Source organism: Panthera uncia (genome assembly GCF_023721935.1).
Source record: "Panthera uncia isolate 11264 chromosome A1 unlocalized genomic scaffold, Puncia_PCG_1.0 HiC_scaffold_16, whole genome shotgun sequence".
In the NCBI taxonomy this organism is placed as follows: domain Eukaryota; kingdom Metazoa; phylum Chordata; class Mammalia; order Carnivora; family Felidae; genus Panthera; species Panthera uncia.
Window position 1 is genome coordinate 63,809,181 of NW_026057576.1, and position 72,089 is coordinate 63,881,269.

The 72,089-nt window shown below is 38.2% G+C and overlaps 2 protein-coding genes across 5 annotated transcripts in view; one reads left to right on the forward strand and one right to left on the reverse strand.

Moving 5' to 3' along the window:
* The window catches only part of TGDS (TDP-glucose 4,6-dehydratase), a 22,998-nt gene extending 13,214 nt beyond the window's left edge, over positions 1-9,784 (reverse strand). The window contains exons 1-6 of one of the 3 annotated variants that reach the window (XM_049647139.1): positions 9,555-9,781; positions 7,298-7,364; positions 6,001-6,069; positions 4,044-4,134; positions 1,533-1,675; positions 188-286 (exon numbers count right to left, since the gene is read on the reverse strand). In XM_049647139.1, coding sequence (XP_049503096.1) covers positions 188-286; positions 1,533-1,675; positions 4,044-4,134; positions 6,001-6,069; positions 7,298-7,364; positions 9,555-9,640 — 555 coding nt within the window. In that variant the 5' untranslated portion in view covers positions 9,641-9,781. Of the gene's footprint in view, positions 1-187; positions 287-1,532; positions 1,676-4,043; positions 4,135-6,000; positions 6,070-7,297; positions 7,365-9,554 lie in introns of all 3 variants that reach the window. The other 2 variants (XM_049647141.1, XM_049647140.1) reach the window with 2 other exon arrangements.
* Positions 9,785-13,157: 3,373 nt separating this feature from the next.
* On the forward strand, positions 13,158-53,366 carry GPR180 (G protein-coupled receptor 180). 2 transcript variants are annotated; one of them, XR_007461153.1, is made up of 10 exons: positions 13,158-13,395; positions 16,031-16,189; positions 24,129-24,329; positions 30,759-30,939; positions 31,081-31,130; positions 33,821-33,978; positions 36,485-36,676; positions 38,547-38,624; positions 39,847-40,166; positions 52,326-53,366. XR_007461153.1 is itself a non-coding variant. In XM_049647138.1 (9 exons), the coding sequence occupies exons 1-9, from the start codon at positions 13,251-13,253 to the stop codon at positions 40,003-40,005; spliced, it is 1,323 nt and encodes a 440-aa protein (XP_049503095.1). In that variant the 5' UTR covers positions 13,158-13,250; the 3' UTR covers positions 40,006-42,412. The 2 variants fall into 2 exon arrangements, 1 of the variants encoding a protein (XP_049503095.1); XM_049647138.1 differs by lacking the exon at positions 52,326-53,366 and having other exon boundaries at positions 39,847-42,412.
* Positions 53,367-72,089: the final 18,723 nt, after the last annotated feature.

Here is a 72,089-nt window from a genome sequence, read left to right on the forward strand (position 1 = left end):
ACTGAACAAGAAGTAGGTCCTACTTTGTCCACACAATATAGGAAATAAGTATTTTAAACTCCTTAGTATATAAACTGCTCAATCTAAGTCTTTAACTCTAAAAATGGAATGTTGCTAATCTAACTTGGAGTTTTAACACCTAAGTCCAAAGAAAAATTATTCAAGAGTTTCTGAAATCAGTTCTTACTTTATATCGTTCCCAGTAAGACTGTACAAAACACTCAGCAGCTGCTTTAGATGATGCATACGGATTTGTAGGTTGTTGGGGTGAAGATTCGTCAAATTCCTAATTTTAAAAAGATGCATTTAATAAATATGTATTATGCATAGTTTCTAAGTAGAAAAATCAGAAAACATCACAAACCTTAAATATTAATTACTACATTTTAAAAAACATTTACTGGACTCCAACTACTTGCCTGGCATTTTTCCTAAGCGTTTTTATATGGTAGCATTCACAGTAACCCTATAAGGCAGGCAGAGAGAACAAGTGCAAAGGCCCTGAGACAGAGTGCGTCCAAAGGTACCACAAGGAGGTTAGTGTGAGGGAAGAGAAATGGGAGTTGAGGCCAGAGAGCTAGAGGGAGGCCAGAACCTGTGGAACCCTGAAGGTCACTGAAACAACGTGAACAGGTTTTGAGCAGAGTAATCCCATCATCTGACTTATATTCTAAAAATTGTTCTGGCTCCTGTGTCAGACCTGATGTAGGATAACAGGGCACAAGAAGAAAAAAGGGTTCCTTCATAAAGATTGCAAAGAGAATTGAAAATGCTTCTCACGGGTGGGACTGGATATTGAGGAGAAGTGGTCAGGGTCTGCTTTTTTATTACAAGTTTTTTTCAAACTGCTTGACTTTTTTTTCACTTATGTGTTTTCATAAAAACGTAACACAGAATGAGGTCACTGCAAACACTGACTGTGAAAAATATAGATGAGAATGGAGCCATCTTTTGCATAGGAAGCATAATATGTACAAGTGATTTAAAAAGGAGAACAGATTCCAGCTGCTACAATAATTTCACATGCACCCCTTGACATTCCGATGCGCTATCCTGAATGGAAGAGAAGGAGAGTGGGCGGTATGCTCTGCTTGGCCCGTGGGAATGACATTCATCATGTCTGGACTGGGACAGAAAGGCGGGACGTGCTGTTCTCTGGCAAAAATACTGTCAGTCAAATTACATATAAATATGTACCGAGACTAGATGGTTGTTGCCATTTGGGCTGGTATTATTTGATTTGAAGAGAGGACACAAAGAAATGATAGTTTGGAGACTCCTATAAGTGTGCATAATGAGAGGATGAAAAAGCCCAGGGTAGGTTTTACTTCTTTTAATTTTTAATTTTCATTTAATTTTATTTTTAAGTAATTGTTTCACCCAACACAGGGCTCAAACTCACCACCTCAAAATCAGGAGTCGCACACTCCACAGACTTGGCCAGCCAGGCGCCCCCAGAGTAAGTTTTAATAAGACACATTTGTTTCATGGTTCATGGTAAATGGGTGAAACATATACTTTTCTAAGCTTACCTTATCAAGACTGCCTCCATACACTTCATCTGTGCTAACGTAAATAAATTTCTCCACTCTGGCTTCATGAGCAGCACTTACCAAAACATGAGTGCCATAGACATTAACATATGTAAACTCAAAGGCACGTACAAATGAAAGATCTAAAAAAAAGAGAGAGAAAAAGCTAGAACAATGCCACCCAGGGGACAAAACAAACACCAAACGGTAGACTCAGGTTTAAGGAAAGTTCTACTCACTTCTCTTCATTCACTACAACTGTAATAGTTTAAAAAAATAACAAAAACACATTGCTACTTACTATTGCTTTAAGCCGAAATTATAAAGTACATGTGAATTCTTAGAACCTAGAAAACTATCAGTGCTAAATTTGCAGGAAACAGTTTTATTCTATTACTTTTTATGTTTGTTCATTCTGTCTTTCTCAAGAGGGTGCGCATGCGCACTCGCATGAGAGAATGTGTGGGGGAGGAACAAAGAGAGAGGGAGAGAGAATCCCAAGCAGGTCAGCACTGTCAGCACAGAGTCTGATGTGGGGCTCGATCTCACAAACCATGAGATCATGACCTGAGCTGAAAGCAAGCAGAAAGCTTAACCGACTGAACCACCCAGGTGCCCCAGGAAACACTTCTATTCTAAAAAAAAAAAAAAAGACATCTAAATTTAAAATTGTTCTTAAATTTGAAACTTGAAACATCTAGTTTCTACTAATAGAGGGCTAGGCTTTTCAGATCAACCTGCTATTGCTGAAAGAACAATAAATGCTAGATAAATTATTTTTGAAAATAAATTTACTTTGAAGAATAGATTCTCTATAACCTGGGAATGAGGGGAACTTTACTAAATATGGCTCACAATCCAGACGTAAAAGGAAAAAAAAAACCTGCTAACTGTGACTACATAAAAGCTCTTACACAGAAAAAAACAACCAGAAATCTATAAAGTAAAAATACAAATAAATGACAAACTGGGGAAAACACTTAAACTTTTCAGAAACAAAGGGCTAGTATATTCAATTTATAAAGAAGTTATAAGAAAATAAAAAGGAATAACCCTATTGTAAATGGATAGGAGACATGAACAAATAGTTTAGATAAGAAATACAGATGTCGTTAAGCTTAAGATGCTCACCCTCAATTATAATAATGAAAATCCAAAATGAAAACTGATAAATACCACTTCTTACCTACCAGATTGGCAAAAATTTGACAATAACTTCTGTTGGTGAAGCTATAGGGGAAAGATACTTCATGCATTAGGAATAAGAATGCAAAATGTTTTCAACCCCTAAGGAAGGAAACTTCCCAATATCTAGGCAAACTGCATATGATTTTACCCCCTCAATCCTGGTTATTAGGCTCAACTGTGTTCCCCCCAAATTCAGGTTGGAGCCCTAACCCTAAGTACCTCATGGTGTGACTATATTTGGAGACAGGGCCTTTAAAGAGGTAATTAAACACAACACCATTCAGGTAAGCCCTAGTCCAACATGACTGGTGTCCTTAAAAGAAGAAATTCTGACACACAAAAAAACACTAAGGAAAACCAGGTGAGGACACAGTGAGAATGTGGCCATCCGCAAGCCAAGGACAGAAGCCTGAGAAGAAACCAACCCTGCTGGCACCTTAACCTTGGACTTCAGCCTCCAGAACTGTGAGGAATAGAATTCTGATGTTCAAGCCCCCCAGCCTGTGGTATTGTGTCATGGGGGCCCTAGCAAACTAATCCACTCTCAATTCTTACTTCTAGGAATCTCTACCCAACATCAATTGACAAACATACAAAAGGACACTACACAAGGACACAGGCACAAAGCCATCCATTGCAGTGCCATTTAAATAGCAATGTGTAGGAAATAAACCCAACTGGGGTACATATATGCGATGGAGTGTATGAAAATAAAAAGGAATGAGGAATATCTCTATATCCCGTTTAGAATAATCTCCTAGATATACTGTAGAGAAAACCAAGGGAAATGATAATTTTAAAATCAGGTAATAAGGTAGAGTACTACTACTAATGAGAATTTAGCAACATTCTATCTTTTGTTTAGGTGATGGCTACATGGGTATTCACGTTATCATTATTCATTTTACTTTACTTCTAAATTCTTCTGAATGTATGGTATGTTTCAAATTATGAGATGTTAGACAATTAGAAGAGATCTCAGATGCACATAACAGTATAGATAATGATAATATGTTCAACCGTGTATCTACCACCCAGCTTTTAAGAAACAACATAAAAAATGCAGTTGAAGGCCCATCTCCCCAGAAGTAATCACTATATTGAATTTGGTTAAACTCAAAGTTTTAAGATAACATTCAAGGTTATACTTCAACCTACATTATTAAAATTGTCCTATTCTCCTGGGGGAGCATGGTATGTGCTCTTTCAAAGACATATATATTAAGTACCTACTTATTCAACCTCAATGGTGGACTTTGATTTGGGCTAGTCACTGGGGAAAAAAATCTTCCCATCATAATTGTAACATAAAACAATGCTTACCTACGTGTGTTTGCGCAGCAAAATGTAGCACTATATCTATTTTCTCTGTTTCAAAAAGCAGTTTCACAAAGTGAGAATTACATATGTCACCCTATATAAAAAGCAAACATGAAAAAACTAAGTTTCATTGAGCACTGTCATTCGTAATAACCATTTTACTACATGAACCAAAACAATGATAAGAAAATAGAGAATAGAGAGAATAGAGAATATCTTGAAAATTCAACCAAAGGCTCAAGTAAGTATAGTAATGATGTATTTCTCCAGCACCCTAGGATATAAGATATTCAGTTCAAGATGCTTTCTTGTAAATAAGTTTCTAAAACAATATTTTATTGAGCACCAACTACTACTAAAAACTGTGTTGGCTTTTTCCCGTAACATTCCTGCCAACCTAAGGTCACTATGTTAACAGGAAACTTTTTAAACATTTTTTTTTTAAGTTTGAGGTAACCATTATTGAAATATGTTTAAAGTATGACAACCAGATGACGTTTTGAAAAATGTATTTTACCACAACTAAGTGAACTGTGAATATTTTTTTAAGTTTATTTATTTATTTTGAGAGAGACAGAGACAGAGTGAGTGGGGGAGGGGCAGAGAAAGAGGGAGACAGAGAATCTCAAGCAGTCTCCAGGCTCTGAGCTGTCAGTGAAGAGCCCGACCCAGGGTTCAAACTCACAAAAATGAGATCATGACCTGAGCTGAAACCAAGAGTCGGACGCTTCACCAACTGAGCCACCCACGTGCCTCATTATGAGTACTTTTGATGTTGTGTGTATATTTAATTCTTCTAAAAATAAGTATTCTCAACAATTCTTTAATGACTGAAATACTTTCATATAGAAGAACAGAATTATAAAATGTTTGCTCAGTATATTCTTTACGATTTGTGGTTAAAAAGAGACTTTGTAGGGGCGCCTGGGTGGCTCAGTTGGTTGAGCATCCAACTTTTGATTTCGGCTCAGGTCATAGTCCTAGGGTCACAGGATTGAGCCCTGCCCTGGGCTCCACACTGAGCATGGATTCTGCTTAGGATTCTCTCTACCCCCCTTCCCCTCTTCCCTGCTCACACGTGTTCTTTCTCTCTCTCTCTCAAATAAATAAAAATGAAGAAAAATTTTTTTTAATTTTTAAACTTTTTTTTAAATTTACTTTTGAGAGAGAGAGACAGAGTGTAAGTGGGGGAGGGGCAGAGAGAAAGGGAGACACAGAATCTGAAGCAGGCTCCGGGCTCCAAGTTGTCAGCAGAGCCTGACACGGGACTTGAATTCACAAACCTTGAGATCATGACCTGAACCGAAGTCAGATGATTAACCAACTGAGCCACCCAGGTGTCCCCCCAAAATTTTTTAAATAAAAATTTTTTAAAAGAATTTATACAATATCTCTTTAAAAAAAAAAAAAAACAACAACCCCACACACACAAATCATGAATTAAATAGTTTCATCTGACATTAAAATTTCCCTTTGCAAGTCAATGACCTGACTCTCTGGTTTATACTTTAGACTCGTCTAAGGGTGGCCAGTAAGAATCAGCCTTCCAGACCCAGTTAATCCACCTTCTTAAGAGAAGACTATCCCAGGGGCTACATGGTGGGCTTTTTGACTATTGCCTGGCCTGAGTAATATTCCCCTTTACGCCAATCTCTTTAAATCCCAGCAAGGCCTTATCAAGAAGGCTGGTAAGGACCTAAAAAATAACAAACCATTTAAGTTCAATCAGCTAGCTACCCATAGATCTGCCGACGTGCCCAATGTCACATGCTGCTTTATATGTGGTATCGATTTAAAAGTAGTCTCTGTAGCACGTTGTACTTCTAGAAATTAAAAGGTCTTTAAGAAGCATACTTTCCATGCCTACATTACACAAGTTTGCAAAGTAGAAAGACAGAATGTCTGAATGGCTAAAGAGGCACAGTATAATAATTATATAATTATAAGAAAACTCTCATACCTGTATAAATTTGTAGTTTTGTTTGCTAGAAATGGTTTCAAGATTCTTCAAGCTTGCACAGTAATCCAGCTTAAAATAAGTAAGTGAGGAATGGGAGAGAAACAACAGAAAAAGTGATAATAGCTTTTCCTATAAGATATCAATTTATTTTAAAGACTATAGATGTTCTACTTGTAATACAAGAACATGTCTTCTTAAAGCGTTTGCTCTTTGTGTTTTTAGAAGTCTCTGATATGTTAAAAAAAGTATTTTAAAAAGTGTAATTCTGTTACCTTTTTAAAATTCAAAAAAATTATTGTAGAAACCCCTCCTTTAAAAAATTTTCCTGCCCACACGTGCCTCCAACCATCAGAAAAGCTTACCATTTCTTACTGCAAAGAAATTAGTAATTGAAAACAATGACACCTGTGTTATGCATATTATGACTGATCACACTGTTTTCTGAGTTAACTGTTAGTAAATCAGTGTACAGATGGGGAAAAAATTACTGTCCATGATAGTAAGGTAGGCAAAAATTGATAAGCCCCACATATTATTCTTTGTCTATGGATTTTTAGTATTATGTTTTATGACATTAAGGTAACTATCTGCATCTTGTGTTTAAAATAAAAATTCCAGTGATTACGAATCATGGCTTTTGGACTCTCCAAGGAGACTTCAATTATTACTGAAAAATTCTCAAAACTGAATTAACTTTAAGAAATAAATATGTAATTTTCCAGGAGGTGGCAGCTACAAAATCAAATAAAACAATGATAAAATCAAATAAACAGAGTATCCCAACTCCAAAAAAAGTTAATAATCACAAGATTACACTACATATTAAATTTAGGGTTGAAGGGGTGCCTGGGTGGCTCGGTTGGTTAAGCATCTGACTTCAGCTCAGGTCATGATCTCACAGTCCGTGAGTTCGAGCCCCATGTCGGGCTTTGTGCTGACAGCTCAGAGCCTGGAGCCTGCTTCAGATTCTGTGTCTCCCTCTCTCTCTGACCCTCCCCCGTTCATGCCCTGTTTCTCTCTGTCTCAAAAACAAATAAATGTTAAAAAAAAATTAAAAATAAATAAATAAATAAATAAATTTAGGGTTTAAGATTTTCTTTTGGTAAAAATACTGCACTTAAAACCTTTAGTTTATAGTTTAAATGGACTAAGATTAAATACAGCATGATCACATGACTATGTAGGCCCCCTAAGTTGCTAAAATGACTAAATAAAAAACTAAAATATCAGCATAAGATTTTAATATTTAAAAAAGTACATCAATGTCAGTGCATGAAACTCATTTTATAAAACTCACCTTGTCTAGATTTATGATCATATAGTTCGGATAATCTTGTACTAAAGAGACAATCACATGTGATGCGCTGTAAGAAAAAAGTATATTTTGTTAGAAAACTTAACCTTTTCCCTAAACTAAACATTTCCTAAACATTACCCTAAGCTGTCAAGTATTAGGAAACTATTCAAAGATACCTTTTCAGTTTCTGCAAAATAACAGAAATAACATAGCTATACTGAATACATACTCCCCTCCACTTTTCACTAACTTTCTCAACAGTATCATCAGTAATCAGCATCAATATATGGATATGCCTTTGCACTGTGGGGAAAAGAGAATTTACTGGTCCTGGGTATAAGAAAATATTAGTTTAACCAAATGATTTTGTCCATTTGTGCTTTGCGTGTGGGAGTAAAGCAGGGTGATAAATACAATGGGTGGTGGTCAGTACAGACAGACTGAAACTATCACGTACCTTTTAAGGGACTTTAGGTATAACTATGCAAAAATTAAGTTAGTATGAGCATAGGAATTGTCTATGTTCACAGCACCCCTACTACAATTTCTATCTCTTGGTATAAGAATTTAGTGGTGTAAACCAGCATCCTCAGAATAACATGGGTTTCCAAGGCTAATAATGGCTGAGGCCATCCTGAATTGGATAGCCATAGTGGCTCCTGGCTTCAGAGGACCTTGAAGTGGAACCGGAGGCATCTCAGTGAGATAATTCACCAGGTTTTTTCATACACACTAAAATACTGGGCCCCCAGGAACAAGGGCAGCCCTTGACCAAATTATGAACTCAGACTTTTGTACCTGACGGCCCTTTCACAGCATTTTCTAGGACTTGCCCTTCCAGGACCAGCACTCTCACACAAGTTCCACCCTTTTATGCTCCTCTTCTCATTAAGTAACCCCTGCCTGTCTGGTACCCTCCTCCAAATCACAGTCAGATTAGAAGAGCTTATTTAAGGTGCTAATGGGGGAGGTTATTCCCATGTTTCTCTTCTTCCACTAGACACTGGGAGTTTCCTGTTGGTACCTGTGCATTCATCCGTTCAACAACTTTTGAAGACCTTTGTAAAATAAGCCAAGAATTCTTATAAACACTGGTTGAAAACAATAATCTCTGCCCTCATCGGTTTACATTCTAGAGTGGGGATGCAGACAATAAGCAAGTAAACACTAATACGCAATATAATTTCAGGTAGTGATTAGTGCGTTAGTTGAGAAAGGGGCTATTTTAGATAAGATGGCCAGGTAACACCTCTCCCAGGAGGTGATGTCTAAGTAGCCATCCGAATTGAGTGATGCAAGTGGCCTAAGCAAAGAGGAAGTAAGTGCAAAGGCCTCAAGACAGGAGGAACGGGCCTCAGGTGTTTACAGGAACTCCAAAAGAGTAAGTGTGGCAGGCACAGAAAAGCAAAGAGGTAGAATGGCAGATCAGTTTGGAAAAGTAGGGCATGGACACTTGAGTCTTGTAGATATGTTAAAGAGTTTGGATTTTATTCTAAGTTTGACAGGAACCACTAGGGTAAAACTCTATGCACTTATTTACTTAATAAACACTGACTTCTGTGGGAAGAACAGACTTTAGGGGAACAAGAGTGGAAGCAGTATGACCAATTGGGAAGTAACAGTGGTAATCTAGGCAGAAGACAGTAACGTGGACTAGGGTAGGAGGGCGGGGCGGGGGGTGGGGTGGCGGTGTGAGAAGTGTTTGCTTTGAAAGTAGTGAAAGAGGACTCCCTGATTGAATATGGGTGTGAGAGGTAAAGAGCCATCACACATCTAGTCCAGGTCAAAGCACTAACAGAGGGGTGTTTGTTAAAGCCCGCTAAATAAATGAATATGCTACTGTAACCCAAAAATGGTTGCTTGGCGCCTATATGTAGAAGGCCTGGTACGGAAGGGGTGGGCTGGAGACTGGGGCAGTCGAGGAAGCTTACTGCAACGTGGGTGCACTCAGAAGAGTGACAGGTGCATCCCAGGCCAGGTAAGAGGACAGACGGTACCACAGCACTTTGGTTTTGGTTGGGAAGCATCTTAAAGAAGTCGGAGTTTCAAAGGAACCAAGACTTTTCAGGCGGAGGCGGGGACGGGGGGCGGGGAGGGGGGGTGATGGCAGAAGGTAGGCTGATCCTAGTCATGCGTTAAGACCCTTCCCATTTCAGACCCCCTAAGCTGGTCCCAAGTTGCCAAGAGCAAGTAGAGGTGCAGGAAAAGGTTGGGGTTTCTGGGGAGCCACTACTCGGCCAGCGACGCCGTTACCTACATGAAACCAGCACCCCCGGTCACCAAGAGCCGCTTCGCAAAGCTGCCGGGAGGACCCAAGGGCTCCGCCCTGCCCGCAGCCGACATCTCCCAGCTCAGCAGTGCCTAGCAGCGTAAAGCGCCAGATCTGTACACCGCAGGTAAGTTCCACCGCGACTTTTCGCGACACGTCTCGCTGCCCCGACACGTCAGTGGGGTGGGCAGCAGCAGCTTCCGGAGCTGGGCCGACTTATCCCCGCCCACTGCGGGCTGGGCGGAGCCCGCGGGGGAGCGGGCGGCGCAGCGCTACTGCGCAGGCGCAGCTCTTCTCCGTTCAAACCCACCGGGTTAAACGCAATTGGGGTGGCTGGGAAGATGAGGTCTGGTACGGTTCGTGACAAGTGACACCAGTATGGATCGGGTTTTTACTTAGATACGCAGATGTCGGAGTTATGAATGATTACCTTCTTTTCATTCTTGTACTGCAACGATCTCCACCGACTGTTTACCACCAGTTGAGCTGAGAACAGGAGTTCTCTTCTTGCAAAGTGTGGAAATAGGAGGTTAGAATTGCAAAATGCCTTTTACTTTGTTAATACTTTTACCGACAACGCAGGCTGCTGACCGTCGTGGTAAAGATATTTCCTAGATTCTGCCCTTACACTCCCTCTTTCTCCCTATGCTCCAGCCTGCCTGCCTTTCTCGCTCTTCCTTGAATTTGTCAGGTCTGCTACTTCTCCTGGGCCTCTCCGCAGATGTCTGCCTAGTTTTTACCGATACTTTGTCAGTTCTCCGCCTGAATGTCACCCTTCTAGAGAGTCCTTCTTTGACCACCCCGAGTAAGATAGCAAGCTCTACCCCAGCCCTGCAGAACCACTTTATCCTTATTTCATTTTCTGCATAGTGGTCATTGATGACAATTAACTGCTCATTGATATTGCTCCATGAGGTCAAGGGATCCGTTTTGTTTTTTGCCGTAATGCCCAGGCCATGGGACAAGGCCTGGGACAGAATAAATGATCAGTTAATGTTGTTGAATAGATGAATAGATATGTTGGTTGTTTTTTTTCTTTTTTCATGTAATGTGTTGGCAAAGTCTAAAAAGAATGAGAATACGCAGTATATGTGGAAATGCCATTTGTTACAACTTTTTTCAGGGGCAAAGTGGTAACATATATGAAAAGTTCAAATGTACATACCCTATGATCCCCAAATTCCATGATGTATAATATAGATAATTGCAAATAAACACAAATATGTTCATTGCTATATTGCTTATATGTAGTAGTGAAAAACTGGATACAATCTAATGATATATTAGATCCAGTCTCACCTTTTAAATACCATGGGCTGAAATAAAGACTTTCAAAAGAATGTACGCACATGGAATGAGGACCAAAATATATTGTAGTGGATACTTATGGTTTTATCTGACCAGACTCTCCTACCCTTTATAATCACCCTAAATTGACCACTTCCCCACCTCAGGAAGGTCACAGGAGCATCGAACTCACACTAGGCCAACTGAAGCATCTTCCTGGGATTTGGAATTGGACTAAGGTTCTAGTATAATCTGGTTGCTCTTCTTGAACTCTTGAGGACCTACAAATCTGGGAATAGTTGGTGGCCATTTTCATTCAAATGAAGTGAGGAATCAAAAAAAAAAAATCTGTCTTCAGTGAAAGAAAAACAGAGTTGATCACGAAGAGAAGAAAGAGACAGAAAGGGCCTCACAGCATTCATGGCCTATGTTCTGATTTTTTTTCCAGGACCAATTTTATTCCTGTCCTTGGTGTGCAAATACCATGTACGTTTGTAACTACATGTCTAAAAAGATCTACCCTAAACTACTAACAGGGGTTACCTTGTTACCATATCAGGCAGGGCAAGGAAAAAATGAGGACTTCCGTTTTTACTTCATACACTTTTGGCTGTGAAATTTTTTTCCTAAGTTACATGAATTACTTTTATAATAAAAAAAGTGCAATTTTTAAAAATCTCATATTAATACCTTTAGTTTATTCCTGGTTGACCAGCAATATAGAAAATGTTGGGTATACTATAGAAAGCATTTCATCAAGTTTTTTTTTTTTTCTAAATAGTGAGGTCTGTTGTGAGAAGTTGCTTATATGTAATGAAAGCATGTTGTGAAATGAAAATAATTTATATACATTTATTCATGAAATTTTTGAGCTTCTGCTCTCATCAAGACAGATACAGTCTCTGACCAGATGAAGCTTCTTATATAATGGAGGATTTAGAGACATCTAGAGACACTTACAACACAGTGTAGGAAAGTAAGGGATTCTGGTTCCCAGGGTATCTAACACAGACTTAGAGGTTTAGGAAATTTAAAAAAAATTTTTTTTAACATTTATTCATTTTTGAGAGTGAGAGAGACAGAGCATGAGTTGGGGAGGAGCAGAGAGAAAGGGAGACACAATCCAAAACAGGCTCCAGGCTGGGAGCTGTCAGCACAGAGCCTCACATGGGGCTCCAACTCACGGACCGGGAGATCATGACCTGAGCCCAAGTTGGGCACTTAACCGACTGAGCCACCCAGGCGCCCCAAGAAAAGTTTTGTTTGTTTGTTTGTTTAAGCCAATTGGGAAAGAAGAGTTAAAGTAGAAAATGGAAGGTGATGGAGAGGTTGAGTGGTAGACTAAGCGAAGCCTTCCAGCCATAGGGATCTGCAAGTGCTCCAGGTTTAGAGAGGACAACTTGGAGTGTTCTGGTAACTGACAGTGGCTCCGTAAGGATGGAGACAAAAAATTGAGAGATGGAAATTTGAGAGCCTTGAAAGCTATATTCTAGAGTCTGACTTGTGTACTACAGGCGATCAAAGGCGTTTGAAGGAACGTGATGCAGTCAGATTGCGTTTCCCACAGCTTTCTATGACTCCAGGGTAGAGATGGGCTGTGCGTAACCAACTGGAGAAAATTAAGGCTGGTGCCAGATCACTTGCCACAGGCCAAGATGATGTATCCGTGATGGCCTGGATAGAAATGGCAGCGCTGCCTACCATCGCCGCCCAGAAGAGGCGCTAAATAGGCATGTGTTTCATTGAGATGATTGGATGTAGGGGTGTAAGCTATACTTCCCAGGTGTCTGATGACATAATTCAAGAAGATAGGGAACCTAGGAGGTTAAAATCAGTTAGAGGTGCCAAGAGAATTCATGCGTTAAACTTGGACGAGTACAGTTACGTGTCTTTGAGACATTAAAGCGGAAACGTCCAGCAGGTTGCATAGGCACCTAGAGCTCTGCCGGGGCTTTCCTTTCTTCGCCAGAAACGGTGCCATCGCGCGCTTCTCAGTTCTTTCCAATTTCCACACCCTCCACTTCCCCGAGAGCCCTCGGGAGCCACGGAGGCGATCCCACGCATGCGCCGTGGCACCACGCACAGAGACTGAGTGGGATACTTTTTCCGTAACCTGAAGCAACATCCTTCTGAGTCTCCATAAAAAAGGCGGGAACTAGCCAACGGGCTGAGGAGTGATGGGACGCGCGCCTCCGCACGTCCCGCCCATTTCAGCCTCTGATTGGTGGGTGTACTTGGCTCATGGTGGAGGGACCTGCCACATAGGCTGTCAGTCTCCCGGGGGCGGGTCCGCGACGCCGGTCCTGCTCCCTCCTCCCCCACCCCCGGCTGCCGACGTGGGGAAGGCGGCCGCAGGCTGTTAGGGGCCGGGGCGTGGGTCCCGAGCGGGAGGGGGGGATGGGAGGCCTGCGGCTGCTGGCGGTGGCCCTCACCTGCTGCTGGTGGCCGCCGGGCGGCCAGGGTAAGACCCTGCGGGGCAGCTTCAGCAGCGCCGCAGCCCGAGACGCTCAGGGCCAGAGCATCGGCCACTTCGAGTTCCACGGTAGGTGCGGGGGCGGGGAGCGGGATGCAGGCGCGTGGGCCCATCTCGCGGGCCGCGCCTCCCCACCTCGCTTCGGGAGGCCTGGAGCCGGCGGCGGCGACGCGGGGACCTCCCCCCTCTCCCAGCCCACCCGGACTGCCAGCGTCGCTGGCAGCCCTCCCCCGACCGCAGCTGCCGGAATCTTGGGCTGCTCGAATGCCAGCTCTGGTGTTGCTGCTCCCCACTCCCTAGTCTGCACCCTCCCCCAGGAGTGATTGTGTTCTGCGCTTGGAACGCCGCTTCGCCAACCCTCCCCACACGCACGAAAGTACGGAGACTCTAATGCATCTTTCGAGATCCTTCCCTCAAGGAAGCAGGGTTTGCTCACCCCTGACTCAAACTGGTTGTAGACACTGAGGCACTGTACTTAGGCGTTCATCGAAGCCCCAGAACTTAGATTTACTGGGTTTAGTTTTTGTTTTTAAGATCAGTTTGCTCTAACCTCCTTGAAGCAGAGAGGTGTGGGAAACCAAATAAAACACCTGCTAATCTGGTGGTCACAATTGCTAGGTCAAATCGCCTAAAGTAGGAGATTGACTCTGGACCAGGAGGCCCGGAATTAACTTGACAGAAATGCTTGTAAGTGGGTCCTGGGAGCTGCATAATTTGTATCCTGTCTGGACCTTCTGAAATGAGAAGTGCATTTGATTCTACTTTCTGGTCTCCCTCAAAAATCAATAATTCTTGAATGAATGAATTTGCAGGTCATTCTAATTTTTGCTTTATTTGCACTCTCGAAATTTAAGTGATTTTCTTGGTATGTACTCTTGCTACTCTATTTGACTAGTACTATATTGCAAATAATTATTTGCCTTGATGAGGTTGGGATCCTTGATTAATGTAGCTTTTAGCATGAAAAGACACAATGTCAGACTGTGGTCCTAGAGAGGATTCTTAGGAGAAGATAATAGGAGCAAGAAGCTATTTTGGTGTAGGGAATTTAAAGTATTGGGAAGGTACAGAATTGGTGATGTAAAGGAAGAGGAACCTGAATTTTTTTTTTTTTTTTTATACTCAAAGTGTTTAAAACAACTGAGAAAAGAAAAGCAACCCAGTTTTCCAAAATCCAGTGTGGCACAGATCTTGAGTGAAGAAGAAACTCTAGAAACGGTTTTGTTATTATATTTTAGGTCACATTTTTAGTTTTTTTAATCAACTGGCTGTAACTGTACTTTGAATATTGACAGTGATAGTAAAGACATTACAATAAATGGCACAACCTGGACAGTGCTGGAAAATCTGGGCTATATGGAAGCTACAACCTGGATTATCACTCAAGACTAGCAGAGGACTTAGACAACCAGGAGATTTCATGATGATATTCCATGAATATCATCATGATATTCCATAAACATACGTTTGAAATCCAGGTGTTTTAAGGAAGATTGAGGAATTGAGTGTTCAAGTATATTCACACACACACTCTCATTGTGTGTATTTATTACCAATTTTCAGTGAATTTGAATTCAGTAGAATAATATTACTAAATTACACTGAAATAATAAACTCTAACTCAGTGCAATTTAAGATGCTAAGCCTTTGAGTCACTCTTAAAATTATTGATAATTTGGGGGAACCTGGGTGGCTCAGTCGGTTAAGCGTCTGACTCTTGGTTTTGGCTCAGGTCATGATCTCACAGTTTGAGGGTTCGAGCCTTGCTTTGGGCTCTGCGCTGACAGTGCAGAACCTGCTTGGGATTCTCTCTCTCTTGCCCTCTCTCTCTGCCCTCCCTTGGTCTCACTCTCTGTCTCCCTCCCTCAAAATAAATAAACAAAAAAAATTAAAAATAAAATGAAATTTTTGATAATTTGTAATGTGATCAATTTATGTAGGAGACTTGGACATTCTTTGATACATACTGTACATTTAAATTTATTTAAAATGTTTAATTAGAGTAAAATTGTAATAAAGTGATGACAGCAACAGAAGAATATATCTTAGAATGAAATAAGTCTCCAGCTTTTCTTCTCACCTAGAGGCAACTACTTTTTACCATTTCTGTTAGGGCCTTAAATGTAGTTAGTGTGTGCACCCAGGCTTATTCTGTAGTGTCTTTACAGTATCTATTGTTCTGAAAGTTCTTTTGTAAAAGTCACAGATGTCACATTTTTTACATGGTCTAAAATGTTTACCCCCAAACTAATTTATTTAAACTTTCTTGCTATTAGCTATGCTTATTTTTTACATTAAAAGTATAGCTAAATATTAGCATACATGTTACTTTAGAAAACAAGAGCAACTTTGGTGGGAAATTGCTGTAGATGGTTTATAAACAAAGATTAAAGCCATGTGGAGTGGTTCTAAAAATGAGGCAAAAATTCTGTGACAGTGAATGTCCAGATATAGTGAAATGTCATCAGTTTTCCTCAGAAGTAGATGGAGACACCACAGGTTAAGTTTGGATAATTAATATGAATAGTCTCTTGACTTGCCTCTGAATGGGCTGTTCATTCTCAAGTGATCTACCTAGTTAAGTGAGATTTAAGAAAAACTGCTCTTTAAATTCCTGTTTTGATAAATACAGATGTTGAATTGTCTTGTCATTTCAGTTCCATACAAGACCAAACTTGTTGATAATTTTTGTTTTAATGTCAAGGTGACCATGCTCTTCTGTGTGTCAGAATCAACAACATAGCAGGAGCTGTTGGGAAAGAAGCTAAACTCTACCTGTTCCAAGCCCAGGAATGGCTAAAGCTCCAGGAAAGCAGTCATGGTTATAGTTGCAATGAAAAATTGTCCAAAGCTCAGTTGACAAGTGAGTATCTCCTTTTTCTTTTGATCATTGGATCTGTTTTTTGACTCCTGAATGTTGAAGTCTGTTGTTTATATACCAAGATGTTTCATGACACATCATGCTTTGATGACATTTTGTCTAGTACATTTTAAGCTGAAGTTTAAGGAAACCGACTTTTTCCTTGATCAAGGGGCAGAATGCCTTTTCCCTCCCTTTATCATTAAAAATTTTTGAAAAATATCTAGCTAATTTCTAAAGGCATACTTTCATTCATTTGTACTTCTTACAAGTCACATAATTCACACCAGTATGGCAAATATATTTTGACCCAGTGGCAGCATGGAATGAACGATAGCATTTGTTGAATGCTTATTATCTGCTAGCACTGAGCAAAGCACTAAACATGTATTATCTCAGTTAATTGTATAATTTAGCCCAAGTGATGCTGTTTTGCAACATGTTACTAGAACATGGGACCTAATCATGTGGTGACACAGTATGTCATCTTGGGATGTACAAGCACCACATCATTTGTAAACTTCTAGATTTGCCTCTAGAGAAGCTCTGCTTTTATTATCCTAGTTGCTTGTATCCTGGAGCCCTTCCATTCTCATCAGGACTATCCCACGTATTAGGGTGCACTATCCAGAATTAGTGCAACTCTTTTTAATTTCTGTATAAACGAAGGGCATATACCATGCTACCCATGTTACCTGCTGGAAGTTAATTGGTTGTAGAAGACATGAGAAATGTGAAACTTCCATTAGAAGAAATAGGAATTATCCCTCTCCCCTCTCCCTTCTGTAGGGAAACAGAATTATCCCTCTGTTTCCCCTACTGTCTTCTGTATATCAGTGAGTCTCTGAATCTTCTTTTGATTAGTCAAGTAAAACATTGCCATTTCTAAACTTTCAGCCTTCCGAGTCTTAGCAGCTCTCTTAGGTCCCTCATAAGGTAGCTAGCTGCAATAGGATTAAGAGTAGAAGACCCCAGTCCTTGCCACCTCGTGTAGGGATCTCTTATTTAGATTTATGAGATGACATTAACAGTATGTTGAAGAAGTCTCAAATGACTGGATTCAGATATCAAAGAGACAGTTATATAAACTTATTTACCTCTCCCTTGAATTTTAGAACTAACCTGGGAAATTTGTGCAAATGCTCATTATCAGTTATCTTTTCCTTTCTATACCAATTTGGTCATCTGAATGTTCCACATATGTATAAAAAGTTCTGGCCTTCCATTCCTACTTCTTATAATGTCCCAAACCAATTCATCCTCTTGCCCATCTAGACCTCACCCTCTTCCAGTGTTCCCTGTTTCAGGAACCAACACCACCATCTATCCAGTAAGCAAGCTAGAAATCAAGGAGTCTACCAACACTCCATCTTTGACCTCTCCATCTCCTTCCAGTCTATCAGTGAGTGACCTCTAAATCTCTCTTGAATCATCTACTTTTCTTCATCTCTGCCTCCACCACATTATTCCAGTCTGCCATAATTTCTTGCCTATTGCAGTAGTCTCCCATGTGGCCACTGCTGCCGTGCTGGTGCCCCCCGGAACCAGAGTGATCTTTCTGAACAGGGATCACGTCACATTCACTTCTTACCACACTCATAAATACTTCTCTTTTTCTACTGCTCTTAGGACAAAGACATGCCTCCTTAACCTGATTAGCAAAGCCATCATAGTCTGGCCAGTGTTTGCCCCCCAGTTCTGTCTCACAGCATTGTCCCCTCCTGCCTCATTTTATCTGTGGGCTTGTTCTATTTCAGTGCTACCCTGGGCCTTTGCATAGGCTTTTCCTCTCTTGTTCTTCCTTCCCTTTTTGGCTCCTTCCTACACTAAGTTAACATGTGAGTTTTTATAGCTTGTTTTCCTCCACAGCACATATTATAGTTACCGCTTTTCATTTTATTTATTTGTTATAAAATCAGCGAGAGAAGCAAAGCTCTTCTGGTCTACCCATTCACTCATGCATACACTGGGCACTTTCATGCTTCATGTACTAGGCAAGGCACTTAGGATAAATCAGGAACTAAAATACACTCTCTTTGTCTTTATGGCTAGTGGGGGGTCACAGGAATGAATCTGATCAATGTGAATAAATACGAAATTGCAATTGTGGTAAGTACTATGGATGCTAGTCACATGGTGTTAGGAGAATGAAAACTTATAATATGTCTTTGTAGCTTTTACTAAGTATTTGTAGGATGAATCGTCATAGAGCTTAGGGCTTGAAGGGCTTTTGGTTTTTGGTTTTTTGGTTTGTTTTAAAGTTTATTTATTTAGGGGCATCTGGGTGGCTCAGTCTTTTGGGTATCCGATTTCGGCTCAGATCATGATCTTACAGTTCGTAGGTTCGGGCCCCGCATCGGGTTCTGTCCTGACAGCTCAGAGCCTGGAGCCTGCTTCAGATTCTGTGTTTCCCTCTCTTTGCTCCTCCCCAGTCATGCTCTGTCTCTCAAAATAAATAGACTTAAAAAAAATTTTTTTTAACATTTATTTATTTTTGAGAGAGAGGGTGCGTGAGAAAGGGACAAAGAGGGAGAGAGAGAATCCCAAACAGGCTCCACGCTGACATGGGGCTTGATCTCACCACTGTGAGATCATGACCTGAGCCAGTATTAAGGGTTAGATGCTTAACTGACTGAGGCCCCCAGGCCCCCCCTTTTTTGTTTTTATTTTAATTCAGTGTAGTTAACATAGTGTTATATTAGTTTCAGGTGTATAATATAGTGAATCAACAATTCTATACACTACTCAGTGCTGATCATAATAAATGTTCTCTTAATCCCTTTTACCTATTTCACCCGTCCCCCCACTTTCCTCCCCTGTTTGTTCTCTGTAGATAAGAGTCTTTTTTTCTTTTTTTGTCTCTTTTTCTTTGTTAGTTTGTTTTGTTTCTTAAATTCCACATACGAGAAAAATCAGATGGTATTTATCTTTCTCCTGACTGACTTATTTCACTTAGCAGTAACTCTCTAGATGCATCCATATTGTTGCAAATGGCAAGATTTTATTTTTTTCATGGTTGAGTATTATTTCACTGTATGTCTATACCGCATCTTCCTCATCCATTCATCTATCAATGGACAGTTGGGCTGCTTCCATAATTTGGCTATTGTAAATAATGCTGCAGTAAACGTAGGGGTGTGTATATCTTTTCAAAGTAATGTTTTCATATTCTTTGAGTAAATACCCAGTAGTGCAATTACTGTATCATATGGCAGTTCTGTTTTTAATTTTTTGAGGAACCTCCATTCTGCATATAGTGACTACACGAGTTTCCCTTTCCAACAACAGTGCATGAGGGTTCCTTTTTCTCCACATCCTCGCCAACACTTGCTATTTCTTACATTTTTTTTAAACCATTCAGGGAGGTGTGAGATGATATCTCATTGTGGTTTTGATTTGTATTCCTCTGATGATGAGTGATGTTGAGCATCTTTTCATGTGTCTGTTGGCCATCTGGATGTCTTCCTTGGAGAAATATTTATTTGTGTCTTCTGCCTATTTCTAAATTGGATTGTGGTTTTTTGGTATTGAGTTGTATTATGTATTTTAAGTTGTTTATGTATTTTGGATACTAATCCTCCATCAGATACGCCATTTGCAAATATCTTCTATTTAGTAGGTTGTCTTTTTGTTTTGTGGATTGTTTCTTTTGCTGTGCAGAAGCTTCTTATTTTGATGTAGTCCCAATAGTTTATTTTTTCTTTTATTTCCCTTGCCTCAGAAGACATATCTAGAAAAATGTTGCTTCGGCCAGTGTCAGAAAAATTACTACCTGTGTTCTCAAAAATTTTTATGGTTTCAGGTCTTCAGGACCCACATTTAGGTCTTTAATCCATTTTGACTTTTATTTTTGTGTCTGGTGTAAGAAAGTGGTCCAGTTTCATTCCTTTGTATGTAGCTGTCCAGGTTTCCCAACACCATTTGTTGGAGATATTGAGGGTTTTTTTCTGGTTGGTAGGCTGATTACTTTGTATTTGGTACCTCAAAGTCTTTTTCTCTCTCCAGTAAAAACTTATGAGGCCATTTAAAGCTTTGACTTCTAGGAATTGATTTGTTTCTTTATATTACCTTGTTAATATTATACCATACCCTGTATACACTTGCAAAAACATAATTTTTATATCAGTCATATACCTTCAGTCCCTGAACTTATGGGTACAAGGAGACAGTACAGTGTGATGGAAAGGCTGCTAAACTGAGAACCATGGCTTGTTTTCTTTGAGCCTCACTTTACCTATCTGTACATCAGGAAAGTTGGGTTAGTTTTTGCTAAGGTTCCCAAAAGTCCTAACCTGATGTAATTCTAAATATAACTCTTCAGGATGTAGTTGAATCTATATAGGGCTATAACTTATGTAAAATCTCTAGCAGATGTTTCTTAGACTATTTTTCCTTCTTCTCTGTTCTTCTGTTGAGTGCAAGGGTATTATTGGAATGGAAGATCTCAGGTAATAAGAATTTGTGGGGGAATGATGATTGTTTTGTTAAATTTGGGGACCTGAAATAAATTAAGTACTGGTAATATATATAGATATATCTATATCTATCTATCTATAGATATATATCTATAGATATATCTATGTAGATATATATATATCGCTTTTTACAAATCTTATCAATTCTTTTCCCAATACCAAAAGCCAAGTCTTAAGAAAATCTATATTCTCTACCTTTTACATATTAGTGGTCATATTTATAGTATGTTATTATTTAGAGGCTTTGGTGCATTGAAACACAAAACATATCCTTAAATGCATGACAGTGTAGTAGTACCACATATTTTTAAGTAATTTCTTGTAGAAATATTCTCATTTCCTGGCCATTAATGAGACTTTGAGGATTGAATAGCCTTTTACCTACTTGGTAATGTGTTCCTTAACTGTTTCTAACTCCTATGAAAAACCTTGTGACTGTGAACTATGAAAAGACTAGCAGATTTGAAAAATCCTGTAGTGTCAGATGTTGCTTGTGAGTATATATATTCCCCCAAATTAATGTTTGAGAAATTATTTTTCTGTCTTCCTTTTTCCTCTTTCAGTAATGCTATAAAACATCAAATTTTAAAACAATGGTAAAAACTATTTTGTAGGTTTTTAAAGCAAACGAAGGAGACATTTAAAAGCACTGAAAATTACAACTGTATGTAAAAAACATTTAACAAGGAGGTTTGGGGTAATTTGCTGTCATATTACAAGAGCTAAATATTTTGCATATAAAACATTTTCAGTATTATCTTTTTACATCAGATGCATAAGATTTCCCTTTGTACAATTGATGTGTTTTATAAATCATTTAAAGATATTAGCATTTTATTATTTTGTGTATTTTTGTTAACAGTATTCATTTTCTTTAATAACATGATTCGGCAACTAGCCATTTAACGTTATTGTCTGCAATTCAAGTTTTGTTAATATTTGAGATACTAATTACATCAGCATAGCACATGCATGCTGTGTGGTAGTCTTTTGTCTCAAAAACAATGAACATACAGTTTTGTGAAGAGGTTTGTTTCCCAGGCCTGCTAAAAAAGGCCACAAGACAAAAACTGAAGGCCAGTATCACTTTTTGAAGCACACTTTTGTTTTTATTTGATGTAAATCTGCACAATTGAAAATGAAACATTAAAGAGTATATTGGTGAAAAATATAATAGTTAATTTTTATTTTTTATGTCATCTTATCTAAGAAAAAAATCACAAGTGATGAAATAGCAAAGTAGCAGAACCATTATATTATGAGGTCCAAATTATGTCATTGTGAGCTGCACATTTCACATGCCTAATTTCTGAGCCACTGATGATCATATATTGAATTCTTGTTAAAGGTCTTCAAATATTTATCAGAAACTAGAGTCTTTGCTACGCATTTCAAGAAGCTATACAGTAAAAAATAAATAAGTAAGCAAAAAAAAAAAAAAAACGCAGTATAAATGCCAGCCAATTTAAGATAGCCCCCAAAAAACAATGCTGTGGCATTATTAATAAAATCAGCTTGTCCGCTTCAACTGCTGTTAATGAAATTCCCAATTGTAAAGTTTTAAGTCCTCAAAATTTGAATCCTGACTAGATAAATCTGTATCTCATTTTAAAGACCATCCATAAGTAGTATTTTTTAAACATTTTGTTAGGAACATTTCCATTCATATAGATATGTTGAAAGTGTAGTACAACTAGCATCTGTATATCCTGGCTTAGATTCAATAATTGTTAATATTTTGTTACATTTGCTTCTTATTCGTACGTGTGTGATTTTTGTTTTAAATCACAGCATAAGAAAATAAGCTGTGGATGTCATGAGCAGTTTGCCCCAGCATGTATCTTATAAGAGTGAGGAAATTCTTCCGTTAGCATTACCATTATGATGCCTAAGAAAAGGAATAAGTTTGTAATATCCTCTAAAATCTCTTCCACATGCAGATCATCAAGTTTATCTCAACAAGTGTCTTTTATTTATTAAAAATTATTTTTTCTTCAATTGAGAAAAAGATCAGGACTAGCTGGCCTGCTGTGGGGGCAATCTAGAGTTGGAGATTGGACCCATCACTATCTTATATTTTAAGAATACTTTGTATAGAATCAGACTCTTTAGGTAGGATTTTTATATACTGTCTCATTTGCTCCTGACAAGCACTGTGAGCCAGACAGGTCAGGTACCTTAATTTTACTACTGAAGAAGCACATTTCGAGAGGTTAAGCAATTTATTTGCTGAGTCATGAGGTTATTAAGTAATAGCACCAACTCGGCTACTTTTTTTATTCTACAGTGTGTTTGAGACATAACCCTCCTACGTGAGAGTACCTCGTAAGTCAGAATCATAGTTTCAGATTTGGAATGCATATTAGACACCATTAAGTGTTTCTCAGAAGGGGTGCTATTGACGTTTTCGGTGGAACAGGTCTTTATTGTATGACATTTTACCTTGGATTACATGCGGTTTGGCACAGCCTCCCTCCAAGGACCTTGTCCACTATTGTGACAACAAAACTGTCCCTGCACATTTTCAAATGCCCTGGAGGGGAGCAGGATTACCCTGCATTGAGAACCATTTATTGGTATAACTACCTGTTTTAAAGAAAGGAAAAGGAGAATTATCCTTTATTCAGCACCTACTGTATGACAGGTACCATCCTACGTGACTCCTATACCTCAGTGCTTTCTTCCGCTCCTTGCTCCAAGTATTATCTCCATTTTACAGATGAAGAGAGTAAATGTCATTGCTTGTACATCTTGCCCAAGTTTACATGGCAGGTAAGTATTGGAAGCCAGGATTCAAACACAGATCTGTGTGATGCCAACTTTCATGAACCTCCCCGTTCCCCCACGATAGAGACCGGGCCCAGTATAACAACTCTTACGTTCCCATCATTTCTATTTTTCCACTTTGAGTATCTTTTTAATGAATAATCAACGAGAAAACGATTTTGGAAAATCGTTTGAAGGTATATGTCGGTCATAGTTTTTAGATACAGTGATTCCCTGAGTTGAATGCTCCATTTTAAATTTAACGCGAATATAATTTTCAAAAATGTCTCTGCAGCGGTTACACAGCTTTGTGAATGTACTTAATGCCACAGAACTGTACACTTCAAAATGGTTAAAACGGTCATGTGTTAGGCATGTTTTACCACAATAAAAAAGAAAATATTTTTAGTGTTGCTAATCCACATGAAAATCTTGACATACTTAAAATTCAAATTCAGAATTTCATTGAAACCATTCTACTCATTTGTGATGCTTCACAGGACTTTTATAATGACTCCTTTGGTTAAGATACATTATTTTTATCTACCTTATGATTTACAGACCTTATTCCAAAACTACACCAGGGGTTTGATTTTCAAGGTAATAAGAACTAAACAAAACTGCGAATTGATTATATGACTAAAACAACGAATACATTTGCGAACTTTGCTTTGAAAGTACTATTTTCTTTCTCTTTAAAGTGGCCATGAATCAGACTGAACATAATCTGACTGTGTCCCAGATTCCATATCCACAAACGTGGCACGTGTTTTATGCAGACAAGTATACGTGCAAAGATGACAATGAGAATTCTCTGGCAGAAGATATCCCATTTGAAATGATGTTACTAAACCCAGATGCCGAAGGGAATCCATTTGATCATTTTAGTGCTGGAGAATCTGGTAAGAATATATACTCAAATGTATGTTCTAAGTATAGAAAAAGATTGATGCACGAATATCTTCATGTTGTGTTTTTAGAATATTAAAACTTAAAAGCAACTTAAGTGTGTAGTAGTAGGCAGATGGTAAATGAATCCTTTAATAGCATTTTAATAGCTATACTATTAACTTAAGGAAGCAGAACACTAAATTTTATATTTTACAATTTCAAGTATGTTACAAAATGCACAGAATGAAGCAGAGAGAAGTACAGAAATATTAACAGAATGTTTCTATATTTTGGGTGGTAGTATTATGGCTGATTTTTAGTCTTCTCTATACATTCTAAACCTTTTTTGTTCTTATGATAACATAGCATTATTTTTATAAACAGAAAAGTGTTAATAAATTGAGCAATCTAAATTGGAAAACCAATTTTTAAGTGAGATAGAAACTGACCTACTTTTCCCAACTTGTTTAAACAGATTAGGGATTATCTTCATAGGAGCTTGCAACCATTTTAAGAGTGATCAAAGTTTATAATGTTTTCCAAAATCAGAATTTATATGCCCATAAAACATGGGCATATAAAATATGCCATCAAAATTTTAGGTCATGGGGCGCCTGGGTGGCTCAGTCAGTTAAATGTCCGACTTCGGCTTAAGTCATGATCTCACGGTTTGTGGGTTCGAGCCCCGTGTCGGGCTCTGTGCTGACAGCTCAGAGCCTGGAGCCTGCTTCGGATTCTGTGTCTCCCTCTCTCTGCTTCTTCCCCATTCATGCTCTGTCTCTCTCTGTCTCTCAAAAAGAAACTTAAAAGGTTAAAAAAAAATTTTTTTTTAATTTTTGGTTGTGTATTGCTCTATGGAAGTTAAGATTCCTAGCCCAAACAGAAATGAATGACTTCTTGCGATTAATGATAGACATGCTATGAAGTATTCCAGCAGACTTGTAAATCAGCGTGTCAGAATGAAGACTAAGATCTGTAGACTGTCTATCAAAGAAGGATTAGGAGTTTACTTCTTACTGAGTTCATTACCCATTTGGAAGAATCAGCCTGCTTAGAGAAAAATTTCAATCCCATTAAATCTCATTGACCATCATGGTGAGTGGGTGTAGGAAGAACAGGAATTGAGGCTACATTAGATTAAACCGGTTGTTTAGTTCAAAGTGTAAATTGTCACAGCTAGAAATGTAACTCGAGGAGCATGTGTTATGGGCAGTAGGTCACCGGTAACTTAACATGTGGAAAGATGAATTTTTTAAACTATCTTTTAGTCTAAAAACAATGTTTACATAGTGACAGAGTGCCAAACATTTTTAAATAGTTAAAAAGTTCTTTCTGTGAAGGAAATGACATAAGGGTAAGCCACTCAAGTTGTTTTTGAATGAAGATGAACTTAAAAGTTAAATTTTACTTAATAGTGCTTTGGAGCAGTATGGATCATTATTGGAAGTTAATTTAGTCCTACTGTTTCTTTTATCTTTATAACATTTTCTGTATTGGGAAACGCATTGATGAAATCCAGGTCTACTGATAGCATTGGATGGACAGTTGGATTAAATTGCTTGTATGGTCCCTTTTAACCATAAGTCTTCACTATTTCCTATGACACTAATTTTTAGGACTGGTAAAGGCTCAGAGAGAAGTAATGCTCTGCTGTGGTCCCTGAATGTGCAAACCCTACAGACTGAAGCGGAGTTCAAATCTAATAGCCCTTTCCCCTCCTGCCCTTCCAGCAATATGGCTTCAGTTCAAGAGGTGGTTTTATTTATTGTGTGGATCCATGAGACTCTGCTACATCCTGATATGCTTTTTTTTTTTGGCTTCCTTACCCAGACTCCCATTTTTGGTGTCTTTCCTCATTCCTAATTAGACTTCTGAACATTGACTATAGGCCATAGAATGATCACGTTTGTGGCCTGTGCCACTGAACATCAGTCATACTTGCCCTGGCTCACCCTGAACCCTGCCTACATCTTCCATTGTTTTTCCCAGCATCCTGAATTATGGCTAGCTTTGTCTTTAGTGTTCATACAAACTATTCCGATTCAGCTCTTAGTCCTGACTCCTTCTGACCTACCTTCTCCTATGACTGATTTTGATTTGATGCTTATACTTGTGTCTAAAATCTGTCTTATACTAGAATGGATAAAGTTACATTTAAACAACAGGCAAAATGTCACTATAGTATGTATTTTCATTAAGCATGGGATTCTGTGCAAGGCTAATCTGTGGGGATTGATTATTAACAAATGCCAGAAATACTCAGAAGTATTCAGATTTGTTATATGGCTGGCTTCATTCCTAGGGATCACATCATTTTATTGATTAAAATGCCTAGGAGCCTTAAAATATGATTAATTCCACATTGCCATAAGATGTGATGGTTTACATCGAAGTCTAAATCAGTGGTTCTCAACCCATCACTGTGCATCTGGAGAGCTTTAGAAAATATGTAAATGTCCACCCTCTGAGACTCCAATAGATTGGCTTTTGGAGTGGAAGCCAGGCAACTATAGTTTGTCAGAGCTTCACGTTGACTCTAATGTACAGAACCAGTGATCTAAAAGTCCATATTCCACATTGTTTTGGTATTGTATTGGTTTTACAGTACAGTCTTGAGAGGGATTCTTCCTACAGTATAGGAAGCCTCAAGGTATGGAATTTATTTCCAGGGAGTAATCCCCAGTTAGTTCATCTTAGAAACTTCTTCTCATTTGTCTTTCTTTCCTGAGTAGGGAAAATTGATTTGCTATGGTTTTTACTGAGAATTGACTACTAAGCTGTATGTCTGAGGGGTTTGAATTACATAACCTGGTGCGGATAGCTGCAATCAATGCTACGCATTATTCTGGTTAGATTTTATCATTTGTTTTCTTTCAAACCAATTATGTGTTTTGTGTCTATCAAACTTCGGTTAAGCTCCTATTTCACAGATTGGTCTAGGTTAAAAAAAAAAAAAAAAACCATTAAGGCAAGTATGATGCCACTTGACAAAACACTACATAGGAATATTATGCTTTAAGGTAGAATAAAGTAAAACTGCTTCTTAAAAAATTAGAATTTTTGTTAAAAAATCAGCACTGTATTTGTGTTCTTGTTAGAGACGAACAGATGTACTTAGACTCCTGAGAGTTAAAGCATTATCATCTGAAGTAGACTGGTTTTCATCGCAATAATATTATAATATTATTCTCTGTTACATCTGCCATCTCACTGTTTTTTCAAGATTCCAGATACGAGCTCTGGTAACATGTTGGCATGCTTTGGGTTTAAAGTAACAGAAAACTCGAATGCAGGTGGTACAGACAATGAATGAATTATCAGGCAGAAATTAATTATCTTACATAACAAGAATTGAGGCTTCCTCATGGTGGTTTAGTCAGCGTGTCTGTATCCTCCTGTCTTCTGACTGTCCGCGTTGTCCGTAGGCTAGCTCCCTCGTGTTCAGAGTTAACTGCGGTTCACTGTGTGGGCATCGCATCTAGATAACGGCAAAATTCAGTATGTCTTTTGAGAGCAAGGACACCTTCCTCAGAGGCTCCCTCGTCGCACTTCCCTGGGCAGAACGGGGTCACATGCCTTTGCTCTACAGCATCCTAAGAGAAATGTAAGTGAAGGTGTCAAAGAGGGTAGACCGACGTGTCAGAGTAAAGGGTTAGGCTTCCCTCTTGCTGGCAGGAGTGTTGGAATTTCTGTGATCAGTTGAGACTGATCCAGATCCATCTTGAAACACTTCAGGGTGGTGTGGACACCGGGGCTCTGAGGCTGCAAGCGGAGCGGGCAGGCGGGAGTGGGCCAGTGCCGCGGCCATGGCCGGTGACTCTCCCCTTGTCTTACCCTCTTTCCTCTCATCTCCCGTCCTTCAGCCGGAGCTGAGTTTTTCGAAGCTGTGCTGTAAGTTTTCTTCCTGCTGAATTTGGCCAGCGCTTCTTGCCGTGCAGCTTGCCTTAAAACCCACACATTTTCTCATAACGCATGTGTTTGCCGCCTGCCGCATACTCATTTGATGGCACTTTTCCTCTTCCGTATCTAGGTGAGAGTTAGTGCCTGTTTTAGGATTAGAATCTAATCTCACGGTGAACAGATACAGACTGCTTTCTTGTGATGGATGGTGGCAAAATAAAAATTGATCACTGAGGAGAAAAAAAACTTTTTTTTTTCGAGAGCAACTTTATTTAAAAGAACAGTGAGTGCAGAGTCAGCATTTTATCTTTAGACTGTCTTGTGGACAGGGTCAAGGTAAGAATAATTTATGCAAAGCTGAATGAACAAAGTACAGGGCACAGGTGTCCTGAGCTAGTTCAAGTTATTTAATATATTACCTGAATGAAATAATTTACTAGTTACAATGTTAGCTTTTCTGGAAGGTACATTTAATCTTGAATAATCCTAAAACATTTTTTTGCTACTGACATGCTTTCAAAAGTATCCTCCTCCGGTATTATTATTCTGTTTACTCAGTACATAGTCTGAGGATTTTCTTTTCATGGTAGATTTGTAACCTAATGGAGTCTGAAACTTTATCTTGTAATGGGTATTCTGTAAAGCATTATAAATAAATAGAATGAAAGAATGCCATAATTAAGTCTTCATACTAAGGAGGAAAAATAACGAAGATTCGAAAGGTAGACTAGCATAAAGAATTTTACTGACCCAGTGATAATATGTTTAGCGTATTTTCTGTCTTGTTCCATCACTATAACAATTCTGGGCTTATTGTTCCATTATTTCTAAAGCTGGAATACTTTTCTATGTAAGGAGTTTAAAAAGAAATTATGCCTCTTCAGTTATTTGATCTTCTCTTCCTGAAGTCTAAACATGCTTTTTCACCTGGAGGAGAGAAATGAACTAGCGACGTTTATATATGTAGAGCAGGAGAGACACCCAGTGGCTGAAATACTTACCTTTTTTTTTTTTTTTTTCCTCCTGACCATGCCAAAAACATGATTGAGATCGAACGTTTATTGACTGTTTTTCCTACTATTTGCATCTTCTGGATTGCTTTTTCAAAAAGAATACTCCTTTCTCTGCCTGTTGATTGGAGTTTACCTCAAAGGGGAAGCTAAAGCAGAGTCGGTCTTCGTGATCGATAGAGGTGATTGCGGTTTAGACTGTTTGTCCCCAGGCTCAGGAGAGGCAGCTCTGCTCACAGCCACCGTCACTAAGCGCCAGTGTTGTTTAGACACAATATGATATAAAATCATAGTATTATAGACTAGCTAGCCCTCTGGTTTATGATAAATTTTTTCCAAATTTTCTGAAAAATAATACAGCTCAAAGATTCCAGGTACTGCAGAAAAAGGGGTATTTCTCTTGTGGCTGCATAAAGACTGTACTGGCAAACTGCTAGTAGGAACTAGAGCCTGCTTAATGACTGGCACCGTTTTTAATATAAAGTCTGTTCACTTACTTGGTTCTTGTCGTTACCAAGCAGCTCCCTTTGCTCTTTGGAAATTTCTGCTTACTCAAAATATTTCTTTCACTGTGACCTCATTCGACTTCTTTGGTCTGTCCCAACATTAGCTCCTTTCAACTCCAGTGTCTATTGCCTGATTCTTTCCATGTTTTGTGATTTGATTTCCTGAGAGAATATGATTAGCCTAACTTACCTTGGAGAACCAAATTAGACTGGTGGCCAGTGGCTTGTCTCACCAGTGGCTCGTCTTTGGATTGCTGGCCATCTGGTCGGGTGTTAAACAGTTTTAAGTCAACTGTAGACTGGAGGCTTCTGGTCTCCATAGGATTTCCTTTTTGACAAGAGCTGAAGACAGTTGACTTCAGAAGGGGGCTCTGGTCATAACAGGTATTTTGAAACTCTCTCCAACTGAAAATGTAAGGTAATGGTACATTTCACAGTTGTGTTTCTGCATCAGAATCACCTGATGGGCTTATTAAAACACAGCTTGCTGGTCCCCTCTCCCACAATTTCTGATACAGCAGATCTGGGATGAGGCCCAAGCATGTGCATTTCTAACAAGTACCCTACTGCTGCTGCTGGCCCAGGGATCACACTTTGAGAGCCATTGTCAGGGTATATTAAAGTGTTGTTGACTGAATCTGGTCCTAACTTTCATATGGAAGTAATCCACTTTGGGGGTAAAAAGTATGTCTCACAATGCTGAAATCCTTGTTTTTACTGTTTCCTAACAAAACTGTGATCTTACAGTTAGTCTTCGGGCTTATCCCCCGGCCGCTATGCTTTTTTATATATTGACTTTACCTGCTTTTAGTTTAATCTGCCTTCTTATGTTTAAATCTTTATCCCACAGTAAAAAAATTGTTTTAAGTTTCAATAATTTCCCTTTTTTTTTTCCTTACAAAAGTGAATGCTATGACTCCAGTGAAAAAAGTTTTAGAAATATATTGGCAGGAAGATTTGAAAGCAGCCCTGCACTGTAAGTGGCTTTGTTTGACTGAAGCAAGCTCCTTTCTTCTCTCCACAGGGCTACATGAGTTCTTCTTCCTCCTAGTCCTTGTGTACTTTGTGATTGCCTGCATTTATGCTCAGTCATTGTGGCAGGCTATTAAGAAAGGAGGACCCATGCACATGATTTTAAAGGTCCTGACAACTGCATTGCTGTTACAAGCTGCTTCGGCTTTAGCTAATTACATTCATTTTTCCAGGTAACTCCAAACCACTAAAACTGTGTTCATCATTATGTCTAATTAATCCTAATTAGTTCACCAAAATTATGCCTGCTTTGATTACGAATAATCTTTTCACATTTGTAATTTACACTAATACTCTTCTCTTCAATTCCTCAGTTACTCCAAAGATGGACTAGGGATACCTTTTATGGGAAGTTTGGCAGAATGTGAGTATCTTTCTGAGATTCATTTTTTAAAACATAAACTTGCTATCTGTTTATTGTTTGTTTTCCTTTTTTGTACATTGTTTTTTGTCATAATACAATTTTTCTATCCAAGGTTGGTTAGAATTCAGCTCAACTGAAAACAGGGTTACAGATTCAGTTCCCATGTGTCCTGTTTAACTTCTTTTCAATTATCAGTCATGTGCATCGTTCTTCATTGTTTTTGGAGCATATTTATGTACATTCTCTCACTTTAAGTAAAAACTCATTGAAGTAGATACAATTATCCCTATTTTGCACATAAAGAATCTGGGCTCGTTGACAGGAAGTACATTTCCAAATGTCAGCAGCTTTTGAGCGGTAAAGACAAAACTCAGACCCAAGTTTTCTGATCCCAGAGCTGACATTTGTAGTCCTATTTTCAACCCTTTTTTGACTCTTTTTCTATTTCTGACCCAGAGCCATAGAGTACACCTATAAGTGAACTGACCTCACATCTCGTTCTTTTATTTGTATGAGGAACTTTCATGAAGTAATTTTTCAATTAAGCATGATGGGAAAAATAGTCAAGATTTGCTCTAAAAAAGCAGCTTCTGAATATGAAACCATTCTAGGATTTACTTTTTTAAATATTTCCATAGTTCTGGTCTCCTCTCTCTTTAATAGGGTAGCTTATGGTAATCTCTGTAATCATCTGAAGACCCATTTATCCTCATCTTGCTGCCAGTCTTAAGATTCTAAACCTTCTAGAACCTGTTTTCCTAGTGAAGAGAATGTGTGCTGGTCACCTCCTGGCCACGAAAAAGAGTTGCTTCTTTTTGAACGTTATTGAGAACTCTGGTTTCTCTTGCTCTTGTCCCTTAGGCGACTTAGGATGTTTAACAGAACCGTAGAATTTTCAATCTGAACAGAACCTTAGAAATAATTTAGCTTATGCATTTTAGAGAGGTAAAACACACAAAAGACCATCACGGGCAAGCTATTACCAAAATCAAGGACTTTTGGATTTTTGTGAGTGTCTGCTATATACAAAACACTTTTTTTTTTTTTTTTTTGCTGTCTGGCATCTTCACTGTAGGTTTAAAAGCAAAAGGTTTTTTTGTGTGTGTGTTTTTAATTACAATAAATCAGCGTTGCTAAATTTTGGTGTTCTGACAACAAGTTTGGTTTAATGATTAAATGTCAAGATTTTTAATAAAATCACACAGAATGGGATTTTTGTGTGATCTGCTTTTTTTATCTATAGTTATTTTTCAGAAACAGATAAGCAGTATTCTACAACTATGCTTACAGTTATGGTATTCTATCAATATGTGTATTACTTAGTATACAGAGAAATGAGCCAGAATATCAGGGATCCCCCCCCCCCAGGTATTTGTTTTTGCTAATTATTAATTTATGCAGGAATATTTCTTTGGCTGGCTTCCTTAAGTAACTGAATATGTATTTGTGAGATGTTTAATGAAAGTATTTGGCATCACTGTCACTTGAAATCCGTGGTGAAAGAAAACTGCTTGATCTGAAAGGTCATGGCACTTTGTACCAAAGGTCATGATAGTTCATTGTCAGAACTCACTATTACAAGTATATGAGCATAAATGTAGAGTCTTCAGTTTTAATTTAGAGGGCAGAACAGTGGTCATTATATATCTGAAGAGGTGTATCATGAATAGGTTTTCAGCTTATAAGTTGCTAATATGTTATACCACAGCTAGTTTTATCCATTTCTACAAGAATATCTTTGTATGAAAGAAATAAAAGCTGTAAACATCCAAGGTATGGATGGCAATTTGAAGAAAGTTTCACTTTGTTAAATTCTGATCACGTTTGTGCCAAAGTCCGTATCAAAATATACTATGATGAGAAAGTGATCATCTTTTTTTTTAAATCAATAAATACCAGCTTCCAAAATAAAAATGCATGGAACTTGGAGTATTTGGAGATTGTTGTTTTCTTGAAGCTGGAACCGGGTGTGGGTGGTCTCCTTGCTACTTGTTTAAAGTAGCAGCCTTTCCCTGCAGTGTACGTGGTGGCCGCCTGGTGGCATATCACACCAGGGCACGGATCATTTCGTTTCGTTTGTCTTCCGGACTCAACATCACCGAATGCTACAGCAGCCGTGCATTTTGTTGTCATGGCTATTTCTTGCTAACAGTTTGAGAAAATAAGTTCACACTATGTAGTTCAGCCATCAAAAAAAAAAAAAATTAACAACCTGGAACTGAAGACACTAGTATGCCCCACGTTGCAGAAATTACATTTAAAATGTGTTTATTTTAATAAGCAGTAAGTTACAGAGAACAGTATTATGTAGTTAGAAAAATTAAGAAAAATGGGAAACACAAAGATTTAAAGTTAGTCTTTTTTTTAATATGAAATTTATTTAAAAAAAAATTTATTGTCAAATTGGTTTCCATACAACACCCAGTGCTCATCCCAAAGTTAGTCTTAATAGAGATGTAGAGAGAGAGAGAGAGAGAAAGAATATTGCCGTTAATAAGAACTTAAAGGCAAAATTTTAATTGTTAGAGTTCGACATGGATATCTCTAATTATTGAATTTTATCAACTTCTCTTTGAAAATGCCTATCTTTTTGTGTTTAAAAAATAATTGCTTTATATTCTCAATACAAAAAAGACCAGATCCTTGTGTTATGAAGACTTGGTTGACTTTGGTTTTCATTTCCCATTTAGTTTTTGACATTGCTTCCCAAATTCAAATGTTATACCTGCTTCTGAGTCTGTGTATGGGTTGGACAATAGTGAGGATGAAGAAGTCTCAAAGCAGACCTCTCCAGTGGGATTCTACTCCTGCATCCACTGGCATTGCTGTATTCATTGTCATTACGCAGGTGAGGATTGATCCTCAGTGTTTGTCCTTTGCAATATGCAGAAATGCACATGTGAATATGTCTCATTTCAAAGGTAAAACTTGAGACCCATGAGCAATTTGTCACTTTAAAGTCTTTTCATCTTCTGAGTGCTAGTATAGATTGCAGAATGTAATTGTAATTTATCTGAATTTGAGATTTCTCTCAGCTTATTCAAGTGCAGAATGCTTACTATTAGGTTAGATTCTCATTTCCTACTTAATAGCTTTCTTTTATATTTTCTAACACACATAGTAAGTATTCAACATTTTAAATGAGTGAATCAGTGAATCTGAGATTCATCCATAGGCATGGATCTTTAGGTCCAGTTCTGCTACTTTATACATGAAACAATTCAAGTGAATATCTGAGATTAATGAAAAAGCAATTTACAGAATGAGAAAGAATGGGATCTAGTTTTTGAGAACAAATGCAAAAACAAATATAGTCCTCTTAGCCCTTTTTTTGTTTGTTTTCTCTTATTCTCAGATCTCAATATGCTTATATGCAATGGATTTTATAAAAATTACAAAGAAAGGTATAAACAAAAATTTATACTGAGTTCGTGACCACCATTAGCTATAGATGAAAATGAAATTTACATCTGGGCTCTGCAGAGGACATTATAGTCTAAGTTTTAATGCATTAAATAAATTGAAAATTTCATTAATGAAGGATAAGACCTGTGCTTTATTCATCTTTATACTCATAGTATTTATTTAGTATAGGTGTTGAGTGAAATACGTGTATTTAATTTCATGATTGATTTAGAAAGAGACCATATGACAGGTGGTAATATTTATAAAGGAAATAATGCCTTTCTCAGGCATTAGATGGAAAGGCTAATGACAACTGAATTAGCAATGATCAGTATAAGGGCAAGATTCTACCAAGTTAATGTTTTTGATCTAGGGCTTATGGAGACTAGTGTTCATATCAGGCTAAATTCTCATTTCTCAATAAATAGCTTTTTTAAAAACTGAATTTTCATGATTTCCTTATAATGTTAATCCATTATCATAGACAAATAGGAATTGAGAACTGAGATTATGACACTTCTCTAGAGTTTATGTCAGCGTTTATGACGAATACATGACACATGGCCCTGGTCCTCAACCAGCCAGACAAGGAAGGTGAATGAGACTACATAAGTACAAATACACGTGTATATTCCACAAGTCACACGCTAGTATACATATCTGAAACTGTGGGGTTTGAAGATGTAAAAATGCGAATCATGGGAAATAATAGTTCTTTTTTGTTGGTTTTCTTTGGGGTTAATTAACAAATAGAAATTGAACATTTTTAAGACATACAACTTGATGTTTTGATATATGTATGCATTTTGAAATGATCACCAAAATCAGGCTAGTTAACATATCCATCACCTCACATAGATACCAGGAGATAGTAGTTTACAATAGGACTTCTTTTTGTACAAGTTAAGTTTAGAAATGCAGGTTAGGGAATCATATGGGTATAGTAATTTGGTGGAGTGAAGAAATAACACTTCAGTCATGGAGAGCACATCTTCACCCTAAGAAGGAAATGTAGGTGTGGAGGATGACAGAGAAATTCAGCTGTCAAGCGTGGAAGCAGGAGGATTTCAGAATGAGAAGAGGAAGGGGTTTCTGAAAAACCCCATAAAGTCTAAGAATTGGATTTAATAACTGAGTTTTGATCTAAATTCTTTGGAAGCCACTGAAGACCACTCTAAGGGCCGAGCTGGCAAATGAAAGAAACACGGGGGACCCCTGACATGTGTGATGGCAAAAATATTATAATAGCTTGTGATCAGTGTTTAGAAAAGATGGAGGGAAAGTGATTTCTACCAAAGAGCAAAACACAGAACAGCTAATGAGGAACTTGGTGAGTTTTTTTTTTTACTGTAACAGTAACCATACGGGAGGAAAAAAGTCAACAAACAAATGGATAAGTAACGATGCTGGTCATCTGAGAATAGCCTGGCTGCTTCTAGTGAATAAAAAAAATGTACCCTCCTTTACCCTGAGAGGTTACATCTGAAATCAACAGCTCCGACTCGTTCACTTCTGGATTACAGAAGATACTGACATATTTCAAAGTCACCCTGATACAATGGGCTTGAATACAGGGCAGTTTGATTCTTCATATGGTGTGGAAGGAAGAAAGATTTAGAAGAAAGTTCAGATTTCTACTCTTAACCTTTTCAACTTATTTTCCTCCTTAAAGATATCTTGTATCGGGGGAACATTCACATTTTTTATTTTCTGTATGTTGGTCTCATTCAATAAAAATCCCTTTCCTCTGCTGTAGGGTAGGGTATCAGGGGGGTAAAGTCTGTGCTGGGTGTCTGTGTTTTATTAACAACCTTTATGGTGTGATAAGTCTTAGAACCTCTTAGGAATATTTATATATGCTTTAAGGAGGTGTTTAAAAAGCAAGTACTCTACTTAAAAGTAGACATGATTTTTTTTTCTCTCTCTAAATGTAATATTGTATTTTGCAGAGTATTTTGCTACTTTGGGAACAGTTTGAAGATACCAGTCCTCACAGCTACCATTCACATCACAACTTAGCAGGGATCTTGCTAATCATTTTAAGAATTTGCCTAGCATTGTCATTAGGCTGTGGACTCTACCAGATCATCACAGTGGAGAGAAGCACGCTGAAAAGGGAGTTTTACATCACATTTGCCAAGGTATGGGTTTGGGTAGAAAATGGCTTCTTGTGATTATCAGCTTTGTTCTACTTTTTGGGGGAAGTTAAGCAACCCCATGCTAATATTGGTTAAGCTTGTATTCTGTGCCAAAGCACTGAGATACGCCCTTTATGTGCCCCAGCTCATCTATTCTTCACAACCTGTGAGATGTAGGTATTATCCCATTTTACAGAACCCTTGCGATAGTAGTTTCCATGTCATCTTAGGTCAGTTTGCCTATGTCATAATTTCTTTGTCAATAGGAATTCTACACTCTTTTTCCGTATCAGAGTTTTTAAAAAATTACATTAGAATACAGCTTACATTTCTCAAAAAACAGTTATTAATTATGAACTGTTCACATGCAGAGTTATGCAGTCTTTTCTAACAAGCCATAAGGAGCTCTCAGCATAAGCAGATGAAGCAGGAGCCTGGGGACATAGTATGTTTCAGCCATTTCACTGCCTCCCAAGGAGGTCATGTTTACTTTATTACTTCTTCTGTGTCCCTTACCCTCGTGGGATCTAAAAGCAAATTTGAATTTTTTTTCTCTACCCGTTTAACAAAGGAAAAGATGAGAGAAGTTGGGGCAGCAACGCTGCAGGAGTCTACCTCCTAGAGAGTTCTGTTTTTCGGTCAGATCGAGAGAATCCGTACACCTTCCTCTTGGCAACCCAGAACGGTATTCGGATAAGCTGTTTAGTCTGCCCCCCCGAGTCCACAGGGCTCAGCGTCCATTCCGAGGTGGCTGTGGAAGTAGGGCCAAATTCCTCATTCCCAGTGTTCAGCATCTTAAAGCTGCTGTTGCAGCCGCAGGAACCCGCGTCAGCTTTCTGAGTGCCAAACGGGCAAAAAAACACGTCACTTTGCTTTTGAATTTGTCACAGGGATGGATGGGTTTGCGTATTGTTTAAAAAGTTAATATATGTTTAAGGGGGTTTAAAACTAAATTTCCTCTTTCATTCTATATTTAAGATAGTAACAAACTTTTTCTTAAAAAAATTTTCATATGTTTTAATTTAACTTTTTGAATGGGTTCAAACATCTGAAAGTGTTTAAAGAGCAGTTTTTTTTTTTTTACCTCTCGTCCATCTATCCAGTTATTATCTCCTCCTATAATCACTGCTATCAATTCCTGACTTACCCTCCTAGAGAACTTTAAACATGTATGTATTCCTGTGTATTTCCCTCCGTATTTACACGAACAGTAGTATACTAAACACCTTTTTTTACATCTTGTTTTTTCCCTTCTCTTCAGTATACCAGGCATCTCAACAGCTCCTATTATTAACTTACTGTTTCACTTAACATTTAATTTTGGAAGATAGAATACATTGCCGTGGTTCTAGGAAAAATAGAAAAACATGCTTGAAAAGTATAATGTTAAAAAGTTTCCCATCCTTCCTTGCCCAGTTCCGCTGTCCTGCGTACTAGCTCACAAATGGGCAAGCACTGTCAGTGCTTTGGCATTCTTACAGAATCTCTTCCTGTATCTACATGCGAATGCGAATACAGTCTTACTTTTTTCCTTTTACAGAAATAGTACACGTTTGTACTTTGCTTTTCTCAATGTTTGATGTTGCTTATATTCATGTATTTTCATGGTTAAATATATAACATAGTGTACAGTATTAAGCATATTAAAATGTGTACATATAAGAGATGTACAAATACAAAATTTTAAATACCCACGTGATTAGAAACAAAATGTTATCCTAGCAGCATCAAATTTATTTTTTATATTTAGAGTAGCAAGCTCTACTCTGAAGATCAATTGAGGTCAATCAGGACCTCGTAAGTATGCTAGTAATGTTACTCTGAAAATAAAGATACAGCTGCATGCATTTGACTTACTTCTCATTTGTTTCAGGGCTGTATCTTGTGGTTTTTATGCCATCCAGGTCTCGCATGTATTTCTGTCGTTTTTAGTGACTACCAAAGAGATAAGGTAAGTAAAACACATGATCACAATGGTTTTTTATAGTGTTTATTGGGAAATTATGAAAGGTGAAAAGGCCTATTTTTTTCCATTTAGAGGTTTTTCTGAGCTTTTTATGTATTTTATTTTATTTTTAATATTTTTAAGCTCTATTTTATTTTTGAGAGAGACAGAGTGCAAGCAGGGGAGAGGCAGAGAGGGAGACACAGAATCCAAAGCAGGCTCCAGGCTCTGAGCTGGATGGGACTCTCAGCACAGAGTCCCGTGTGGGGCTGAAACCCATGAACCACAAGCTCATGACCGGAGCCGAAGTTGGACACTTAACCCACTGAGCCACCCAGGTGCCACATTGAGCTCTTTAAAATAAAGCTTTGAAACAAAATATTGAACTGGCAAGTATATAAATTAGAACTTTAAGTGTAAAAGAAAAATGTTTAATTTAGTTAATAAAAAATGATGAAAATGGCTTTTGTTGTTAATTTTAATCTATTTCATAATACTATTTTATAAATGAGGCGATTCATAATCCGTCGTTGTTAGGAAAAATTGATCAAGATGTTTTACAACATAGTGGAAAAATCAAAATAGATTTATAAAATCAGTCTAGTTGCTTTAACAGACTGCAGACTGCAATGCCACACTCAAGTGTGCCACCATTTTCATTGTTCTGAAACCCACCTTCTTAGGTAAACGACTCCATCATTTCAAAGTGCTCTGCCGGGTACCTTTTACAAGCAATGCAGTCTGTGCTTGAACACATGGATGTTTCTTAAACCTGAGGTGTTTACAAGGGGTAAATAGATAGAAAGGTAGTCTACAAAAATAAAGAAGCAACTTGAGAATTTCTGAAAGAGCTTTTAGAGTACTCTTCAAGATTCAGGTCCCTACCTGAATCATGCTTTATTCTCATTACTAGATTATCCAGGAAGCTGATTTTTCGGATCTCTTCCTGTGGTGTGTGCACCCTGAGGAGAGAATGGGTTAGCAAATTGAGTGTGTTTATAAACTGTTAAACAAGTTTTGCCTTGAACAGTTACAGTTCTGAACATTGGTCATATTTTCCTACTGAAAATTTCTTTGATAAAACGTACCCATGTTAAAGATGGAGGAGTAGTTTATGTGTGTATATATATATGTGGATGTATGTAAATATAAAGTACATGGGTTCATGATAACTTGAATATAATTTGTCTGTTGCTGCATGCAGTAAATGCATTCCCTTTCTTTTCAGGTTATTACAATAGGTGTTATCCTTTGCCAGTCCGTTTCCATGGTTATTCTCTACAGACTCTTTCTGTCCCACAGTCTATACTGGGAAGTCTCTTCACTTTCTTCAGTAACACTACCACTGACCATATCATCTGGACACAAAAGTCGGCCTCACTTCTGATACTTGATTTTCTTTAAAGGAAAAGTGAATTGATTTGAGAGTGCAATAAGGATCCAAATGCAGTGACTTTTCTTTCATACTTGTGGTATGGAAAATTGAACAAAGAAGGCCGAGCATGTTATTTATACAACTGCATTGAAGCAGTATCAAACTGAAAAAAGGTAATAAATGTTTTGAAATATGCTTAATAAACTTTGAAGAAAGAGTGTTGTTACAAGGTGATTTATGCAATTTCTCTGTGGAAATTAAGATGAAAAAGAATTATATGATATTTTGGTAAGAGATTCACCACTTACAATGCCTCGTCTCATATCAATAGTTAACTCAGGTTTGATAGTCTTGTGAAAAGTAATCAGTTAAATGATTACTTGCTTATACATATCTAACTCCAGTTACAAAGTCAGTGTAATACACTGATTTAAAACTGCTTCTTTTTATGCTTTGAGGAAAATGCATTTCGTATTGGAGTTTAAAGGAATTGAAAATGAAATTACTTCAGAATGTGAATATAAAGTATATTTATAGCTAAATGAATAAGCTTTTGTTTATTTGTGTGTGGGGTTCTCCATTTTATTCTATCACTTCTGGCTCTAGTTCAGGTTCTAGCTTGATTAGCAAAGGGTTTCTGACAGATAATTTATGAAAAATAACACTTAGATACATTACATAGGTTATTCGTTACAAAGAGTTCTCAAATGTAAGCACTTAGGTGAAGAGACAAACAGGGTTCTATGTTTAAAAAGAAAGAAGGAAAAAGTACTATGTGATAGGTACTAAAATTTTAATCCTGATATAATTCATTTCTCTTACATTGAATCCCCAATCATAATTAAGCCGTATACACAGATTAAATTAACAGAAGCATTTCACATAAATGTTGGTTTCAGTCATCAACTACCCATGAATTCCTGCCCAAGGATACTTAATCAGGATTAAATTTTCTATGAATAATTGAAAAACAAAATACTCACTGGATTTGTTATAATCCGTGTTGGCACTGGATTCTAAGTAGTTGCCATCTTGAATCCTTTGTAATAAAGCCATATTTTTTTGTGTATGTGATGCCCCAGTATTGAGTATGCTAGCTGCAAAACACTCTATCAAGTGCCTGTTTAAAGAATTGCTAAATGGTTGTCAATACCTGCTGTATAAAATGAGTATTCCCATTAGTAGTCACTGATTGGAAAGGATTCTGTTTCTGTGTGTCATGTCATTCAGACCTTTTCATTTTCACATCTGGCTTTAAAAAAAGTATTCTTTATCAACTGTCAAAGGTATTACATTTTTAAGCAAGAAATGGTGCACTGATCTGGTAATTAAAGTTTTTAATTAAGTAGTTAACGTAGCGTAACTTTAATATATCTATGGCTTCGTCTTTGTTTTTACCTGACACCTAGTCTCATTGGAAATGAACAGTATTCTGTTTCATTTTAAAGGCAAGATGCGTAGGTTCTTGAGCAGCAAACTGGCAGAATGGCAGAGGTCAGCCTGCTCATTAAATCATTTTCCTAACAGTTCTCTGTAAATTATCTAATAAATGAGGGCTGCAGGTTACCACTAGGAAGTCCGAAGTGTATTTTAGGTTTACGTGATCTGCTGTGGGGTCACGACCTTTTCTTTTAGCCCGTCTCGCTCATAACCCCGGTTTCTGTCTGTCGCGTTCAACTGAGGTGCAGTTAATTGAGCAGGAAAAAAAGGTGAAGTCTTTTCCTAAGTGTTGTGAACTTGCAACAGTGGAAAGGGGGTAACTTTTCTGTTGCTTACGCAAAGATCACAGAAACTGTAATCCGAATATATGAAATATGTTGTTGTGCTTGCATATATGAAACTTTAACAGGTCTTTTTTTACTTTAATTATCTTTTAATTTATGGTTGAATTGTTGATAATTTATTTTGTTATTCAGGAGCCATTGTTAAATGAAGGAAAACAGTTGTTAATAATTAACATATAACACCTAAGACACTGTTAATAAATCTAGTAATCAGAGCTCAGAATTTATAGTCCGTAAGTCATGGCACAGCATCGCTCTTCTCTTGCTGGATGTTTGCAGGAGACCTGTCAGCGCCGAGCATGGAAGGATAGACTGCAAACTCTCCTTAAGATCAAAACTGTTCTACTTTTCTTTCTGACAGATCATGCTTTCCTAAATCTGTGTTTACATTTTTTTCTTAAAGAAGATGAGTATGGCCAGAGCTTTTTTTTTTTTCCTTTTTTTTCCATTTTATTTCTTCCTTTAGGAGGGTAAAGAAAATATTTACTTCTGTTGACACGTGTAACAGTACTAGCTCCTACTTAACTGAATGTCTGCTGTGCGTCAGGCCCCTTATCTTCGTCACTGATCCCTACCGTGCTGGCAGAGCTCCCCTTCAACTGCGTGTGAGAGAGAATAAATGAGTTCTCTAAAGGCACCTGACTTCTCTTTCATTTTTCTACTTCACCCTCATGATTTAATGAGCACCTATTAGGTGTGTATGTTTTCAGTGAGAATGCGTGGCTATTCATAGTTAATTTTAGCTGTTGATTTTAACATTAAACCTGAAATTGTACTGAGGTCAGAAATGAGGTTTCACGTGTAAGTGTGCACTGAGCACACTTCAGTATTTGAACCTTGGCTTTCAGCTAGAGGCAAAAGAGCTTGTTTTAGGAAGGCTGTCTGTGGTCTCACAGACTTGTAGGCTAAGTCTACTGAAACTAGAAGATTGGCAAGTCCAAGGTCAGCTGTGATGTAGTGAGACTAGAACACATGCATCAACATGAGCCCTGGCCCCTTCAGCACGTTTCCCTGAGGAGGCAGTGCCGATTCTCGGGAAATTCTTAGGAAATCCAGAATTATTTGTGTAACATTCTATTTAAATAGCTTCAGTGGTGTCAGATCTTCAAGATTTTTGTTTGTTTTGAGAAGTAATATAACCAATCAATTTGAGACCAGATCTAAAAAGGTAATACCATTTTTGGTACCAACATGAATTCTTGAGTTGAGACTAAAATGACAAAATTGGTTTTCCTGTGAAATCTGAAAAGCAGTGTGGAAGCACACTGGCCTGAACTCTTGAATAGTTCTTGAAGGAATATTGCTGCTTCCATACTCCGGCAGCCTTTTCTGCACGTCTCCCAGGGCATCGTGCACAGCGTCCTCTAGGAGTGTGGCTTACATAGAAAACCAGGAGATCTGGAGGAGTCCTAGAGAGAAGTGGCCCTGCCCGCCAAAGCCCATTCTCTGCACAGTGGAGGGAAATCAGTTGGATAGAATTCTTTGTGCTAATCTTAGGCCTTTTTTTAAGTTCGAAATTATTTTAAAACAGAGTTTAAAATGATAAATCAAACCAAACTACTACTGGCTTGTCAAAAACTCTCCATTTGCCTTCCTTTGCACTTAGAAAAAAGTGATCCATGCTCATTACCGTATTCTACAAGGACCCATGTGACCTGATCCCTGCCTCTCTGACCTCATTTCATACCACTCTCCCTCTCACCATACTCCAACGCCATCATCAAAAAATACCGTGTTTGTATCGCTGCCTCAGGGCCTTTGCAGTAACTATTTCTGCCTGGAATACTCTCTTCCAAATCTTGGCATTGGCTGTGTGGCTGAATCCTCCTTGCCCTCCAGGTTCTCAGCTCAAATATCTTTCAGAGACCTCTGACCATCAGTAGTGGCTTCATGTGGTGCCAGTATAGCTAAGCTGGAGATATGTTCCTCTTAATTCTCCCTGCATAATTTTAGGATCATGTGGGTCACAAGAGATGTGTGGTGTGAGATTCAGAAGGCAGAAGTTAAGTAGCCAGATCCAGATTTCTATAATTGAAAGGTCCAAGCAGGGCATGCATTGTTGTGGTTTACCCACATTATTGCGTATCTGCTGGCTTATCTTTTTGGTCTGTGGGCCAACAACCAGGCATGCTGGAACGCCAGCTCCTGCTGGATCACCTCCTTTACTTTCTCTGACTCCTTGGCCAGGTGTGTGTTTCATTCTGTGACAGAGGGTGCCAGGTTCTGCAGCACAACCCTGTCATTGAGGTTGGAGGCTTGGAAGCAGTGGGAGACTGGCATGGGTTCCACTGAGTCCCCGTGGGTTCTGCTCTCCTCTCCTGGTGGTCCCAGTATGTTCTCGCTTCCCCTGCTTCACATGCGTTCCCCCTTCCCTTTTTGTGGCCTCCCTGTCACAAAAGAACAGCCTCCTATAATCTCTATTACAAATCCTTTCTTTTATATATTAAAAATGGTGTGTGAGTGATACCCTAGTGGTTCTTCTCTGATCAGATGCTAACTGAGAGGTCATCCGAACAGATGCTACCCCATCCAGATTGCTCTGTCACATTTCCCCTTTTCTTGTTAAACTTCCCACTTTATCTTTGCCTGTTGCCTCTCACCCCAATTAGAATGTAAATTCTAAGGGAGTTTGGCCATCGTCTGGATTGTTCACTGCTGTATCCCTAGCACCTAGAGCATTCCCTGGTGCACACGAGATGCTCAAAAATGTTTCTTGAATTAATGAAAGCAATTTTGAAAAAGTTTCAGACATGCACTTAGCAATATGGCATGAATTAAATCATAGAACCTCCCATAATGACTTAATGCCTTCCTTGCGTGTTCTTCATTTAATTACATGGAACCAAGAATGTGTACAAATCTTGCATAGCCAAGTAGTTGTTCTGAAGTTTAATCTCTAAAACTCGCCAGTTATGAGAGGCTTCCTCAAGTTGTCTAAGAGGCAGTTTCTCTCTATTTTATATAGTATTGGAACTATGTGCCTTGTTTCTCAGACCACTACAAGTAAAAAGCACCAATTTAAAAGAAGTTTGAGTCAACTAGAGGAAGAAGGTTGATGGCAGTGAGAAGTAGCTGGGAGAAATCAGAAAAACTAAAAATGGCACTAACTCAAATCACAGGAGCCTGGGGTCAGGCAGTGTGGGTGAAAACAGCCCTGTGGCCTGAATAGACCCTTAGGGCTTCATTGTTCAGTATAACTTCCGACAATGGCTCTTAGTAATCAAAGATTAAATTACATGTTCTGTTCAGTATCCTCAGAGAAATGTGCAAATACATTGTGATGTTTTATTCTTGTTAAGTAGGTATTATGTGCATAATTGTGCAAAAATCAGAAGGTTGAAAGGGTAAAAAATTAAGTCCGCCATTTCCCTTCCATTGATCCACACTCTGCTATCAGTTTCTTGTTTATTTTTCTGGATGGCCTCATGTGTATATAAACACGCACATATATATGAAACACAAATGGTACTATAGTATACCGTACACAATGTTTTGCATATTCAGCAGTTTATTCTGTGTCCTTACCTACAGAATTGCCCCCATTTTCTTCATTCATTGCATAGAACCCCATTATATGGGTATATTTTAATTTTTTTAAATCAGTCCTCTGCCACTGGACAGTGTTAGTTTCCACTCTTTTGCTATTACAAGTAGCTTCTAAACACTTGGAATAAAATAAAATGGATAAAAAATTTGCCTCTTCCCCTCTTCCCAGCACTACAGCCCCCTCCCCTTTCCAGGATCTAAATCCTTGGAAGTTCCAGAGTGAATGAAGTGTCTTTGTTATTCATGGTGGAACCTGATAGTTCATGCTAATGAGATGACTCAGGATGAAGCCTAGCCACACCCAAAATACCAACCATGTGATTAGAGAGTTGGGGCTTTGGGGCACAGTGATAACAGCCTGACCTCTGGGGTGGGAAGGACTGGAGATTAAATCCAGCCTTGTGGCCAATGATTCAGTTGGCTATGCCTATGTAATAAAGCCCAACAAAAACCCGACACCAAGCTCAGGTGAGCTTTTTTGGTTTTTGTTTTGTTTAATACGGTGGAATTCTCAAATTTTTTATGGCTTCTGTGTTCTTCTTATGTCACAGATAGAAAAGCATTACCTCTTTGAAATTATGTTTCAGTTGTCCATATTTTCTAGTAGATTTACATTTTTATCTATTGAAAGTTTTGATTCACCTAGAATTTATTTTGCTATAAAATATAAGCTAGGGATCCAACTTAATTTTTTTCAGATGGTTGCCCTCTTTTACATCATCATATATTGTGTAATCTACCTTCTCTTTACTGATTTGTTGCTAGTCTATTTCTGGGCTTAAGGCTATTTCAGTGAACTGTTTGATCCGTGATCTAAAACCGCACTATTTTAATTATTGTAGCTTTAAAATATGCCATATTGTCTGGTGGGGAGATTTACCTGTTAGTGCTCTTCTTTGTTATAATTTTTATGATTATACCTACCACTTCTTTCATAATGAACTTTAGAATCAATTTTTCTGATTTTTAAAAGAAAAATCTTGTTTACTATTTCTAGTGGGATGAACTAAATTCCTATTTCAAATTAGGGAGAAACGACTTTATTAACATGTTGGATATTAATCCCACAGATGGTTGCTCATCTTTTTGGCTCCTTAGCCAAGCATTTCATTAACTGTGTGAACCTGTGATTGCTCTCATAGTGATCCAAGAAGGTGGTATGAAATACTTTTCTATTTGTTTAATGTGAACATGTGTTTGCCAATCACTTTTAAAGGACTTCTTTATATAGATCTTGTACATTTCATTATACCCCTTGGATATTTGAGTGTTTTCTTTCATTCTGTCTTGCAAATGGCTGTTGTTTTATACATGAAGTGTGTTGATTTCTGTATTTTAATTTTGCTCCCAATTCTAACTGAATTATAATAATTGTAATAATTTTCTAGTTGGTTCTCTTGTATTTTCTAGGCAAACAGTTGTGTCATTTGCATATAATGATCATATTTTTTCTCTCCTTTCCCTTTTTTACCTCTCATTTTTACCCCCTTATTGCTAGTATCTTCAAAACAGGGTTAATTGGTTTTGGTAACATGGCAGTAAGATTTCTACATCCCCATGACATAATTCCAAGCAGACTTTGGAAAGTTAGGTACATATATTGTGATCCCTAGAGCAATAACTAAAATACACACACCACCACCACCACCACCACCACCACCACCACCACCCCTACACCCAAATCTTTTGGCAAAATTAAAATATGAAAGTTTAAATGGAATGCTAAAATAGTGTTCAAATAACCCAAAAGAAGAGAGGAAAAGGGAAGTGGGAATTAAAAACAGAAAAATAAGCAGAAAACAAATAACAAACTGATAGACCCAAATCCAGACTTATCAATAATCACACTAAATGTAAATGTTCTACATATACCAATTGAGAGATTGTCAGAATATTTTTTTTTTGTATCCCAACTATGCTCTATACAAAAACTCACTTAAATATAGTGATATAGGTAAGTTAAAATGACAGGAAAGATATACCCATGCAAACAGTATGACTGTATTAATATCAAAATAACACTTCAGAGTAATGAAAATTACCAGGGATAAACAAAGGATAAAAAGATAAGAGTTGATTCATCAAGAACACCTCAGTCTTAAATATATACACCAAACAGCAGATCTTCAAACTACATACAGCAAAAACTAACAGAACTGAAAAGAGAAATAGACAAACCTTTAATTGTAGTTGGAGACTTCAACACTCCTCTTTCAGTCATCACTCGAACTAGTAGAAAATCAGCTAGAATATAGAACTGAACAACACTGTCAATGGGATCTACATGACATTTGTAGAACACTCAACCCAAGAGCAGCAGAATATAGTCTTTTCAGGTATGCATGCACCATTCATCAAGATAGACTATAACCTGGGTCATAAATTATAACAAATCTAAAAAAAAAAAAAAAATTGAAGTTATCAAATAGTCTCTCTGAGCCTAATCAGTAACACAAAGATAACTGGAAAATCTACAAATACTTGAAAAACAAACAAATTAACCATGGCTTACTAAAAATAATTTGAACTGACAAAATGAAAATACAGCATATCAAAATGCATGAGAGGAAGCTAAAATATTTCTTAGGAATAAATTCATAGCATTCAATACCTATTATACAGAGGGGTGCCTGGTTGACTTAGTTGGTAGAGCATGCAACTCTTGATCTCAGGCTTGTAAGTTTGAGCCCCACGTTGAGTACAGAGATTACTTGAAAATAAAATCTTTAAGAAACAAAAAACAATGCTTATAAAGAAGGGAAGTCTTGAATCAATAATCCAAAACTTTTAACTTAAGAAAACAAAAAATAAATAAAAAATAACTTCAAAGCAGCAGGAAAAAGAAAATAATAAAGAGTAGCTTTCAATTAACTTGATCACAGAAAACCATGGGGAAAATTAATGAAACCAAAACTGGTTCTTGGAAAAGATCAGTAAAATTAATAAGCCTCTAGTAAAAGTGACAAAGGAAGAAAAGGGTAACATGAATTACTGTTAGCAGTCATGAAAGAAGAGGTATTAGACTTGGCAAATATTAATAGGACAATAGGAAATACTGCAAAAATCTACATAAATAGGACAATTTAGGTTAAATAATCAACTCTCTGGAAAGCGTATGTCAAGAACTACGAAGAGTGTGAAATTTTACTAAGAAGCTAACTATTAACCTGTTGCTCTTTCATAAAGGCTGCAGAGCACGTGAGACTCCTAGGTCAGAGATGAAGGACTTTGTTACTCATAGCTTGGCAAATATCACGAGCTTCTTGTTGGTTTGCATGGGTTACACATAATTCCTACATCCATGGAGGCAATAGATATAGTCCATCGTGGCAATAGATGTAGTCCATGGCAGTGGGATTCATGTAGCCCCCAAGAAACACTGAAGTTGAGAAATTTATCTCTTTTATAACTGGTGCTGGGTTGAGAGGAAAATGTTACTTCATTCTGCTCACAGTCCTGAGAAAGGGCCGAAATGAAGAGTCGTTAGAGCTTTGCATTCTTGGCATAACCAGCAAGGTATGCAGGGATGCATAGGGCCCATAGCATACTGCCACAAACACCAAACTACTAAAACCCACTCAAGATGAACTAAATATCCCAAATAGTCCTGTAACAACTAAGGAATTCTTGTTTCAAAGCCTTCAGAAATGAAAATCTCCAGGCCCAGATGGTTTCACTGGTGAATTCTGTGAAACATTTAAAGAAGAAATAGCACCAATTCTACATAATCTCTTCCAGAAAAATAGAAGGGAGAGAAAATGTAAAGCCAATTCAGTGGAAAAGTGAATGTCTTTTCCACAAACAGCGTTGGAACTGTTGGACATCCATTTGCAAAATAAATGAACCTCAACTGAAACCTCACATCTTACACAAAAATTAACTCAAAATAAATCAGATTTAAATGTAAAGCATAAAACCATAAAACTTTCAGAACACTTAGGATGAAAGCTGAGTCAGAGTTCTTAGACACCAAAAGCACAAACCCCACGGCATGCCTGGGTGGCTCAGTCAGTTAAGTGTCCGACTTTGGGTCAGGTCATTATCTCATGGTTCGTGAGTTCAAACCTTGCATCTCCCTTTCTGCTGTCAGCATGGAGCCTGCTTTGGATCCTCTCTTCCTGTCTCTGCCTCTACCCTGCTCATGCTGTCTGTGTCTCACAAAAATAAACATTTTAAAAAAATACATAAACCCAAGGAGAAAATATTGATAAATTTGACTTCATTAGAATTTAAAACTTTTGCTCACAAAAGATAATGTTAAGAAGATGAGTAGACAAGCTACAGTCTGGGAGAAAATATTTGGGAAATACATGCCCAATAAAGAAGTCCACATAAAGAATATATAGAGAACTCTTAAAACCCTTTAGTGAGCAGATAACCCAGTTTAAAAAAAAAAAAGATGGACCAAAGTCTTCACCAGGCGCTTTACCAAAGAGAATATACAGATAACAGATTGGCACATGAAAAGGTGTTCAACAGAAGTAAAATCCATTAGGGAACTGTAAATTAGAATCATAGCGAGATACCCACAATGCACCTATTAGAATGGCTAAAATAAAAATACTGAAAATGCCAAGTCTTGCCAAGGATGTGTAGCAACTAGAACTCTCCTACATTGCTGGTGGGAATGCAAAATGGTATAGCCATTCTGGAAAACAGTCCTGTAGTTGCCTATAAGTTAAATAAATTACCATATGACCCAGAAACCCCACTTCTGTGTATTAACCCTAGAGAAGTAAAAAAGTATATTCACACAAATGTCTGTATGCTAATGTTTATAGCACCTCTATACACAATCATGAAAAACTGGAAATCCAAATGTCCTAAATTGACAGAATATAATATATCCATACAAAAAATACTATCAGTAATAGAAACAAACTATTGGTTCACACAACTTCAATGAGTCTCAAAGACATGATGAATTTAAAAAACCAGTCTTGGGGCACCTGGGTGGCTCAGTTGGTTGAGTCTGACTCTCGGTTTCAGCTCAGTTCCATGATCTCATTGTTTGTAAGTTTCAGCCCGGCACAGGGCTCCACACTGACAGTGCAGAGCCTGCTTGGGATTCTCTCTCTCCCTCTCTCTTTGCCTCTCCCCAGTTTGTTCTCTCTCTCTCTCTCTCTCTCTCTCTCTGTCTCAAAATAAATAAACTAAAAAAAAAAAAAAAAAAAGCCAATCTTAAAAGGTCATTTATTGTATGATTCCATTTAAGTGAAATTTTCAAATTGAGAAAACTGTAGTGATAGAAAAAATAATCAGTCATTGTCCGGAGTTACCAGTGGGAGTAAGGTTTGACTACAAAAGGGTAACACCAAGGAGGTTTTGAGGGTAATGGAACTTTTCTGTATACTGAGTGTGGTTGTGGCTTCATTGAATCTATACACATATTAAAATTCAAAGAACTGTACACCAAAAAAAGACAATTTTCTGTGTCATAATTTAAAGAATAAAAAATTTTTAAAAACGGATGTTGCATGTTATCTAATCCTTTCCTCATCTAGGAATATGATAATACATGGGTGCCTGGGTCGGTTGGGCATCCAACTCTTGATCTCAGCTTGGGTCTTGATTTCAGGGTTGTGAGTTCAGGCCCTGAGTTGGGCTCCATGCTGGGTGTGGAGCTTACTTCTGAAAAAAAAAAAAATGATAATATCATTTTTCTTTTTTTCTATTAATGTAGTGAATAGTATTAACAAATTTCCTTATGTAGAATCATCATTCAATATATTTTTGGAAGTTTTACCACCCCAGTCTGATAAGACTTTTTAAAATCTGAGGTATCTCATAGGATAGAATCTTCAGGCAGTTTGGAAATGAAAATATTCAGATTCATTTCTTGAGGTTGTCTTGGAAAGACAAGACTCGTGTTTGTTCTGAAAAGTGCATTTAAAGTCAGTTGTATTATTATTGTGAATGTTTGCCTTAAGTGACACTTATATTTCAGATTTATTGCCACTAGATGCTTTGGAGTATAGCTGGTTAGGTATAAATAAGGTGCTGAATTCTTTTATATTTAGGAGGTATTATGATCTACTGGAAAGAGCAGGGACTTTTTGGCTCGACGGACTGATTTCACATCCAGACTCTGCCATTTTTCAATGATTTTCTCATTCGTTACCTGGTTTTGGAACAAACAGTGATTCCTTTAGCACGGAGAAGGGGTCCTCCGACTAGAATGAGAAGTGGCCAGATGTGAGAGATGGGTTTTAATATTACTAACTCGGGATTGCTGTAAAGATTATGTGTGGCGCTCATGCTTACTCAGTACAGTGCTCTTTATTTACAGTCCTGAAAGTTGTGTGCAAAACTTTCAGTGAACCTGAGATTCTTACTAATCTGTTCATTCATGGAGATAATATTTAAATGTCCATGAGATGAAAGTGTTTGCTTTAAATAATCGTACATATGTGATTAGAACAGAAAGTAGGCGTGATTGGAATACGTTCAAGATTCTATCTAATTTACACACGACTACATTCCAACTTACACCCACACAAAATAAACTTTTAAATCTTTTGCCTAGCCTGTGAGCCTTACAGATCTTTCAGAAGATAAATGTTAAAGACTCACCTAGAAGTTAAGAGTGTTTGTAAAAGGTTTACTGGGGGGGCGGGGGTGAATTTTTGAAGTGAAAAGTGGCTTTTTTCCTCAGATACACCAATTGCTATGACTGGAGTTCCTCATCAAATTAGTAACCTGTAAGATTCTTTCTTTCCCCTTGTAAGGACAACAGGTTTTGTAGAAGTAAGTGATACTCGATACTTGTTCAAGTTTAGTATTTCCAAACTAACAATACTTTTAAACCCCTGTAAAGTCTACCTTTGTTCCTCAGAGTGTGTAAAATGGTTCGTACACTTAACCTGAGAACTCAAGAGAGGAAGCGCTTCTGTCATAGGTCAGGTTTTAAACCCAGTAGCAAAAACTCGTAAATTATGGCTCCTATCTGGATTTCAAAGTCCTAGATCTCTCACCTCTTTAAATAGTGAAATTCCCTTACAGAGAACAACATTTCGCCGCCTGCTCTTCAGCCTCCGGGTCTCCGGGTCTCACCTGTGGCCACTCCTCACTCTCTCCAGTAGGACCCCTTTGCTGTGCTGAAAGAACCACTGTTTGCTCTGAACCAGATGTTTCCCCCCAGGGCTCTGCTTTAAATCGGTAAGGCAATATTTCCTGCCCTTTGTCGTCTTCTTCGTTTTCATACTTCTGCTCTTTATCATAATGTTGTTTTGGTGTTTCTGGTTCTTGAGGATACACCACTGTCAGCTCAAGCTTCTGTGAGTTTCAACAGCTGTGACATGTCTAAACCGCATGATCTTGAAAGTGTTGGCACTCGCGAAAAATAGAGAGGAGCCAAATTAATAAAACAAAACATTTCAGAGGGTTCCTATGGTTACCTCCCGAAACCAGGAAGTACGTTGGGTTGCGTTGGCTCGTGCAGCCTGCAGTAGCTTCTTCTGTGCTCCTGCATCGTTTGTGTGCGCGCCGTGTAATATGTGCTTGAGGATTGGAGCGGCTGATGATTGCAATCACATCACGAAAGGTGTGCCTTTTTGCCTGTAAAATCCATTCTTAAATGGGTTATTGTGTTTGAAGTGATATATTACAATCTTTAGAGATAAAATATGAATACAGTACAAGGGGTGTGGGAACCAAGGTGCAAAATGGTATGTTTTATGTAGAGGAGTAATGAGAAAATAATGAGTATGCATTCTAATAAGGGTAAAGTCACTACAGAAGATTGAAAAGACTTCCTTTTATTGCAAGTTGAGCCTGTGCAGAGTTGGACTCAGGCAGTAATAAAGTGGTGCTATGTTCCTTTGCATCTGATTTTATGAGACCTTTATGTGTCAGTGTGACTTTCCTCTTTATGTATTCATATTTTAGTTTTAATATATTTGCTTAGAGTTTGATTTTTTTTTTAATGAGGTAAAGCTTCAGGGTATAAATGTAAATGCTACTATATAGCCCCTGAGTTATGAGCGGCAGGGGAAGAGTCAGGAAGAGAGGAATATATTCTGAAGTGATCAGCTTGCCATTTAAAAAGGAAATACTTTTTATCTCCATATATATATATATATATATATATATATATATATATATGTCGTGACTTTTTTTCGTGAGTGATTTACCTATACTTAACCTTTTGTATTCTTTATCTTTTCCTTTATACTTTCTAATAGCTCTACCTGTATTTTTCCTACTTTGCGATTTGCTTGCCTTGGTTTTGTGTTTTGTTTTTTTTTTTTTTGGCATTCAGAAATTTAAAGATTCTTATGTAGCTAAATATGTGAATATTTTCCTTTGATATTTCTCCCTTTAGTGTTCTTTCGTACCCTAAGATTACATATACAGTTATATTTTTATTCACTAATTCCACAGGTTTTTTACAGTCAACTTTTTAATCTATTTGAAATTTATCTTGATGGAAAACCATAGTTCTCATCCATGGCTATGCCGTAGAATTACATGAGAAAAAGAAAAAAAAAAAAACCTCACGCTTAGATCCCGTTACAGAAAAACTCATTTAGAATCTCTGAGGAGAGGGGCGCCTGGGTGGCGCAGTCGGTTAAGCGTCCGACTTCAGCCAGGTCACGATCTCGCGGTCTGTGAGTTCGAGCCCCGCGTCAGGCTCTGGGCTGATGGCTCGGAGCCTGGAGCCTGTTTCCGATTCTGTGTCTCCCTCTCTCTGTCCCTCCCCCGTTCATGCTCTGTCTCTCTCTGTCCCAAAAATAAATAAAAAACGTTGAAAAAAAAAAAATTAAAAAAAAAAAAAAAAAAAAAGAATCTCTGAGGAGAGAGTCTGGCCATTGCATTGTTTTAGAATTTCTGCATGTGATTTGTGAGGTGCAACCAGAGTCAGGAATCGCTGTGTAAAGAGTCATGTATGCATCCAATGTTCCGTTTGCTCAAATTGTTCCAATCCACCGCTCAAAGATGTTTTGGAAGCACACACATGCCAATACCCTGATTCCAATTTTACACTAATGTATATAGTACTATGTAAAAGACTAAATAATACATTCACATCTCAATGGTAATTATCTAAGAGGTGTGAGACTTAAATTTTCTTATTTATCTTTTTCTGCAATTCCCAAATTCTCTATAAGCAGCATGTATTATCCTTTAATATGAGAAAAAAATTAGTTGCAAAGGAACCTTAATTTTTTTAAAAAGTTTAATTTTTAGTCATTATTTTTTAAATAGTGCATAGAAAAGTATCCTTATAAATGTGATAGAATCATTAGAGCAAGTCTATCGTTTGCAAAGGTGTCTTATTAGATGAAGACATACGCACTGGTTTGCTAAGTTTGCCGCTTATGTTTTTATAAATAGATATTTATCTATTTTATATACATATACTGATTTGAATTTTAACTGACTTTATTAAATATTTTATTTGCCTTATCTCTGAGAATAAAATACTGTTTGGGGAAAATTGATAAAAAGAATCTATATACTTCAGTTTTTTATTGCTTTGGTCAATGAGAGAATCATAACAGCCAGTATGGTTTTATCTTAGCTTGTGTTAGCCCATGTCCTTACTTTGCATAGGGAATTCATTTTAGTAATAAGATCGTAAATTCATATTGGATTTCTAAAGACATTAAAGACTAAGAACTGTAGACAATGGTCAGTCCATGTTCCTGTTTATAATTGACAAGACTTTTTGAAGATCATTTATTTCATCAGAGCCTTACAATAATTCCTGTATTTGGTTGGCAGGATTTTACTGTATTTAACTGAATCTAAGATTCCATTGCTTTGAAGACTCACCATTAATTTAACTAAGAAAGAAAAAGTGTGGCTAGTCACATTATGGTACAATGTTTTTCAAACACACTATTAACGCATCCAATTTCAAGATCATAAAACTTGAAAAATATATTCATCTTAGTATCAATGAAATATAGGTGTTATTTTTTTTGTAAAGTTTATTTATTTTGAGAGAGGAAGAAAGAGCAAAACAGGGAAGGGGAAGAAAGAGAGGGAGAGAGGATCCCAAGCAGGCTCATGCTGCAATGTGGAGCCTGACACAGGGCTCAATCCCACAAACTGGGAGATCATGACCTGAGCCAAAATCATGAGTCAGACCCTTAACCCACTGAGCCACCCAGACGCCCAGATGTTATTCTTTTAAATGAGAATACAGAAAGAGGAGGAAATTTTCTTGACCAATACATGCAGGATTTGAATTTAATATCCAGATTGTTCTACACACTATAGTAAAGTTGTAGATATTATAATTGAGATTAGTGAAGAAAGGCTTTATACGATAATTTAGTCCAATTGATAAAGGTACTATGGTGGGGGATGAACTTTATACGTGACTTATCAGAGGCCATGTCTTCCTACCAATCTGAGTAACATTCGAATTACCTGTTTGGAGACATTTGTTTTTGTCATATTAAATGTAACGTAGCCAGCAAGAGTTCTTCTGCCAAAGCACTGAGATTGGTTAAATGATGTCAGCAACTACTTTGCCATAGGTCTGGCACCTTCCCCAAATGCTCGAGTGGAGGGAGGATATATGAGATATTTTATCCTGAATACTTGATTTGTTAGAACTTAGTACAGTGGCAATTATATTGCTTAGTCACATCTGAAAATCGTATATTTGAAAAGGAGTCATAGAGATTCTCTTAAAACAATCCCTTCAGTTTATGGAAAAGGAACCGAGAGCCTCTGGGGGTAGATAATTTGCTGCAGATCACGTGGTCACAGAGCAGCAGAGCCCAGATGGAAGCCAGACCCCTGGGTCCTAGTCTCGTGTCCTTTCTGCTATTTCATATTCCTGACATTCAGGGACATGAGGAAGATTAGAGTTATTAAGTAATTTTAAGAGGACTGAATTTATAAACTGTGTGGTTATTTTGGCTTATGTGTTTTTGGATTTTTGCCTCACCTTCTTTGGAAAAAATCTGAAAAGAAACTAGCATTGACGACTTATTCACCACTTAGAGTCCAAGGAGTGACCAAGTCCATGTTATTTAATGTAATCCTCTCAACAACCTTGAGAGGAAATGAGTTCAAATAGATTAAGTAATTTCCCAGTGTTACACAGGTAAGTGACAGAATTGAGAGTGTGTCAGGCCCTAAAGCTTATTAGCTGCTACACTCTACTCCCTTCTTATGATTAAAAAAACTTCGGGGCGCCTGGCTGGTACAGTCAATGGGGCACACAACTCTTGATCTCAAGGTTGTGAATTTGAGCCCCACGTTGGGTGTAGAGATTACTTAAAAGTAAAATCTTTTAAAAAATAAAATAAAATAGAACTAACTTCAAGTGAGGTATTCTGTACTACATAGAAGACGAACATCCTGGGGCACCTGGGGCACTTAGTCGGTTACATGTCCTACTTCAGCTCAGGTCATGATCTCGCAGTTCATGAGTTCAAGCCCCGCGTCAGGCTCTGTTCTGACAGCTCAGAACCTGGAGCCTGCTTTGGAATCTGTGTCTCCCTCTCTCTGCTCCTCCCCTGCTTGTGCTCTGTCTCTCTCTGTCTCTCAAAAATGAATAAACGTTAAAAAGAAGAAGAAGACAAACATCCCAGGCCTCTCATGTTTGCAAGAGATAGTTCAACAGACTTGCCAAAAATTTCAAAGCCCCTTTGGGAGAGAAGTAGGAGGGGACACACTTGGTGAGAGGGATCTTTGACTGATGATGTTGTGTTGTGCTTGTGGGGAAGGGGAGGAAAAGGCATTCAATTTTCCTAGGTCACTATATGTCTGATTTTTATTCATAGCATTGCCTATTCTCATCAATCAGATTATCAGTCATTTTTATTAAATATTATCATTTCCTTGAGATACGTTTAAAAAATTAGATTCTTTTCTTACCTTTTGTTATTGTGTTTTTAGGTTTCATATTTATTCATCCCATTATTAACAAGTGTAGCTTTTCAGCATTTTAAAAATCTCTTTACAAATATATAACCTTGTAGTCCATAAAGATGTCCTGTGTCAGAGCTATAAAGTGCTCCCTTTAGCAATAGTATGTTAGCAATGCCATGTGGCTCTCTCATCACAGTTTCTTTCTTTTTTTTTTTTTTTTTTTTGGTATCTTTTTAATTCTAAAAATTCTAAAATTGGGGCACCTGGGTGGCTCAGTTGGTAAGCGCCCAACTCTTGATTTCAGCTCAGGTCATGGTCTCACAGTTCATGGGTTCGAGCTCTGCGTCAGGCTCTGTGCACGTGGTGTGTGTTCTGCTTGGGATTCTCTCTTTCTTTTCTCTCTAGGCCTCTCCCCTGATATCTCCCTCTCTCTCTCTCTCTCTCTCTCTCTCAAAAATAAATAAACTTAAAAATAAAAAAAAATTAAAAACTCTAAACTTTGAGTCAATGTTTGTTCTGTTCACACACATCCTTGAATGATTCTGTGTACAAATGTCAATGTGGGATATAAGGCTGATAATCTATTTAAACAGATTTGGCAAGACCCTCAGGATAAAGAAGGATTGCATTGGTTATTGTTGGCCAAAAGAACTATTTTGGAATTGTTCACTTAATAAAATTGACTTTTTTTAAAAAATTGTATTTATTAGTGTTAAACAGCATATGACTTTAAAGATATAGAAAAAATAATCTTGAAAAAGAGGAACAAAGTTGGACTCAGAGGACTTGATTTTAAGACATTCTATAAAGCCACCTTAATCGAGATGATATGGTTTTGATATAAAGATAGATCACTGGATGCCAGATAGAGTCCAGAAATTGGCCCACACTTATGTAGTCAATTGCTTTATAACAAAATACCAAGGCAGTTAAATGAGGAAAGAAAAATCTTTGCAACAAATTCTACTAAAACAACTGCACAAATATGTGAAAAAACAATGAACTAATGAACCTTGACTCCTATCTCATACCACACCCAAAAAGTTAATTTGGGAGGAATAATAGGCCCAAAATAGAAAAGCTAAAACTACAAAACTTCTGCAAGAAATCTTTGTGACCTTTGGGTAGGCAAAAACATTTCTTAAGACACAAAAAGCACCAAGCGTCAAAAACAGTTGATAAAATGGGCTCAAAATCAAAACTTATGCTTTCCAAAAGACACCATGAAGAAAACAAATGGCAAGCCGCAGACTGAAAATATTCACAGTACATCTGTCCCTAAAAGGACTTTCTCCAGAGTAAATCAAGGAGCCCTACAAATAAATAAGCAAAAACACAACCTAATTTCTAAAAGTGGGCGCAAATCTTGAACTGATGTGACAGCAAAAAGCTATATGAATGATGAATAAACACATGGGAAGATGCTCCACAGCATTAGCTCTCAGGGAGATACAAATCCCACCAAACACCACTTCACATCCAGCAGAATGACGGAAATTAGTAAGACTGACAGCTCCCAGGTGGAGAGAACGTGCCGCAGCTCCAACTCACATACATTGTTGTGGGGAGTGCAGACTGACCCAACCACTTTGGAAAGTTCATTGGCAGTGTCTTATACAGTTAAACCATTGATCCTGAGAGCAATTCCACTCATAGGCCTTTATCTTAGAGAAAAAGCCCATATGTCATTAAGACATTTGACTTGAATAAGAATGTTCATAGCAGCTTCATTCATAATAGCCAAAAGCTGGGGGGAAAAAAACATGAATAGGGAAATGAATAAATAAATTGTGGGATATTCATATAATGGAATATTACTCAGCAATGAAAAGCAACAAACTATTGATAGACATAGCAACATAGATGAATCACAAAAATATTCTGTTAAGCAAAAGAAGCCATACATGGAGTATCCTCACATTCATATCAAGTTTTAGAATGGGTAAAACTGATCTATGGCCATGGAAACATGGTCAGCGAGAATTGATTAGAAGCGGACATAAGAGAACTTTCTGGTTGCTAGAAATCATCTTATCTTGACTGGGATGTTGTGACATAGATATACACATTTATCATAATTCACCAAGTTGCACACTTAAATGTACACACATTTTACTGTATGTAAATTTCACCTAAAGAGTATTTTTAAAAGATTGCATTGTATTCATAGCTATGAAGGTAGCGAACAAAGTTGTTTCACATAAGATGGGGGCATAAGTCAGTAGACACAAGGTATACAAGCAAAATCATGTTGGATTGCCGTTGAATATGACCAACCAGGGGAGTGGGTTTTCAGTAAGTATCTGTTGAGTAATGACCATTTATCTAAAGTTTGTCAGCAAGAACAATGACCTCCTTCCTACTGGCCATGTGCACGTATGGAGAAAAGGATCCATGTTATTTTTTTAATCAGAAATTCCTTTTTTAATATATTCCATTTCAAAACTAAATACATAGGAAAATTAGATGAGTTTAAGGGAAGAAAAATGTTAAGTATAATCAAGAAAAGAATATTCCAAACACAAAATAAAACTCTATGTCCATACCACCGTTAATACATTTGTATGTATTCTCAAAAGATTTTCCCCTCTATTGTCAAACATAATCCAAATATCACACCACACACATACAAAGTGGGATACTACCATAATATTATTTCATCATGTTTAGGATATACTAATTTTTAGCATCAGTTACAATACTTGAACGTTATTCCGTTGTATAAACATGCCACCACTTATTTGGCCAATTTCTGGACATTTGGTTGAAACAATTGGATTTTCTTCAGTTTTCCATTGTTATGAAAATGCTAAATTATTCCTTCAGGATTTGTAAAGGCAAGCAGCCCTTTCCGGAGAATGTGGAATAAGGAAAATGCATCTTCACCAAATGTTCTGCTATACTGGGTCGCACCTGTTTTATTGGCACCCTGTCTGGCACAGGGCAGGCACTCAGTTTACATGATGACATACAAGAGGGAGAGAATGAGTTTCTATGATAATGGTCTTTCCCATTTGTGGGTGAAGTTCTATGCTTCTTATCCGGATCTGCGTATTTTAATGCCCAAATTAATTGTCTTCCTTTCCAATGCATAGCACAAATTTAACAACATTCCTGCTTTTCAGTCTTTAGTTTGCTTTTATTATCTTCCTGCCTGCAGTGTTTCTATGATTTGCCTTACAGCAATATTCATTAGTGGTCTTAACTCATTGCACCTTTTAAACTTTACATGGCACATTGCACAATGCCAAATGCAGGCGGAAGTTTCACAAATAATATTTTATTATGATAGTGGGTTCTACTCTTTTTTTGCATTTGTGAATTTTTACTTACTGCCTGTTGTGTACCAAGCAGTGTGTTAGAGGTAGAGATAGGAAGGAATGGCAAAGGAGACAGAGGCTCTGTCCTCAAGAAATTTTACAGATAAAGGATAGGCATGGAGGGGTGTCTGGCTGGCTCGGTCGGAAAAACATGCAAATCTTGATCTCAGAGTTGTGAGTTTGAAAGTAGAGATTACTTAAAAAAAAAAAAAAAAAAAAAAAACAATGAAAAAACAAAAACCAAAATAAATAAAATAAAAAACAACAACAGAAAAGGGTAGGCATGGAATCCAATAATGATGTTATGCCAAGGTAAAAGTGAAGTAATTATGCACAAAATCTGATAGAAAGACTGTAGAGGAAAGCAACTCCAGGTCTAGGGATAGGGGGTAGAGAGGGCTTCATTGAGGAAATGAAGGATAAGGGGAAGATTTCAGGATCTTGAAGACTGGGGGAGGTTTTCCAGGTAGCCCATGAAAGGAAGGATGTTTCAGGCAAAGTGAATGGGTCTGTGCAAAGCGCAGAGGCTTGAATGAGCATGCATAGAGAAATATAGTCATTTGGTAAGACCAGAGAGCAAAGTCTAAGTTGGAGAGTGCCAGAAGATGAGGCTAGCGATGGGGGTAGTAGCCCGATCAGGAAGCATTTTGAATATCAGACTAAGAATACAAGGGTGAGAAATACTGCAGACCTGACCGAAGAGGAATAAAAAATGTATTTTGGAAATAAGATCGATTGTGAACAGTCATGATCAATGAGTGGTAAGGATGACGCCCAAGATTTCTGCCTTGCCTCGGGAAACTGGGGAGATTGATGTGTTAGTTTTCTATTGCTGTTTAGCAAATTACTACAAACTTAGTAGCTTTAAACCACACACACTTATGTCGGTTTCCATGGGTCGAGTGTCCAGGCATGGCTTAGCTGGTCTTCTGTCCAGGTCTTACAAGGCTGTATCAAGGTGGCAGCTGAGCCATGTTCCTTTCTGGAGCCCAAGGTTTTCTTCCAAGCTCATGGGTTGTGGGCAGATTTCAGTCCCTTGCACTTGTAAGACTGAGGTCCCGTTCTCTTGCTACCAGCTGGGGACTGCTCTTAACTCCTACAGGCCATCTGTAGTTCCTTGCTATGTGGCCCTCTGACAGTCCTTTCCCGACATGGTAGTTTATTGCCTCAGAGCCAGAAGGAGAATCTCTCAACCTTCTATACCCTCTTTTAAAGGGCTCACCTGAATATATCAGGCCTGCCGAGGTTCATCTCCTTTTTGATCAACTCAAAGTCAACCATTTAGGGACTTTAATTACATCTGCAAAATCCCTTCACCTTTGCCACATAGTGTACCATAACCACGGAAGTGATCCCATGAATATGATCCCACTGGATTCACAGGCCTTATCCAGCACCCAACACCAATGGATGGGTGTTGCCATTAGACCTCTTAGAATTTTGCCTAGAGGTTGCCATGAATTGAAATAGAAAATACGTGAAGAGGGACAATTTTATTGAGATTAAATGTTGTGTTTAGCTTTTAACATATTGAATTTGAAATACCTGTGTGTCATCTGGGTGTAGACTGTTATATTTAGTGACTTTCTACATAGTACCTATGGGCTTTGGCACACATTCCACTTCAGCACAAATGCTGCAAAATCATCTTCTGAATAACTGTACCAATCCAATTGAACCAAAGTAGTAATAGCCTGTATGATAAAAGCATCGTAAAATTTCTTTGGGGCACCTAGGTGGCTTAGTTGGTTAAACATCCAACTTTGGCTCAGGTCATGATCTCATGGCTCACGAGTTCAAGCTCCGCATCAGGCTCTGTGCTGACAGCTCAGAGCCTGGAGCCCACTTTGGATTCTGTGTCCCCCCCTCTCTCTGTCCCTCCCCTGCTCAGTCTCTCTTCCTTGAAAAGTAAATAAATGTTAAAAAAATTTTTTTAATTTCTTTGAATCATCACAATATTAGTATAAAATTTTCATTTTACACACTTTAATTTTACTTATAGTTTTGCGTATATACACATATCCACACACACCTTGGAATAATATACATTTCCCATATTTGCCTCTTACGTAGTGTGAGATATGCCTATGAAGTATATATATGCACAAACTACTTGTTTTACATATTTCATCAACAGTGTACATTTATGTCCCAATATTTTCTGTGTTCTCTGGCTTCAGGACAGAAACTGAAACACATTCCTTCTTATGCTTTGAATTCTCAGAAGCAGCATCCTTATAATGATATGTTATTATGAGTGTGATCTCATGTAGTAAAATGTAGTTTATGTGATACCTAATGTTATATAGTTGATGTCCACGAATATTGTTGTATTTTACATTTACAGCATGTGGGTTGGCATTTTACAGGAGTCTGTGTTGCAGCTACACAATGGCCCCACAGCGGTTGAAACAGTTGCCAACTGAGAGTAGGGACTGCCTGAAGCCTTTCAGAGCGCTCTTTAACTACAAGAACATCAAACAAGATGGTGGATGGCTTCATTAGCAGCCTGTTTGAATAGCATTTTCTCACTTTGAGATAAAAATGTTCTGAAGAGTTTGTTTAGGTCTGCTAATGAATATTTCATCCCAGATGGAGAAAGCACACAGGGGAAATGCCGCACAAACAACCCTTCCATGAACTCACCCACCCTTTGTGTTCAAGTGGTGTGTATACTGGAGAGAATGGGGCTGCATATTTGAGAGCACCGACTCTTTTCAACATGGTTTTCTTGTTGTTGTTTGGTTTTGTTTACAGCATGAAATTCTAACTTGCAGCCTGAGAGTCTGGTACATATGTAAGAAATTAAATTGGGCCAGTATTTATTTATGAACGTCTAGTTTTAGGAATTTTAAAACCTTCTCCCCCAAAGACTTTTATTAGGTTGGAACTTTACATGGAATATAAAATTAAAAGGTTTACAAATAAGCATGTTTTGCTGTGTCGTGTGTGGATTTTAATTGATGAGTTTTTAAACAAATCTTTGAAGTGTATCAGCCCTTACATGTTCACAAGATCTGGAGGATCAGGCCCCTCATTTGCATTTTGTATTTTCTTTAGCTCAAAATAGATTTGATTAAAAAACAAAATTTGGCACAAGATTAATCCATAATAGGATTTTATTGCTCCTATTTAAAAAAAAAAAAAACAACAAGTAATGTTATGCTTTGAGGTGTGATTAGCACATAAGTACAGCAGCTACTTTTCAGATATGTCTCATTTCATTTTATTTTGAATTCACCCATTGGATTCCACATTTGTGGGATGGTGTGTTGAAAGTGTACAGTTTCGTTCACTCTCCTCACATCTACCAAGAAACGCAAAATTTATTGGCATTTGCTTTAGCCACACTGCAACAAATGAGTCTTCATACTTACTAGATGTGAGGTCTAACTTATTTTAAATGCTGATAGGTGTGTGCCTAAAAGTGAATTCAGTAGATACTTGAATTGTAAGAAATTTAAAGTTACAGTTGAAATGCTAAAATTAAGGTGCCCAACCCTGCCTCAGGAACATATACTACAGAAGCGAGATTTTGCTCTATTACATGTCTATATAAAGAAGGATTACAGTCATAAGTATACTTCCTATAGTGTGTAATCTACTTGTTCTTTTTTTCCGAGTATTATCTTGGTTAGAAGAGATGAGATCGGAATGACTATGGCTTAGTTTTCCATAAATGACCAGTTTAATTTTTCCCTTCTTGTGACTTCTGATTTTGAATTGTTCTGTTTGTCTGTTATAATGTTATGGTCACAATGTTAATATTTCTTGAGTACAAACTGAGAATTAAATAAGGTGCAAGATGGCAAGGAAACTCGGTCCTTGGCTTTATGATCTGTATTAGGCATATACTTCAAAGGCAAGTTGTTAAAACATGTCGTAAATATGTAAGACTCATTACCCAAAAAAGCCATGTCAGCCATATGTATGTACTGGATGTACCTGTGAATTATAAACATGCCTAACTCTCTACCTACTTTCTTTTATCTTATTTATATATGAATGTGTGTGTGTGTGTGTGTACATATGCATATATGTGTGTATATATGAGTTTATGCCCATACACACAGGTGTGTACATGTACAGTATATATACAAATATGGTAAAGGATGAGTATGTAGAGAGCTAGGCACGTGTATAGGTCACATATTTTATTTATTTATTTAAAGTGTATTTATTTATTTTGGGGGGAGGGGCAAAAAGAGAGGGAGAGAGAGAATCCCAAACAGGCTCCATAGTCAGCACTCAGCACAGAGCCCGACGTGGGGCTCAATCCCATGAACAGTGAGATCATGACCTGAGCCGAAATCAAGAGTCAGACGCTCAACCACCTGAGCCACCCAGGCGCCCCTAGTACACATATTTTACAATCACAACAGTTTATTTTGGTGGAAAGAACATGTATGGACATTGGGCTCTTCTTGTTCGAGGATCACTCCAGCTGTATCACTTAATGATGTAACTTTGGACAAGTTGTATTCAAATTCTTATACTTTTCCCAAGGGAGAAGGAAGGCACCCTCTGGGCATATAATCCTAGACTGGCATTTTATCCTACTTCTCCACTAACCTGCTTGGTAGAGTTGATAACATCTTTACTGTGCTAATGAGGACCTGAAAGTTTGGGCCTATCTTTTTATACGCTGATGTCATTGTAAGCCATCACCAGGCTCTCTCACAGACATTCTTTGGTGCAAGACTACATAATCACTGGTCTGATTTAGTAGCATGTGTTTCACTTGGACAAAGGAGCTCATGTCTTACCTGTGAACAGAGCACTTATCTGACTAAATTGGACTACTCAAAAGTCATAATTTGTGGACTTCAGACCCAAAACTGGAAAATACTAACATTGCCAATATTACATATTTTACTAGCATTAGTACAAGAGAAATGGATACCCCAATAATGTTGGAACTATGTAAAGGTAAAATCCTTCGATTTAAAATTTTCTTTAGGAAAAGAATGATATCTTTGAGATAGTTTTCTTTGAGTGAGCTTAATTAGAACCATAAGAAAAATCGAAACATTATTGCCAATTACGTTGATCAATTAGTAAAAATGATCAACTATTCAAAAGAAGTTGCGTTTTTTTTTTTTAAATCAAGTATTAAGTGCTTTGAGAAGTAGCATTCTCAACATGGGAAAAGAGAGATACAATGTAGTATAGAAGAGGTTAAGTAAAACCCTGTAGCCCTGAATTTAAATTAGAAATATCACTATGAACTCTTGATATCATGTATCTTTAATATATATACATTCCTAGTGCTGTCCATTGGAAAAACCAAGAACTGGTGGTGAGCCCAGTAGCCATGAACACTTCCAGGCCTTCTCCATATGCCATGTTTCACTCAAAGGAACTAGGACTCCTTGGAGCATCTGCTGCCCTGGGTTTGGCACAGGGAATGTAGAAGATGATGCCAGAGCATCTTGTTGAACCAGAAAGAGAAAAACAATCAAAGATTTCTAACAGACTTGAGAACCAACATGAAAAGCTTCTCCATGGCCAAAGATGGACTGACATAAGCATCAAGAAGACTGTTAACCTCAACGGACTGAAATGCATCAAACATGGTTAAACACATGAAATACCAAAAACTTGATTGCCATTGAAGGAAGCAAAATCATGATTTTGAAAATTGATAAAGCAAAAAGGTGACATAAAGTATTTACCCTGTCTTCCCTATATGAACTGTATTAGTAGATAAGGAAAGATTTCTCTTTATACACGTATTCCAGCTCGTAAATGGAGAGTTGGCATAATAGATGATCACCGTTTTCCACCTCCAAATCGGTAACTCTGTGCAATGCTGCCGTGGACGTCACTGTGCCTGTGTAAAAGCAGTTCTCTGGGGGGAGCCTGGGTGGCTCAGTCAATTAAGCATCCACCTCTTGATTTTGGCTCAAGTCATGATCTCACCAACCAGGTGATGGAGCACTGAGTTGGGCTCTGTGCTGACAGCATGGAGCACCCTTGGGATTCTCTCTCTCCCCCTCCCTCGATCCCTCCCCCACTGTTGCTCTCTCTCATAAATAAATAAACTGTTTTTATTTTAAAAGCAGTTTTCTGGGACACACTTGAGCAGTGAGACTGCAGGTCACAGACAACACACATGTTAATTTCACAACATGACCCCAAACTATTTTTACAGTGGTTCTACCAAATCATATTCCAACCAGCAGATCATAAAGATTTCCCTTGCTTTAAAGACATGAATAGACACTTTTCCAAAGAAGATATCCAGATGGCCAACAGACACATGAAAAGATGCTCAACATCACTCATCACCAGAGAGAATCGAATCAAAACCACAATGAAATATTACCTCACACCTGTCAGAATGGCTAAAATTAACAACACAGGCAACGACAGACATTGGCAAGGACGTGGAGAAAGAGGAACCCTTTTGCACTGCTAGTGGGAATGCAAATTGGTGCAGCCACTCTGGAAAACAGTATGGAAGTTCCTCAGAAAATTAAAAACAGAACTACCCTATGACCCAGCAATTGCACTTCAGGTATTTATCCAAAGGACAAAAATATTGATTCAAAGGGGCACATGCACCCCAATGTTTATAGCAGCACTATCGACAATAGCCAAAGTATGGAAAGAGCCCAAATGTCCGTCGACTGATGAATGGATAAAGAAGATGTGGTCTGTATATACAATGGAATATTACTCGGTGATCAAAAAGAATGAAACCTTGCCAGTTACAACAACATGGATGGAACTAGAGTGTATTATGTTAAGGGAAATCAGTCAGTCAGAGAAAGACAAATATCATATAATTTCACTGTATGTGGAATTTAAGAAACACAGCAGATGAACACGGGAAGGGAAGCAAAAGTAAGATAGAAACAGGGAGACAAACCATAAGAGACTCTTAAATACAGAGAACAAACTTAAGGTTGCTGGAGGGCGTTTGGAGTTGGCAGATGGGCTAAATAGGCAAGGGGCATTAAGGAGGATGCTTTTTGGGATGAGCACTGGGTGAAATCATAATTACACTCTACATAACTAACTTAGATTTAAATAAAAAGAAAAATTAAAAAGATAAAAGGTAAATAAAAATGAGACTTCTCTTGCTTTCTAATTATTCTCCACATTTTTCTATAAAGAAATGGGAGTGCCTCCTCAATTTTCTGCTAGGTGCTACTTCCCACTGTTTTCCCAATCCCTGTGGCTTCCATGGAGGTTAACCTCCTTCCCACTCTCCAGAGGGCACACAGCCAGCTCTGGTCCTTTTTCCAGGCACAAGTCAGGTGGGACAAGTTGTGCCTCGAGTTGGCCTAATGAGACTTGACTTTGCAACTTTTGTTGGAAAGTTTGGGGAAAAGGAGCTTTTTTTTTCTCTCCCACTCTGGGGGTGTATGCTTTAGGGGTACTAAAAGTCATGTCAGTGTGTGGATTAGACCTGCTTGGAGTGAATCCAACACAGACGTAGAACCAATGGAGGAAGAGATTGATTTCTAGATCCAGCCCCATGCCAGAAGCCTGTTAAATTGCCCTGGTTTCTTTAGTGATATAAGTCAGTGGGTAACAATCTCTACCCTCTACCTCCAGTCCTGACTTACATATGATGAATTCAAGAAGTATTTATTACCTATCCATGCTGGGTTTAAAGATACAACAGTGAATATGCTCCATGAATGTTTGCTTATTTTGATTTTGACCTGAGAAATACCTTGGTATTGAGAAATTATAGTTTTCACCTCTAATAATCTTTAATATAGATACTTACAAACCAACTGTTTAAAACTTCCCCAGAAGCAATTGGTCAAAATGTTTGTTTAGTATGCTTAAAATGTGAAACCAAGACTCTTCGGTTCTGTACAGAATATAAAAATGAGACAGTCCCTCCTGTGGAATCATTATGTCATCTAATGGGAAAGATAACACAATTGCAGGGGGAAATTCTCAAACTCCTAAAAGTGACAATACACACAAGTACAATATGTAGTTCAGAGAGAAGGAGAGAATGAACATGCATATGTGCAAGTCCCAAGAAGGTTCTGGACTGAGTAGATGTCCACATCGGGTAAAACAACAAAGGGGCTGGAGGAGGTACTAATTTTGTGGGGCCTGAACCTTATAAAATCTTGGGGACCCTCCTTAAGAAAACTGATGCAAAATTTGGTGGGAGGCCTTAGAAATGGCCTATGCCAGGCTGAGCCCTGAGGCCTAAGCGTCATTAGCTCCTTGGTCAATTTGTGCAGGAGAGGTATGTGTAGGTGTAAAAAAACCCTAAGCTGTGGTCCAAGGAAGAGCAAACAGGTTGAACTCACTATGGTCTAGAGCACAGAAGAAGGTGACAATTACGCTACTGCTACTAAATGGTTGCTTGAAAAGGCCAGTCCTTTTAGGGGGCCTCAAAGCTAAGATGAAGTTTCATGACAACGTAGTTAGGAACTGGAGCACATTTCTGAGAAGAGAAGTCGCAGTTAGGTAAACATTCTTGCTACTGGGGCTAAGATGAGTTACCAAGTAAATGAAAGGAGGTGCTGGGGCTCCCAGAGTATTTCTAGCAAGAAATGATGGTTTTGTGCACCTGGAGGGAGACTGAAGAAACTGAAAGGAGGGAAATGAATGCCGGTCCGAGCATTACTGAGGGGAATAGTCTAGATACAAGTCTGCAAACCAAGGCTGGAGTGCATGGAGGTTGGCAATGGATTCATTTTTACATGTTAATTTTTCCTGATGTTGTAAGCTTCTTGTGAGTCGGGGCTTAGGGTTTTAGCATTGTTTTGTACTATTTTTTTGTAAATGTGTATCTAATAATTATCTAACATAGCCCTATATTCCAGGGCTATGCTCTGAATGTTTGTGTCTCTCCCAAATAAATACGTTGAAATCCTCATCCGCCAGTGTGATGCTATTGGGGATGGGGCCTTTGGGAGGTGATTGGGTCCTGGGGGCAGAGCCCTCATCAATGAGATTAGTGTTCTTATAAAGGAGACTCCATACAGACCCTCTCCTCCCACCACGTGAAGACACAGGGAGAAACCGGCAGTCAGAAGACGATCTTCACAGAAACCCACCCACACTGGCACCCTGATCTTGGACTTAGAGCCCCCAGAACTATGAGCAGTAAATTTCTGCTGTTTGTGAGGTGACCAAGTGAATGGTATTTTGTTATAGCAGGCTGAACAAAGATATCCCTGTAACATAAGAAACCTTGATGCTGTCCTCATCGGAGCTATCAAGGGGCAATGCTATATGACCTCAACATGTGCTAGATTCCATTTCTACATAGAGTGTCAAAGGAGCATGAATGGTAGCATGGCCAAGGGAAATGAAGCTAGCTTTCAGGTGAATGGGATATCTCCCTCTCAGTGTTCAAAGCTTGAAATACTTAGGTGGCCCCAACTCAGTGTGAGCCAGCTTCATGTACTGACAGGGGCCTAGAAGGAAGCAGAGGAGAAGGCCAGAGTTCATGGCACCTGCAAACACTGAAGGAGACAGGATTTCCCGCCCTTAGTGTGCAGAGTAGAGAAAAGGCTAGAATACGAGGTGGCAGTGATGACGAGGCATTTTCTTTGTGGACTCTTGAAAAACAAATAGGGTTTTTGATCATGTAAAGATAATTCTCCTGAAAGATTAAAATAATCCAGTCTGAGCCAAACCTTCCTGTAAGAAGGGCACAGACCACTTCTATGATTCATTCCTTTTCCCTTCAGGAACCCAAACCCAGCACTGGAAATGTTGGAAAGCCTGAGTGCATTTTACCCCCCATGATGGTCAGTCCACCCACTGATTTCAGCGTCCAGATCGTAAGCACCAGAAAGCTGGGGTTGTTCATCAGTTCAGAGAAACACCCTCGAAATCGAAAGCTAGGCTTTGCGGGATTTAGTCCTATCTCTGTGCGGGGGAGAAAATCAAGCAGCACCTAGGCGTCGGAGAGGAGGGAATCCCAGCTCCAGGCTGCCTTTGGTTTGGGTTATGTTTTTTTGCAGTTATTTGCTATGAACCTATAACAAACCGAGCAGGCAGTTTGGGAAAGCAGTGTTCATAAATCACAGTAACAGGAAACAGACCACTAGGGGGGATTGTTAAGCCATTTTGTGCAAAAAAGAATGACTCTTTAACTTTTGAGAACGATGCCGTTTCATTCTTTCAAATCGTCATTAGTCACCTTGAAGCAGGCGCAGTGCACCAGAACTGGAATTCAATCTTTTGCAAGCAAACTCGTATCTCCACCGAAAGTGATCAAATGCCTGCAAACATCCCTTTCTTGTTTTAATTGCGAAAGGATTAATGAGGGCTTTGAAGACAGAGCTGTTCCCACTACGTGCTTCCAGAAGCAACGGTTCCCACAGCATCTGGGCAGGTGCGGTGCAGAAGCTGGGCCCAGCCCTCATCACGTAGTGGGGTACTGTCTGTGCAGGGTCTGGGGTGTGCTCAGCTCTGAACCAGTCAACTTTGTTACCTGAGCTCTCCCAAACCCAAAGCGTAATAAGAAAACAGCAAACAGTAATTCCCACCCCCCCCCAACCCCCACCCAGTGATTACAGAGGGACAGGGATCAGGGGGAATTCGAGAGGCCAGACTAAATGAAGCATTTTTCAGATAAAAAAGGCAAAACTCTAGATTTTAGCCGGGGGGATGCTAACACACACATGTGGGGATTGTTTAAAGGAAACGCCAGTTTGTTTATTTATTTAATAACTTTTATTTTACGCCAGTATTTTTAGAATTGCTCCTCCAGTGGAGAAGATCTCTTACTTGCAGTGTGTTAATAATCATTTCCAAGGCGGTAGCTACAAGTCTCTCGCCGGGTAGGTCCAGGGCTTGGTGTCAGTGAGGAGCCTCTTGGAGGATGTATTGATTGGAAGACAGCGAGTTTGGGAAAGGCCACAGGGCAGGGGCTGGGGACGAGTCCAAAAGGCTCACGATTGTTTCAGTCATTAAACAGCGATATTTAATTTGAGTTTAGTAATCCAGGGCACTATTATTTGGGCCCAAGCAAAAAGGAAAAAAAAAGAAGAAGAAGAAAATTAAATAAGTATAATAAAAGAGCGAGGACGGGCCAAGCTGCTTTGGGCAAAGAAGAGTAATAAAGGAGTCTTTATACCTGCCGGATGGTGGGATATACTCCCCCCCCCCCCAAGCAGAATGTCAAATTCTGTCCCCCATTTTTCCCTCTTAAAGCATGCTAAAAGGAAAATTCTTCACAGAATCTTAAAGAACTTTTTTGACACAACAGCTGCAAAATCTATTTTCTAAACAAAGATTTATACATATTTATATGAGCTTAATCCAGATTTTTTTTAATAAATCATCCTCAGAACTGCAGAGGTAAACTATATGTAAATACCTCAAGTAATAGGCTTGTAGTGCAAATCACATCATTTTATCTTCAATTTTGCATTCGTTTTTCTGGCTTAAAGGTGCATCAGAGATATGCATTTTAGCATATTCAGAACACGGGGCGTGAAATTAAATGTTTGACAGAGTGAGAAAAATATACAGACTTTGGAGATGCCTTAAAAATAGTAATTTATGCAGATCTAGAGGAGTGAAATCATTTGCAATGGAGTGACCCTCTCTCCAGGAATTTTGTGCTCAGTGTTCTCCCCTAATCTCCCGCTGTATCTTCATTTTTCATTGA

Bases quoted from the DNA above. Each gene is read 5' to 3' on its own strand.
- GPR180 (XM_049647138.1), top strand. From the start codon at position 13,251: ATGGGAGGCCTGCGGCTGCTGGCGGTGGCCCTCACCTGCTGCTGGTGG. The intron at 16,190-24,128 runs GTGAGTATCTCC...TTCTCTTTAAAG, and splicing joins GTCCAAAGCTCAGTTGACAA to TGGCCATGAATCAGACTGAA. The intron at 30,940-31,080 runs GTAACTCCAAAC...TCAATTCCTCAG, and splicing joins AATTACATTCATTTTTCCAG to TTACTCCAAAGATGGACTAG.